The following is a 72089-nucleotide window of genomic DNA, read 5'->3' as shown; positions in this document are numbered from 1 at the left end:
AGCCAGATGAAGCAAGTGCAGATGAAGGCCAACCAGGTCTGAACATAGACATATCAGGAATGGCCTCCACACATTGCCTGACCAGCAAACATAGATGAAGGGCGATGTTGGTCCAGACACAGGTGCACAATTAAATAAAGCTTGGGGCAGGGTGGGGCTGCCGTGTGTGTGCACAGCAGCCTAATCCATCACAATGAACACAGAAAAATTATGGCGGACATAACCAAGCATGCACGGCAACAGTGGTGGTGAGCCACAAACCAACAACAAGAAAATGGGGGGGAAGCCAGCACTGCTTAAGGTTAGAACGCATAAATTGGAGTGCATATGCACATAATGTCTAGCTGTATTCAAAAATGAGATATTTAGCAAAAAAATTGATCAATTCAATTGAGCCACCCCGCCGCGCCAAGGCAATCTCATATGGGGGATCCTACTCTATATATTCTTAGTAAATGCTGTGCCATTACGGCCTCCTAAATACATTTGGAGCATGACCACATTTAATTGTGCACCTGTGTCTGGACCAACATCGCCCTTCATCTATGTTTGCTGGTCGGGCAATGTGTGGAGGCCATTCCTGATATGTCTGTGTTCAGACCTGGTTGGCCTTCATCTGCACTTGCTTCATCTGGCTTCATGGGAGCGATCCAGTAATGTTCAGGTACAGATTGCACTTGATGTGGTCATGCTCTAAGTGTATTTAGGAGGCCGTAATGGCACAGTATTTATTAAAAATATATAGAGTAGGACCCCCCATATGAGATTGCCTTGGCGCGGCGGGGTGGCTCAATTGAATTGATCAATTTTTTTGCTAAATATCTCATTTTTGAATACAGCTAAACATTATGTGCATATGCACTCCAATTTATGCGTTCTAACCTTAAGCAGTGCTGGCTTCCCCCCCTATTTTCTTGTTGTTGGTTTGTGGCTCACCACCACTGTTGCCGTGCACGCTTGGTTATGTCCGCCATAATTTTTCTGTGTTGATTGTGATGGATTAGGCTGCTGTGCACACACACGGCAGCCCCACCCTGCCCCAAGCTTTATTTAATTGTGCACCTGTGTCTGGACCAACATCGCCCTTCATCTATGTTTGCTGGTCGGTCAATGTGTGGAGGCCATTCCTGATATGTCTGTGTTCAGACCTGGTTGGCCTTCATCTGCACTTGCTTCATCTGGCTTCATGGGAGCGATCCAGTAATGTTCAGGTACAGATTGCACTTGATGTGGTCATGCTCTAAGTGTATTTAGGAGGCCGTAATGGCACAGTATTTATTAAAAATATATAGAGTAGGACCCCCCATATGAGATTGCCTTGGCGCGGCGGGGTGGCTCAATTGAATTGATCAATTTTTTTGCTAAATATCTCATTTTTGAATACAGCTAGACATTATGTGCATATGCACTCCAATTTATGCTTTCTAACCTTAAGCAGTGCTGGCTTCCCCCCCTATTTTCTTGTTGTTGGATGGTGGCTCACCACCACTGTTGCCGTGCACGCTTGGTTATGTCCGCCATAATTTTTCTGTGTTGATTGTGATGGATTAGGCTGCTGTGCACACACACGGCAGCCCCACCCTGCCCCAAGCTTTATTTAATTGTGCACCTGTGTCTGGACCAACATCGCCCTTCATCTATGTTTGATGGTCGGGCAATGTGTGGAGGCCATTCCTGATATGTCTGTGTTCAGACCTGGTTGGCCTTCATCTGCACTTGCTTCATCTGGCTTCATGGGAGCGATCCAGTAATGTTCAGGTACAGATTGCACTTGATGTGGTCATGCTCTAAGTGTATTTAGGAGGCCGTAATGGCACAGTATTTATTAAAAATATATAGAGTAGGACCCCCCATATGAGATTGCCTTGGCGCGGCGGGGTGGCTCAATTGAATTGATCAATTTTTTTGCTAAATATCTCATTTTTGAATACAGCTAAACATTATGTGCATATGCACTCCAATTTATGCGTTCTAACCTTAAGCAGTGCTGGCTTCCCCCCCTATTTTCTATAATCTGACACCAGCGAAAAGACAAAATAATCCTGGGATGAGTTAAATGGATCCAACAGATGAGAAATATCACACCATACCATGTGGCAGCTTTTAACTCTCCACACACGGGCACTAGGATCTCACCTCAGCATAAGATCCTAGCCCGTCAACACCCAACTGCCTGGGCCAAACATGTGTCTATTGTTCTGTGCCCTGGGAGCCACCCCTCCATGGGGAAGGGCTCCCACCTACTTTTGACTATGTGGTAACTTAAGAAGTTAAGAAGATTCTAGAAGCTACACGCTTATATTGGATAAGTCTTTTGCTGAGGAGAATAAACACAGACTCCCCCACTGGGAGTTGACTCAGGCTTGATTACAATGCAGTCCAGGGACACAGGCTGGGGGAGAGACATGCTGTTACACTGCCAATCCACCCATTCCCTTAACTTCTTTCTGACATATAATAAACCATACAAAACCTACAAAAGACAAAATGAAAAAAACCCTGCTATAATTAAATAAGTAAAAATCAAAAGTGCCTTTAAATCATACAGAGTTCTTAGTTATACTTTATTCGATCAAACATAGCATAACAACGTCCCTCCATCGATAAGGTGACTCTGTGGTCGGGGCGGTCCTACACTGTTTAATATTAAAAACCTTATCATTTGTCAAAGTTGACGTCTGTGTGAATAAGGGCAGACAAGGACCGAGTCCCAACCACTGGACCCAGTCTGGGGAAGCCTTTAAATACAATTTCCAGCTCAGGAGAGGGAGGCCACACCCCAGCTTGCACAGAATGCAAAAATACAAAGAAAAAACACAAAAATAGAGCTTGGTTTGAGTTGGTACACATGCAGTATATAAATGCATGTTCATATGGCCAAAAAGCATACAAAACTTACAAAAGACAAAATGAAAAAAACCCTGCTATAATTAAATAAGTAAAAAGCAAAAGTGCATTTAAATCATACAGAGTTCTTAGTAATACTGTATTTGATCAAACATAGCATAAAAGCCGTCCCACCATCGACAAGGTGACTCTGTGGTCGGGGCGGTCCTACACTGTCTAATATAAAAAACCTTATCATGTGTCAAAGTTGACGTCTGTGTGAATAAGCTCTATTTTTGTGTTTTTTCTATATATGATAAACCAGTACATCATATTTTGAAGTTACTTTCCACAAATGAATATACCAGTAGGTCATGGTGACTATGGGGTAATAGAAGATGTGCCCGCACAATTGCCGCTGGGAGCTAGGCTTAGCTAATCCCCTGCTGTAATAGTCAGGACCAGTGCCAGCAACCCTCCAAATGCCAAAATTAATAGCAAAAGCAGCATTTAAAAGGTTGTGAGAGGAAGGGGACTTCCATTCTCAACCCATCATCACCCCATCATCACTATCACAGCAATCCATGATTAGTCATGGCAATCAAAGGTCAAATAATTACCTTTGGGAATGCCAAGTTTGGTAGCCTGCTAGACGCTGCCGTAAGCAGGGTCTAACAAGCGTTCTGCTATGTGAACCAGACAGGTCTAATGTGTTGTGATACATACTGTCTGTATGGCAATGCATTAGGCCGGTGATCAGGCAAACAAAAGTTGAATTCCCATAGAGGGATTAAGTAAAAAAGTTAAAACGTTTAATAAAAAATTTGTAAATATATAAAAAAACACAAACTAAAGTGATAAAAAAATGCCAATAAATACACATTTTTATGTAAAAGCAAAAATGATTAAAAAAGTGCACATTTGTTATTGCCACATCCAGAATGAACCAATCTGTAAGACTGTTTCACTATGTAATCCCTAAAGTGAATACTAGAGTTGAGCGATACCATCCGATACTTCAAAATATCGGATCGGAATGGATCGGCCGATCTTTAAAAAAAGTATCGGTATCGCCGATGCCGATACCGGAAGTCCCATTCAAGTCTATGAGACTTCTGGTATCGTAATTGGAAAAACCCTTTCCTGCCCTTGTACAGCGTCTCGGGGGTCTGTACGGGCCTTCCGGGGGTCTCTGCCGGCCTGCCGGGGGGCTGTGCTGGCCTGCCGGGGGGGCTGTGCCGGCCTGCCGGGGGGCTGTGCACCCTGTGGGGGTCTGTACCGGCCTGTCGGGGGGCTGTGCCGGCCTGCCGGGGGGCTGCGCTGATGTCCGGGGGTCCGTGCAGGCATCGTCCGATGGGACTACAAGTCCCATCGGGCGATGCCTGCTACCATGACAGTGATTGACACATTAGCCAATGATGGGACAGTAGTAGTCCCATCATCCGGCTAATGTGTTAAATGTAAAAAAAAAAAAAAAATACTACATACATGCTACATACATAGTACATATATACTACATGCATGCTACATACATACTACATACATACTACATATATACTACATGCATGCTACATACATGCTACATACATACTACATGCATGCTACATACATACTACATGCTACATATATACTACATACATACTACATACACACTACATACATACTACATGCATGCTACATACATACTACATACATACTACATACATACTACATGCATGCTACATACATACTACATACATACTACATGCATGCTACATACATACTACATGCTACATACATACTACATACATACTACATGCATGCTACATACATACTACATGCTACATACATACCACATATATACTACATGCATGCTACATACTACATGCTACATACATACCACATATATACTACATACATACTACATATATACTACATACATACTACACAGCTTTTACCATAAAGTGAGACTAGGGACTTTTTTTTTTAAGTGGCGGAGGAATACAGTGCTGAAGGATACCTACCTTCCGTCATTGGATTCCTGCAGCCCGTAGAGAGCGGCAGCATCAGCTGATGCTGCAGTTCTCTACCCAAGATCGTCGTGGGACACACTCGTGGACTGCTTCGGATCATGGGTGAGTATTTTTGTGGTTAGTTATGTTAATATTTATTCCGTAAAAGACAATGGCTTCGGGGAACAATGTGACAAGTATTGGTAAGTATGTTACTCTATGTTATATGTACTGTATGTCTATGTATGTATTGTATGAATGTATTGCATGTAGTATGTATGTAGCATGCATGTAGTATGTATGTAGCATGCATGTAGTATGTATGTAGCATGCATATAGTATGTATGTAGCATGCATGTAGTATGTATGTAGCATGCATGTAGTATATATGTAGTATGTATGTAGTATGCATGTAGTATGTATGTAGCATGCATGTAGTATGTATGTAGCATGCATGTAGTATATATGTAGCATGCATGTAGTATATATGTAGTATGTATGTAGCATGCATGTAGTATATATGTAGTATGTATGTAGCATGCATGTAGTATGTATGTAGTATGTATGTAGCATGCATGTAGTATGTATGTAGCATGCATGTAGCATGCATGTAGTATGTATGTAGTATGTATGTAGCATGCATGTAGTATGTATGTAGTATGTATGTAGCATGTAGTATGTATGTAGCATGCATGTATTATGTATGTAGCATGCATGTAGTATATATGTAGTATGTATGTAGTATATATGTAGCATGTAGTATGTATGTAGCATGCATGTAGTATGTATGTAGTATATATGTGGTATGTATGTAGCATGTAGTATGTAGCATGCATGTAGTATATATGTGGTATGTATGTAGCATGTGGTATGTATGTAGCATGTAGTATGTATGTAGCATGCATGTAGTATGTATGTAGTATGTATGTAGCATGCATGTAGTATGTATGTAGTATGTATGTAGCATGTAGTATATATGTAGCATGTATAAAGCATGTATGTAGTATGTATGTAGTATGTATGTAGCATGTAGTATGTATGTAGCATGCATGTAGTATATATGTAGTATGTAGCATGTATGTAGCATGCATGTAGTATATATGTAGTATGTATTTAGCATGCATGTAGTATATATGTAATATGTATGTAGTATGTATGTAGCATGCATGTAGTATATATGTACTATGTATGTAGCATGCAGTATGTATGTAGTATTTTTTTTTTTACATTTAACACATTAGCCGGATGATGGGACTACTACTGTCCCATCATTGGCTAATGTGTCAATCACTGTCATGGTAGCAGGCATCGCCAGATGGGACTTGTAGTCCCATTGGACGATGCTTGCACAGACCCCCGGACATCAGCACAGCCCCCCGGCAGGCCTCCACAGCCCCCCGGCAGGCCGGTACAGACCCCCACAGGGTGCAAAGACCACCGGCAGGCCGGCACAGCCCCCCGGCAGGCCGGTACAGACCCCGGGCAGTCCACACAGCCCCCCGGCAGGCCGGCACAGCCCCCCGGCAGGCCGGCAGAGACCCCCGGAAGGCCCGAAATGACGGCGCATCATGATGCGCACACACCGCGCATCGTGATGACGTCATTTCGGCTGTCAATCAACTTTGAACTTCCGATTCCGATGCCGATGCCCGATATTGAAAAAATATCGGATGTCGGTATCGGAATTCCGATACAGCAAGTATCGGCCGATACCCGATACTTGCGGTATCGGAATGCTCAACACTAGTGAATACCCTAAAAGGCAATAAATAAAAAATATGGCAAAACCTATGTTTCTTCATCATTACACCAAACAAAAAGTGGAATAAAATGAGATTAAAAAGTCATATGTAAATAAAAACGATATCTCTGAAAATAACATCTCATCCCATAAAAAGGCTCTATTCAGTTCTGTCAGCAGAAAGATAAAAAAAAAGCTAGAGTTCTCAGAATGTCATGGTGCAAAAACTATTTTTTCCGAGAAAATAGTTTTTAGAGTGCAAAAGTAGAAAAACATCAAATGAACCGTACATAAATGTAGTATCACTGTTATGGTACTGACCTGACAAATACAACTATTTCAGCACCATTATCACACGGCTGACAGTGGAAGAAAAGAGCGCAATAATTCCTGATTTGGTGTAATTTATTCCTTCTGCATCCCAAAAATTAGCATAGAAAGCGATAAAAAAGGTACCTTTAACTCATCCCACACTAAAAAAAAGCCTTCACATGAATCTTTCAGCAGAAAAGTAGAAAAATTAAGAATTTCTACTATGTAAAAGTAACAAAAGTTATGAAAACTATATACAGTGGGTACGGAAAGTATTCAAACCCTTTTATATTTTTCACTCTTTTTTGAATATACCAAATGGCTGCAAGAAAACAAAGTTCTTTTTTTCTCATTAATGTACACTCTGCACGAGCACCTTGACTGAAAAAAAACAAAAATGTAGAAATTTTTGCAAATTTGTTAAAAAAGAAAAACAGAAATATCACATGGTCATAATTAGTCAGACCCTTTGCTCAGTATTGAGTAGAAGAACCCTTTTGAGCTACTACAGTCATGAGTCTTCTTGGGAATGATGCAACAAGATTTTCACACCTGGATTTGGGGCTCCTCTGCCATTCTTCCTTGCTGATACTCTCCAGTTCCATCAGATTGGATGGTGAACATTGATGGACAGCCATTTTCAGGTCTCTCCAGAGATGCTCAATTGGGTTTAGGTCAGGGCTCTGGCTGGGCCAGTCAAGAATGGTCACAGAGTTGTTCTGAAGCCACTCCTTTGGTATTTTAGCTGTGGGCTTAGGGTCATTGCCTTGTTGGAAGGTGAACCTTTGGCCAAGTTTGAGTTCCAGAGCACTCTGGAAGAGTTTTTCATCCAGGATATCTTTGTATTTGGCTGCATTCATGTTTCTTTCAATTGCAACCAGTCGTCCTGTCCCTGCAGCTGAAAAACACCCCCATAGCATGATTCTGCCACCACCATATTTCACTGTTGGGATTGTATTAGGCAGGTGATGAGCAGTGCCTGGTTTTCTCCACACATACCGCTTAGAATTGTCACCAAAAAGTTCTATTTTCATCTTATCAGACCAAAGTATCTTATAGTCTGAGAGTCCTTCATGTGTTTATAGCAAACTCTGTGCGGGCTTTCATGTCTCACACTGAGGAGAGGCTTCTGTCGGGCCACTCTGCCATAAAGGTCCGACTGGTGGAGGGCTGCAGTGATAGCTGACTTTGTTGACCTTTCCCCCATCTCCATACTGTGTCTGTGGAGGTCAGCCACAGTGATCTTGCGGTTCTTCTTTAACTTTCTTACTAAGGCTCTTCTCCCATGATTGCTCAGTTTGGCTGGTCTAGGAAGACTTCTAGTGGTCTCAAACTTCTTCCATTTAAGGATTATGGAGACCACTATGCTCTTAGGAACCTTGAGTACTGCAGAATTTCTTTTGTAACCTTGGCCAGATGTGTGCCTTGCCACAATTCTGTCTCTGAGATCCTTGGCCATTTCCTTTGACCTCATGATTCTCAGTTGGTCTGACATGCACTGTGAGCTGTTAGGTCTTATATAGGCTGGGGTGTGTGCCTTTACAAATCAAGTCCTATCAGTTTAATTAAACACAGCTGGACTCCAATGAAGAAGTAGAACCATCTTAAGGCAGATCACAAGAAAATGGACAGCATGTGACTTAACCCCTTCACCCCCAAGGGTGGTTTGCACGTTCATGACCGGGCCAATTTTTACAATTCTGACCACTGTACCTTTATGAGGTCATAACTCTGGAACGCTTCCATGGATCCCGGTGATTCTGACATTGTTTTCTCGTGACATATTGTACTTCATGTTAGTGGAAAAATTTCATTCAAATAACTTGCGTTTATTTGTGAGAAAACCGGAAATTTGGTGAAAATTTTGAAAATTTTGCAATTTTCCAACTTTGAATTTTTATGCCCTTAAATCACAGAGATATGGCACCCAAAAAACTTGATAACTAACATTTCCCACATGTTTACTTTACATCAGCACAATTTTGGAACCAAAATTTTTTTTTGTTAGGAAGTTATAAGGGTTAAAATTTGACCAGCGATTTCTCATTTTTACAACACCATTTTATTTTTACGGACCACATCACATTTGAAGCCACTTTGAGGGGTCTATATGATAGAAAATACCCAAAAGTGACACCATTCTAAAAACTGCACCCCTTAAGGTGCTCAAAACCACATTCAAGAAGTTTATTAACCCTTTAGGTGCGTCACAGGAATTTTTTTGAATATTTAAAAAAAATGAACATCTAACTTTTTTTCACAAAAAAAGTACTTCAGGTTCAATTTTTTTATTTTATCAAGGGTAACAGGAGAAACTGGACTGCAAAAGTTATTGTGCAATTTGTCCTTAGTACGCTGATACCTGATATGTGGGGGGGAACGACAGTTTCGGCGCATGGCAGATCTCAGAATGGAAGGAGCGCCGTTTGACTTTTTCAATGCAAAATTGTCTGGAATTCAGATCGGACGCCATGTCACGTTTGGAGAGTCCCTGATGTACCTAAACAGTGGAAACCCCCTACAAGTGACCCCATTTTGGAAACTAGACCCCCCAAGAAACTTATCTAGATATGTGGTGAGAACTTTGAACCCACAAGGGCTTTACAGAAGTTTATAACGTACAGCGGTACAATTAAAAAAAATCATATTTTTTCCACAAAAATGATCTTTTCACCCCAATTTTTATTTTCCCAAGGGTAACAGGACCCTAAAGGTTATTGTGCAATTTGTCCTGAGTACGCTGATACCCCACATGTGGGGGTAAACCACTATTTGGGCGCATGGCAGAGCTCGGAAGGGAAGCAGCGCCATTTGACGTTTTTGGCTGGAATTGAGATCGGACACCATGTCGCGATTGGAAAACCCCTGATGTACCAAAACAGTGGAAACCCCCCACAAATGACACCATTTTGGAAACTAGACCCCCTAAGGAACTTATCTAGATGTGTGGTGAGAACTTTGAACCCCCAAGGGCTTCACAGAAGTTTATAACATAAAGCCGTACAATTAAAAAATCATATTTTTTCCACAAAAATGATCTTTTCACCCTGAATTCTTATTTTTCCAAAGGTAACAGGACCCTAAAAGTTATTGGGCAAGTTGTCCTGAGTACGCTGATACCCCACATGTGGGGGTAAACCACTATTTAGGTGCATGGCAGAGCTCGGAAGGGAAGCAGCGCCATTTGACGTTTTTGGCTGGAATTGAGATCAGACACCATGTCGCGATTGGAAAACCCCTGATGTACCAAAACAGTGGAAACCCCCCACAAATGACACATTTGGGAAACTAGACCCCCTATGGAACTTATCTAGATGTGTGGTGAGAACTTTGAACCCACAAGGGCTTTACAGAAGTTTATAACGTACAGCGGTACAATTAAAAAATCATATTTTTTCCACAAAAATGATCTTTTCACCCCAATTTTTATTTTCCCAAGGGTAACAGGACCCTAAAAGTTATTGTGCAATTTGTCCTGAGTACGCTGATACCCCACATGTGGGGGTAAACCACTATTTGGGCGCATGGCAGAGCTCGGAAGGGAAGCAGCGCCATTTGACGTTTTTGGCTGGAATTGAGATCGGACACCATGTCGCGATTGGAAAACCCCTGATGTACCAAAACAGTGGAAACCCCCCACAAATGACACCATTTTGGAAACTAGACCCCCTAAGGAACTTATCTAGATGTGTGGTGAGAACTTTGAACCCCCAAGGGCTTCACAGAAGTTTATAACATAAAGCCGTACAATTAAAAAATCATATTTTTTCCACAAAAATGATCTTTTCACCCTGAATTCTTATTTTTCCAAAGGTAACAGGACCCTAAAAGTTATTGGGCAAGTTGTCCTGAGTACGCTGATACCCCACATGTGGGGGTAAACCACTATTTAGGTGCATGGCAGAGCTCGGAAGGGAAGCAGCGCCATTTGACGTTTTTGGCTGGAATTGAGATCAGACACCATGTCGCGATTGGAAAACCCCTGATGTACCAAAACAGTGGAAACCCCCCACAAATGACACATTTGGGAAACTAGACCCCCTATGGAACTTATCTAGATGTGTGGTGAGAACTTTGAACCCACAAGGGCTTTACAGAAGTTTATAACGTACAGCGGTACAATTAAAAAATCATATTTTTTCCACAAAAATGATCTTTTCACCCCAATTTTTATTTTCCCAAGGGTAACAGGACCCTAAAAGTTATTGTGCAATTTGTCCTGAGTACGCTGATACCCCACATGTGGGGGTAAACCACTATTTGGGCGCATGGCAGAGCTCGGAAGGGAAGCAGCGCCATTTGATGTTTTTGGCTGGAATTGAGATCGGACACCATGTCGCGATTGGAAAACCCCTGATGTACCAAAACAGTGGAAACCCCCCACAAATGACACCATTTTGGAAACTAGACCCCCTAAGGAACTTATCTAGATATGTGGTGAGAACTTTGAACCCCCAAGGGCTTCACAGAAGTTTATAACATAAAGCCGTACAATTAAAAAATCATATTTTTTCCACAAAAATGATCTTTTCACCCTGAATTCTTATTTTTCCAAGGGTAACAGGACCCTGAAAGTTATTGGGCAAGTTGTCCTGAGTACGCTGATACCCCACATGTGGGGGTAAACCACTATTTGGGTGCATGGCAGAGCTCGGAAGGGAATCAGCGCCATTTGACGTTTTTGGCTGGAATTGAGATCGGACACCATGTCGCGATTGGAAAACCCCTGATGTACCTAAACAGTGGAAACCCCCCACAAATGACACCATTTTGTAAACTAGACCCCCCAAGGAACTTATCTAGATGTGTGTTGAGCACTTTCAACCCCCCAGTGCTTCACAGAAGTTTATAACGCCCGGGCGTGAAAATAAAAAAATCTTATTTTTTCCACAAACATGATCTTTTAGTCACCATTTTTTTATTTTCCCAAGGGTAACAGGAGAAATGGGACCCCAAAAGTTGTTGTCCAATATGTCCTGAGTATGCTGATACCCCATATGTGGGAGAAAACTACTGTATGGGCACACATCGGGGCTCGGAAGGGAAGTAATGACGTTTTGGAATGCAGACTTTGATGGAATGGTCTGCGGGTGTCATGTTGCCTTTGGAGAGCCCCTAATGTACCTAAACAGTGGAAACCCCCCACAAATGACCCTATTTTGAAAACTAGACCCCCTAAGGAACTTATCTAGATGTGAGGTGAGCACTTTGAACCCCCAAGGGCTTCACAGAAGTTTATAATGCCCGGGCATGAAAATAAAAAAATCGTATTTTTTCCACAAACATGATCAATTAGTCCCCAATTTTTTCATTTTCCCAAGGGTAACAGGAGAAATTGGACCCCAAAAGTTGTTGTCCAACTTGTCATGAGTACGCTGACACCCCATATGTGGGAGAAAACTACTGTATGGACACACGTCGGGGCTCGGAAGGGAAGTAGTGACGTTTTGGAATGCAGACTTTGAGGGAGTGTTCTGCGTGTGTCATGTTGCATTTGGAGAGCCCCTAATGTACCTAAACAGTGGAAACCCCCCACAAATGACCCCATTTTGAAAACTAGACCCCCTAAGGAACTTATCTAGATGTGAGGTGAGCACTTTGAACCCCCAAGGGCTTCACAGAAGTTTATAATGCCCGGGCATGAAAATAAAAAAATCGTATTTTTTCCACAAGCATGATCAATTAGTCCCCAATTTTTTCATTTTCCCAAGGGTAACAGGAGAAATTGGACCCCAAAAGTTTTTGTCCAACTTGTCATGAGTACGCTGACACCCCATATGTGGGAAAAAACTACTGTATGGACACACGTCGGGGCTCGGAAGGGAAGTAGTGACGTTTTGGAATGCAGACTTTGATGGAATGGTCTGCGGGTGTCATGTGTGTTTGGAGAGCCCCTGATGTACCTAAACTATTGAAACTCCCCACAAGTGACCCCATTTAGGACACTAGACCCCCCACGGAACTTATCTAGATGTGTGGTGAGCACTTTGAACCCCCAAGTGCTTCACAGAATTTTATAACGCTCGGACGTGAAAATAAAAAAATCATTTTTTTCACAAAAATGATATTTTTGCCCCCAATTTTTTATTTTCCTAAGGGTAACAGGAGAAATTGGACCCCAAAAATTGTTTTGCAATTTGTCCTGAGTAGGCTGATACCCTACATGTGTGGGTAAAACACTATTTGGGCGCACGTCAGAGCTTGGAAGGGAAGGAGCACCATTTGACTTTTTCAACTCAGAATTGGCTGGAATTGAAATCAGACGCCATGTTGCATTTGGAGAGCCCCTGATGTGCCCAAACAGTGGAAACCCCCAATTCTAACTCCAACCCGAACCCCAACACACCCCTAACCCTAATCTCAGCCCTAACCCTAGCCCTAACCCTAGCCCTAACCCTAACCCTAACCCTACCCTAACCCTAACCGTAATGGAAAAATGGAAATAAATACATTTTTTATTTTATTATTTTTCCCTAACTAAAGTGGTGATAACGGGGGGTTTGATTTACTATTTATGGCGGTTTTTATGTTTCTGCATCACCACATATTGAGAGCTATAATTTTTCCGTATTTTAACCCACCGAATCATGTGAGGTCTTATTTTTTGTGGGACGAGTTGACATTTTTATTGCTACCATTTTCGGGCACGTGACATTTTTTGATCGCTTTTTATTCTGATTTTTGGGACGCAGAATGAACAAAAACCAGCGTTTCATGAATTTTTTTTTTGGGGGGGTGCGTTTACACCGTTCTGCGTGCGGTAAAATTGATAAAGCGTTTTTATTCTTCGGGTCAGTACGGTTACAGCGATACCTCATTTAGGTCGTTTTTTTATGTTTTGTCGGTTTTATGCAATGAAAACTATTTTATATAAAAAATAATTATTTTTGCATCGCTTTATTCTGCGAGCTATAACTTTTTTATTTTTTCGCTGATGATGCTGTGTGGCGGCTCGTTTTTTGCGGGACAAGATGACGTTTTCAGCGGCACCATGGATGTTTATATGCGTCTTTTTGATCGCGCGTTATTACACTTTTTGTTTGGCGGTATGATACAGTCATATGTTAAAGTTTGGGCACCCCTATTAATGTTAACCTTTTTTCTTTATAACAATTTTGTTTTTTGCAACAGCTATTTCAGTTTCATATATCTAATAACTGATGGACTCAGTTATATTTCTGGATTCAAATGAGGTTTATTGTACTAACGGAAAATGTGCAATCTGCATTTAAACAAAATTTGACCGATGCAAAAGTATGGGCACCTCAACATAAAAGTGACATTAATATTTCGTAGATCCTCCTTTTGCAAAAATAACAGCCTCTAGTCGCTTCCTGTAGCTATTAATGAGTTCCTGGATCCTGGATGAAGGTATTTGTGACCATTCCTGTTTACAAAACAATTCCAGTTCAGTTAAGTATGATGATCGCCGAGCATGGACAGCCCGCTTCAAATCATCCCACAGATGTTCAATGATATTCAGGTCTGGGGACTGGGATGGCCATTCCAAAACATTGTAATTGTTCCTCTGCATGAATGTCTGAGTAGATTTGGAGCGGTGTTTTGGATCATTGTGTTGCTGAAATATCCATCCCCTGCGTAACTTCAACTTAGTCACTGATTCTTGCACATTATTGTCAAGAATCTGCTGATACTGAGTTGAATCCATGCGACCCTCAACTTTAACAAGATTCCCGGTGCTGGCATTAGCCACACAGCCCAAAAGCATGATGGAACCTCCACCAAATTTTACTGTGGGTAGCAAGTGTTTTTCTTGGAATGCTGTGTTTTTTAGCCTCCATGCATAACGCCTTTTTGTATGACCAAACAACTCAATCTTTGTTTCATAAGTCCACAGGACCTTCTTCCAAAATGTAACTGGCTTGTCCAAATGTGCTTTTGCATACCTCAGGCGACTCTGTTTGTGGCGTGCTTGCAGAAACGGCTTCTTTTGCATCACTCTCCCATACAGCTTCTCCTTGTGCAAAGTGCGCTGTATTGTTGACTGATGCACAGTGACACCATCTGCAGCAAGGTGATGCTGCAGGTCTTTGGAGGTGGTCTGTGGATTGTCCTTGACTGTTCTCACTATTCTTCTTCTCTGCCTTTCTGATATTTTTCTTGGCCTGCCACTTCTGGGCTTAACAAGAACTGTACCTGTGTTCTTCCATTTCCTTACTATGTTCCTCACAGTGGAAACTGACAGGTTAAATCTCTGAGACAACTTTTTGTATCCTTCCCCTGAAAAGCTATGTTGAATAATCTTTGTTTTCATATCATTTGAGAGTTGTTTTGAGGAGCCCATGATGCCACTCTTCATAGGAGAATCAAATAGGAGAACTACTTGCAAGTGGCCACCTTAAATACCTTTTCTCATGATTTGATACACCTGGCTATGAAGTTCAGAGCTCAATAAGGTTACAAAACCAATTTATTGCTTCAGGAAGTCAGTAAAAAGTAGTTAGGAGTGTTCAAATCAAGAAAATGATAAGGGTGCCCATACTTTTGCACCGGTCAAATTTTGTTTAAATGCAGATTGCACATTTTCTGTTAGTACAATAAACCTCATTTGAATCCAGAAATATAGCTGAGTCCATCAGTTATTAGATATATGAAACTGAAATAGCTGTTGCAAAAACCAAAATTGTTATAAAGAAAAAAGGTTAACATTAATAGGGGTGCCCAAACTTTAACATATGACTGTAATAAATCATTATTTTTTGCTTCGTTTTTTATTTTTATTTTTTAAGGGGTTTGCTAAAGGGGTTAACTAATGGGACAGTTTTATAGGGCGGGTCGTTATGGACGCGGCGATACCTAATATGTGTACTTTTATTATTTTCAAAAAATGGATTTATTTGGGGGAATATTTTTTTTTTTTTGTAATTTATTTGGCGATTTTTTTTAAATTATTTTAACACTTTATTTTTATTTTTTTTTTACTTTATTAAATAGTCCCAGGTGGGACATCACCGTTCTGTGATAGATCGCTGATCTGTCACATCACAGATCACTGTGACAGATCAGCGATCTGTCACAGGCAGTGCACAAGGCTTCCTCATGCCTGCGCTTTGCAGGCACTGAGGAAGCCAGCTTCCTGCAGGCCCCCGAAGGCCCCCGTCGCCATCTTGGATTCGGGGGCCTGCAGGAAAGGAGCCCCCGGCAGCAGCGCTGCACATTGCGCTGCCGTGGGGGGCTCAGGGAAGCAAGGAGGGAGCCCCCTCCCTGCCGATGCTTCCCTTTAACCCCCGGTACACCGCGATCATGTTTGATCGCGGTGTGCAAGGGGTTAACGTGTCGGGGGCGGTCCGTGACCGCCCCTGACACATTGTGCCGGGTGTCAGCTGTGATAATCAGCTGACACCCGGCCGCGATCAGCGGCACTCACCACGTGGGCGCCGCTGATCGCGGTAGACGTACTATCCCGTCCATGGGCATAGGGGCCCGAGTCCCATGGACGGGATAGTACGTCTCATGTCAGGAAGGGGTTAAATATGAGTGTCTCAGCAAAGGGTCTGAAAACTTATGAGCATGAGATATTTCAGTTTTTCTTTTTTGATACATTTGCAAAAATTTCTGCATTTCTGGGGTTTTTTTTAGTCAAAATGGGATACAAAGTGTACATTAATGAGAAAAAAAAGAAACTTTTTTGAATTTACCAAATGGCTGCAATGAAACAAAGAGTGAAAAATTTAAAAGGTCTGAATACTTTCTGTACCCACTGTATACATAATAATACAAATATACAGGACAGGAGAAGTGGTACTGTGCACTGCATAAATACAGAATAATACAAATACTGAGAATTACAGCAGTACACAGGACAGGAGAAGTGGTACGGCAGAGTGTATATACAGTCATGGCCAAAAATGTTGGCATACTTGAAATTGTTACAGAAAATGAAGCATTTCTCCCAGATAATTATAGCAATTACACATTTTGTTATACACGTTTATTTCCTTTGTGTGTATTGGAAGAACACAATAAAACAGAAAACCGGCAAATTGAACATGCAGTAATTTCAAACTAAACTACAAAAATTGGCCAGACAAAATTGTTGACACCCTCAACTTAATATTTTGTTGTACATCTTTGGAATAAATAACTGCGATCAATTGCTTCCTATAACCATCAACAAGCTTCTTACACCTATCAACTCGATTTTTGGACCATTCTTCTTTTGCAAACGGCTCCAGATCTCTAATAATTGAAGGGTACATTCTCCCAATAGCAATTTTAACATCTCTCCACAGATGCTCAATGGGATTTAGTTCCAGACTCATTACTGGCCTCTTCATAACTCTCCAGTGCTTTGTTTTCATCCATCTCTGGGTGCTTCTTGAGCTATGTTTGAAGTGTTTGTCCTGCAGGAAGACATATGACCTAGGAAGAGGTAGTTTTCAGATTTTATCATACCTTGCACACAGTCAAGGCACTCAGTACCAGTGGCAGCAAAACAACCCCAAAAGATCTGTGAACCCCCACCATATCTGACTGTAGGTTCTATGTTCTTTTCTTTGTAGGCCTTATTCCATTTTTGATAAACAATAGAATGATGTGCTTTACCAAAAAAGCTCTATCAAACTGCAGTCTAGCTTTTTTATGTCTCTGTGTCAGCAGTGGGGTCCTCCTGGGTCTCCTGCCATAGCATTTAATTTCATTCAAATGTCAATGGATAGATGTTGCTGACACTGATGCATATTAAGCCTGCAGGACAGCTTGAATTTCTTTGGAACTTGATTGGGGCTGCTTTTACACCATCAGGACTATCCTGCGTTTCATTGATTCATAAACTTCTCTCTGCTATCCACTTCCAGGGAGATTAGATATAGTGCCATGGGTTGTAAAATTTTTGATTATGTTGTGCACCATGGACAAAGGATCATCAAGATCTCTGGAGATGGACTTTACACCTTGAGATTGTTGATATTTTTCAACAATCTTAGATCTCAAGACCTCTCTTTTTGGTCTCCTTGCTTAGTGTGGTACACAGACACACAATGCAAAGATTGAGTTAACTTATATTGTCCACATCTGTTACTTGGCAAAGGTGAGTTTGAATAGGCATTACATGCTTTAAACAAAATTGTTTACGCACATTTTTGGAACGTGTCAATAATTTTGTCTAGCCAATTCTTGGGGTTCAGTATGTCCAATTTGCCTTTTTTCTCTGTTTTTTTGTTTTGTTCCAATATACACAAAGGAAATAAATATGAGTATAACAAAACATGTGTAATTGCAATATTTTGGGAGGAAGATATGTAAGAAGCTTGTTGCTGGTGATATGAAGTGATTGCAGTTATTTATTCCATAGTGTGTGCAACCAAATACTAAGTTGAGGGTATCAACAATTTTGCACCGCCATTTTATGGTTTTTTGTGTGAAATTTTGTCCAATTTGCCCTGTTTTCCTCTGTTTTTTTGTGTTGTTCCAACACACACACAGGAAATAAACGTGTATAGCAAAACATGTTTAATTGCAATAATTTTCTGAGAGAATTTCATCATTTTCTGAAACAATTTCAAGGGTGCCAATACTTTCAGCCATGACTGTTTGCAGCACAATACAGATACTGAGCATTACACCCAGTATACAGGACAGGAGAAGTGGTGCTGTGCAGTGCATATATACAGAATAATACAGGTACTGAGAATTACATCCAGTATACAGGATAAGACAAGTGGTTTTATGCACCTTACTATATTCTATATGTACAGATCTACACTATATACTTAATTGTGCAGTATAAATCACATAGGTGACACTGGGATTGGTGTATATACAGTATTTCATAGTGTAGGCTGGTACGTTTCTATATGCATCATATAGGGGACGCTAGGGCAGGTGTATATAGATCACGTGAGAGATACTGGTGATATACAGTATATACATCTCATAGGAAACTCTGGGGCTAGTGGGACTGATGTATTTACACCACATAGGAGATGTTGGGGCTGGTGAACCAGGGGAAGAGTTCTGAGGAGATCATTTGCATATTCCCAGTGCCTTCTGGGATAAGTGAAGAGTCTCCGCGAGCTCAGCGATCATTGGATTTTGGCCGTTGCAGCTGAAAAGAGGAAATCGGTGAACCACGCTCATTTTTAATCGTTTTGAAATCTCTCTAACAATAACAATATGGAAGAGGCCAGGAGCTATTTGGTGAGCTGCATTTTTTGCTACATGTTCACAGACTTACCAGTGGAAAAGCCAAACTTCACATGCCACAAATGCAAGTTTGTGTCACTTTTGGAGGAAAAGTTGCAAAATCTCGAAGAGAGGTTAGCTACATTGAAAATCATTAAGGAAGGTGAAGAGTTCATGGACAGAGCAGAATTATCTCTTCATGTTACAGAAAGAGAAGTAATTCGAAGTGCACCTGAAGAAACAGAGGAATGAAAACATGTGACCCAGAGAAGCAGGAGGATCGGGAGGCAGTCAGTGCCCATACTGCTAAGGAACCAGTACCAGGCTCTTATGCAGGAGAACAATGAAGAAATACATGAAGATAAGACTTTGCCCACAAACAGAAACCTTGTACGCCTTCAGAATCCTCCTGGATGGAGAAAGAAAAATGTTGTGAAGAAGAAACGGAGAGTGGTGGTCATGGGGGATTCCCTGTTGAGCGGAACAGAGGCCTCTACATGCAGACAGGATATAACGTCAAGAGAAGTGTTCTGTCTTCCAGGTGCAAAAATTAAAGATGTGTCTGACAGGATATCAGGACTCTTCAGACCTACAGATGACTACCCATTCTTGCTAATACATGTGGGGACAAATGACACCGCAAGAAACGACCTGGAAACCATCTGCAGAGACTTTGAAAACTTAGGCAAGAAAGTAACAGAACTGGGAGAGCAGGTGGTCTTCTCTTCCATCCTCCCAGTGGATGGCCATGGAACAAGGAGGTGGAATAAGATTCTGCAGGTGAACAACTGGCTACGTCGATGGTGCCGTCAGCAAGGATTTGGATTTCTGGATCACGGAGTGAATTAACTATACGATGGACTACTTGCTAGATATGGGGTGCACCTTACGAAGACTGGAAAATATGTATTTGAAAGTCACCTTGCTACACTCATCAGGAGAGCTTTAAACTAGAACAATGTAGGAAGGGAAGCAAAAAGCCAGAAAAAGCCATACACCTGACAAATGCTATTGAGAACTCTGCCATTAGAAGTGGGAGGAAAGAACAAAGACAAAAAAATCTAAATAATAAAAATATTGGAGAAAGAGAAACCAATCACAAACAAAAATGTTTCTATACTAATGCACAAAGAATGGGCAACAAACAAGAAGAATTGGAACTACTAACGCAGGAAAAGACATATGATGTCATTGGAATCACTGAAACTTGGTGGGACAATACACATGATTGCAATACAAGACTAGAAGGATACAACTTATTTGCAAGAAGCAGACTTGATAAACGAGGCGGAGGTGTCACATTGTATGTTAGAAACTCATATATCTGCACAGAGATTGAAGCTTCAGAGACTGGGAAGCCCCCGTCACACATAGCGATCTCGCTAGTGAGATCGCTGCTGAGTCATAAGTTTTGTGACACAACAGCGATTTCACCAGCGAGATCGCTGTGTGTGACACTGACCAGCTACGGGCCCCCCTGCCGGTTATTGCTGATCATCCTGGAATGGCCAGGACATTTTTTTTCGCAGGTCTCCCGCTGGCCAGCAAGCATCGCTGCGTGTAACAGGCAGGAGACTAGCGATCAGCGCGCTGGTAACTAAGGTAAACGTTGCGTTTGTAAGCGGCGCGCAGTGCTTAGAAACGCAATGTGTACCTTAGTTACCAGCGCACTGGTGCAGGGAGCTGGTAACCAAGGTACACATCGGGTTTCTAAGTGCTGCACGCTGCTTAGAAACCCGATGTGTACCTTGGTTACCAGCTCCCTCCACCAGCGCGCTGGTAACTAAGGTACACAGTGGGTAACTAAGCGACGTGCTTGTTACCCTCCTGTCGCTGGTGCTGATCGCTAGTGAAGCTGCCTGTTTGGCAGCTCACCAGCGATCATGTAGCGACACACCAGCGATCCTGACAAGGTAATATCGTTGTCGGGATCGCTGGTGCGTCGCTATGTGTGATGGGGCCCAGAGTTCTGTAGAGACTGGGAGTTCTGTGGAAACTGTTTGGGTAAGAATACAAGGACAGAACAATGGAAAGGATACAATTGTAGGCATTTACTACAGACCGCCTGTGCAAGTTGAAGATATGGTTGAACTCTTTATGCATCAAATGGCCAAGTTCTCCAAAAAATATGACATAGTTGTCATGGGAGATTTCAACTATCCAGACATCTGTTGGGAATCTCTCTCAGGCAAAAGTAACAGGTCAAGAAAATTCTTATCCTCTCTTGCTGACAACTTTATCTTCCAAAAGGTAGGGGAGAAAACAAGGGGAACTGCTACCTTGGATCTAATCCTTATAAACAGGTAGGAAATGGTTGAGGAGATAAAAGTGGCTGGGACCCTAGGAGGTAGCGACCATGCTATTTTAGAATTTTGGATAACTAGAGGAGGAAGACCTGTGAAGACTCAGACGTCAAGGTTTGATTTCAGAAAGGCAGATTTTAAGGGATTCAGAAAGAGAATTGGAGCGACCAATGGCCGGATATCCTTAAGGACAAAAATGTCCAGGGAGGATGGGAAATCTTGAAAAATGAAATTCTCAAAGCACAATTGTTAACAATTTCGAAAAGAGGGAAGAATAGGAAGCATTTAAGGAAACCAGGATGGATGAACACAAAACTTAAGCATATGCTAAAAAGGAAGAAAGAAATGTTTATAAATTGGAAAGAGGGAGGCATATCTAAAGAAGAATATAAAGCTGTCTGCAGAACCTGCAGGGCACAAATCAGATTACCTAAAGCTGACAATGAATTGAGGCTTGCAAGAGACGTCAAAAGCAATAATAAAGGATTTTGGGGATATGTCAAAAGTAAAAGAAAAGTCAAAGATGCTATAGGATTTTTACAGGATGAAAATGATGAAATGGTAAGACAGGATGTTGAGAAGACCAAACTTTTAAATTCCTATTTTGCATCTGTTTTCTCTCAGAAAGGAAATGTAACATCAACTGTTCTTCACTGTCCTATTAAGGGAATAGAAGAATCCAGGATATCTATAAACAGAAATATAGTGAGGAAATACTTAGCTAACCTAAATGAATTCAAGTCTCCAGGTCCAGATGAATTACACCCCAGAGTACTGAAGGAGATAGCGGAAGAAATTTTTGAACCCCTCTCTATAATCTTTGAAAATTCTTGGAGAACAGGAGAAGTTCCAGAAGACTAGAGAAGAGCAAATGTTGTTCCTATCTTCAAAAAGGGGAAGAAGGTGGACCCATGCAACTATAGGCCGGTGAGTCTGACTTCTATAAGATCTTTGAACAAATTATTAAACAACATGTATGTAAGTACCTGAATAAGAATGAAGTGATTAAACAGAGTCAGCATGGGTTTGTAACTAATAAGTCTTGTCAGACTAACTTAATTTCCTTCTATGACAGAATCACTGATTGGGTGGATCAGGGAAATGCTGTAGATATAGTATATCTTGACTTCAGCAAAGCATTTGACAAAGTATCTCACACAATCCTTATTGAAAAAATGACTAAGTATGGAATGGACAAGGAAACTGTTAGGTGGATTCAAAACTGGTTTAGTGATAGGACCCAAAGAGTGGTCGTAAATGGCTGCACATCCGCTTTGAAGAATGTCTCAAGTGGGGTACCAGAGGGCTCTGTCCTGGGCCCTGTATTGTTCAACATCTTTATCAACAATTTAGATGGAGGAATTGAGGGTAAACTGATTAAATTTGCTGATGACACAAAGCTAGGAGGGATAGCTAATACTAGAGAAGAGAGAGGATTAAAAAATATATAAATAAACTAGAGCAGTGGGCAGCAATTAGCAGAATGGTTTTTAACAGGGAAAAATGCAAAGTACTACATCTGGGCAATAAAAATGAAAAAAGCTTATACAGAATGGGAGAAATAGGACTAAGCAACAGCACATGTGAAAAAGACTTGGGTATACTAATAGATCACAGACTGAATATGAGTCAACAGTGTGATGCAGCAGCAAAAAAGGCAAATGCAATTCTAGGATGTATTAACAGAAGCATACAGTCTAGATCACGTGAAGTCTTTATTGCCCTCTACTCCTCTTTGCCTGACCTCATCTGGAATACTGTGGCCAGTTCTGGGCGCCACATTTTAAAAAAGACATCAACAAACTGGAGCAAGTTCAGAAAAGAGCGACCAGAATGGTGACCGGTCTGCAAACCCTGTCTTATGAGGAAAGGTTGCAGGATTTGGGAATGTTTAGCTTCCAATTCTACGATTCTATGATTCTATAATTATGGAGAGTGGCAATGTGGGTGGATATTATAGAGAGGGGCAGTGTGGGGAATATTATGGAGAGGGGCATTATGGGGGGATATCTTGTGCAGGAAGCACAATGAGGGGCAATGATTTATTCAGGGGTACAGCATAGGAGATATTTTTATTTATGGGGCTGTATAATTATATTTTTTTTATTTTAAGGACACCATGACAAGATATGCTGCTGAAGGCTCAGAAGACGAAAATCTACAAATACAAATTTTGAGCATGAAATCTCATCATGACGCCTGGACAAAAAAGAAAAGAAGGAAATCGACTTCAATCAGAGCATATATCACCTATAAACTACTTAATAATAATAATCTTTATTTTTATATAGCGCTAACATATTCCGCAGCGCTTTACAGTTTGCACATATTTTCATCACTGTCCCCGATGGGGCTCACAATCTAAATTCCCTATCAGTATGTCTTTAGAATGTGGGAGGAAACCGGAGTACCTGGAAGAAACCCACGCAAACACGGGGAGAACATACAAACTCCTTGCAGATGTTGTCCTTGGTGGGATTTGAACCCAGGACCTCAGCGCTGCAAGGCTGCAGCGCTAACCACTGAGCCACCGTGCCGCCCTTGGCACTACTTGGATGTAAATGTTAATTTCTGATACTGTCTATGTCTTATCAGTACTGTAGTTCCTATATGGCCCACAGACTGATAATGACAGGGCACCCCCTCATCCCAACATGCAGCAATGGTACCGTAAGGCATATACGGATTATAAGACGCACCCCCATTTCCCCCCAAATTTGGGGAAAAAACGTGCATCTTGTAATGTCTAAAATACGGTATTTTTTTTAGAAAAATATTCAGAATTGAGAGTCCTCAGCGATTGACACCTTTTAATGGCTAACTGAAAAGATGGCAACACATTGCAAGCTTTCGAGACTACTCAGGTCTCTTCATCAGGCAATGTTTCTCCCTCTCCCATAATCATAATTCTGCTTCACGTCACTTGTCTCATCTATTATTATTATTATTATTTATTATTATAGCGCCATTTATTCCATGGCGCTTTACATGTGAGGAGGGGTATACATAATACATACAAGTACAGTAATCTTAAACAATACAAGTGACGACTGGTACAGGATGAGAGAGGACCCTGCCCACGAGGGCTCACAATCTACAACGGGATGGGTGAGGATACAGTAGGCGAGGGTAGAGCTGGTCATGCAGCGGTTTGGTGGATCGGTGGTTACTGCAAGTTGTAGGCTTGTCGGAAGAGGTAGGTCTTCAAGTTCTTTTTGAAGGTTTCCATGGTAGGCGAGAGTCTGATATGTTGTGGTAGAGAGTTCCAGAGTAGAGGGGATGCGCAGGAGAAATCTTGTATGCGATTGTGGGAAGAGGAGATAAGAGGGGAGTACAGAAGATCTTGTGAGGATCGGAGGTTTCGTGCAGGTAAGTACCGGGAGACTAGGTCACAGATGTACGGAGGACTCAGGTTGTGGCTTGTATGTCATGGTTAGGGTTTTGAACTGGAGTCTTTGGGTAATGGGGAGCCAGTGCAGGGATTGACAGAGGGGAGAGGCCGGGGAATAGCGGGGGGACAGGTGGATTAGTCGGGCAGCAGAGTTAAGAATAGATTGGAGGGGTGCAAGAGTGTTAGAGGGGAGGCCACAGAGCAGGAGGTTGCAGTAGTCAAGGTGGGAGATGATGATGGCATGGACTAGGGTTTTTGCAGATTCTTAGTTGAGGAATGTACGGATCCGTGAAATATTTTTGAGTTGAAGTCGGCAGGAAGCGGAAAGGGCTTGGATATGTGGTTTGAAGGAAAGATCAGTGTCAAGGATAACCCCAAGGCAGCGAGCTTGTGGGACTGGAGAGAGTGGGCAGCCATTTACTTTAATGGATAGGTCTGTTGGGGGAGTCACGTGAGATGGGCGAAAGATGATTAATTCTGTTTTGTCCATCTATTGCATTTTTTCTGTGCTGTATTGTGCATAAATATGTGACTCTTCAGATTTTGTATTAGTCTATGCCTAATGAAGAGACCTGAGTAGTCTCGAAAGCTTGCAATGTGTTACCACTTACCATCTTTTCAGTTAGCCATTAAAAGGTATCAACCACTGAGGACTCTCAATTCTGAATGTTTTTTTATCTACTGGCTAACACGGTACAAAGATATACATCTTTCCTGTATTTTTTTTAGACAATTAGGCCATTTTCCCACATGCTAAACACTGCCTTTTTTTTCCTCTGTTTTTTTTTTTCTACAGGTGTCAGCATCAAAATTTGCAATAGTAATCTTACTATGAATAGAAAGTTTTCCTCTTTTGTATACATTTTTATTGCACACTTGAAACAGCTTTTTTCATGGATTTTTAGGGCAGAAATACTTGGATTCTGTACTTAAAATGTAACTGTGTTTTACCTATATTTTACCAGACTCCCCATACAAGCCTTTGGGGGAAATATAAACACAGCTCAACTTCAGTCTTTAAATACAGACTGGGCATGAGTTTTCATGAAATCCCATCGCGTTTTCTTGAATAGTCAAACTCGTAAACTATGTCCACTGTCTGCATCTGTTCTGAGCATAACTCCTTTTCTATCTTTCACTTTGGTTCTTCTGGTTGCTTTGCAGTCTTGAATTCACCATTGACTTATAATTCTTCTGGAAACATACCTATGAATACTCCACTGATAAGTCCAGACTCCATAAAACAAACCTCCAAACAGGCACTGAAATGTGACTGTGTTTATCATATATAATCAACTTACCTAGATATCTATTGTTCTCTGTCTACCTTCTCTCCCTTCTAGTGTTCGAGTTCTCCTGATTCAAAATGGCTGCTGCTGTAATGGCATCGTGAATGCAGTACTAGGTTTGAACCATATCTCCCCTGCCTTTCCTGCGCATCAGAGGCATGGTTCTGCCATACACTGCTCTTTACTGTATGTCACTGCAACAGTTATTGTGATTACAATAGGATGATCAGAATGTTGGTCTTGGTGGAGGAAGCAGAGGGAGGTAAACAAATGGCACCAGATAGAGTGACTATACATGAGAAATGTATAATCAGTTTCCAGTACCAAGGTGAAGCTTCATTGTAAGGTTTGAGACAAGTTTTGGATGAGTATTTTTTCCAACTGTATTATGGTCACAAGTTGCCCTACCTGATACAAGTTTATAACATTAAATGATGGAAAAGGGTTTAATTTGCATACCTATCTTTTTGTCCACAATAGACCTACCTGGGCCATATATGCTCTGTAGCAGAAGGTTAAATTCTGTGCTATTTGTTACCTTTGGTCTACGCAAACCTTCATTGTGTTCCTTCGTGTACATGGATAGTTCCAAAGGATGCAGAGGTTATACTACTCCAAGATGGTTGCAGCATAGGATCCAAGCTGATCCCAGCCACAATCAGTTTCAGTCCTCATGGAACCAGACGGGTTTTCTGAGGTGGCAGAACAGAAGTTTAGGACAGGACAAAAGAATGCAAACTCTTTTAGCCACATGCTCTGCTGCCATCTCAGAAATGGAGAACTGTTACATTCCGTAGGAAGACAGAACAACCACAGAACTTTCAACTCTTCAAAGAAAAATTATCAGTCTTTGCTAACATTTTTCCCCATGAAAACTCCTTTAACAAGTTTCCATATACAGCAATTGAAAACTACATTTTTGTTCACACGCTTATGACGTGAATTTCTAATGTTCTTAGAAGGCTTTAACCAAGAAGAACTCATAAAGAAATTCCAAACATCAGTGGTTTCGCAGTCAGCTAATTTTTTATATTCTTGCTACTTCTAATATTTTCCAAAATTCCAAGCGGAAAAGCAACAGTTTAGAGAACATAAAACTAAGGAACTGAAGTGTTCTGCCAAAGCAGATTCTATTCATTAGTCAAATTGGTTTTATCATTCTTATTTTTAAACTTGTATACAAATTTCTTATTCCCAAGGCCCCATTCTCACATCCATTTTTGTCATGCATATTATAACATTTGTTTTAATGAGAGATCTCGTATATATTAAATTCTATGGGCTACCTGATTTGTGTATCAGAATTGCCCAGTCAAGTCTCTGGGTCAGTGAAAAAAATGCAATCTGTGATGTATCTGGCCTGAGAAAAATGGATACTGCATTGATACTAAAATTGATACATGGGCCAAAAATGGATAAAAAGCCCATAAAAAACACTTAAAGACTAACCGACATTTTGCTTTGTATATCATAAATCAATATACACATGAAAATAAGCAAATACTGTATGTAACATATTTTATCACAGAAATCTGCTTGTTTCTCTGACAGATATGATCAGTCATTGTCAAAATTTGCAATTCTGAGGTAAAATCTGTATTCAGTGAAGACCGATTTTCCTATTACTGAGATCGTAAATGGCAGCTGCTATGGATAAGATTATAACCAACTATTACTACTAGTGATGAGCAAGTATACTCGTTGCTCGAGTTTTTCCGAGCATGCTCGGGTGTCCTTAAGTATTTTGGTGTGCTCGGAGATTTAGTTTTCGTCGCCTCAGATGCATGATTTGCGGCTGCTAGACAGCCTGAACACATGTGAGGGTTGCCGCTTTGTTAGGGAATTCCCACATGTATTCAGCTTGTCTAGCAGCTGCAAATCATGGAGCTGAGGCGACGAAATCTAAATCTCCGAGCACACCAAAATACTCGGAGGACACCCGAGCATGCTCGGGAAAACCCGAGCAACGAGTATACTCGCTCATCAATAATTACTACCACCTCAGATCTGCTTTTTCTGGTGCCACATCCTCAGCTGTGTTCAATCAAAATAGCTGATAACAAATTCTTCTCTGATGTTGATGCTGTTGTCATAGCCACAACTCTGCTGAATCAAGCTACCAAAAAAACTCACACAACAAGATATGGCCTTACCAGAACCCTGTCTGATGACAGATGCACATATAGCAGGATGCAGCTGGCCTCCACTAATAGAGGCAAGGGCAGCTCAGGTGCAAACTACTGATAGAAACAACCACCCCACACCTAACAAACCATGGTGGGGTTTGCTGCCTAGTAGGAAAAATGCACATAGATTAGGCTTGCATAGGACGTCAGTCACACATATATAAGTGTGATGCAAAGTGTCTGGCTTGCAACCTATTAATGACGCCCATAGTATTAGCAGGCGGGCTGCTACAGCACTAAAATATGCAACACACAGTGACAGACGCCCCAATAGACCAAGCCAACAAAAAGAGGCCAGACTGCATCCTGCAAAAAATGATGTAAGTGCAAAAAATTAATGCATACAATGAGTACATTAAATGAGGTATTGGTTAATATTTTGGCCAAAATAGATATAGCCTGCAAGCCAACGTCAAGGCTCCTCATGATATTGCAGGTCCCTAACAATAATATCAAAACAGCTAACATAGAAAAAATTCAAAAAAACTCACACAACAAGATATGGTCTTACCCAGAACCCTGTCTGATGACAAATGCACATATAGCAGTGTTGTGTGAGTTTTTTTGAATTTTTTCTATGTTAGCTGAATCAAGCTACCAACAGATAATGAATTTCCTCCCTATTCTTGGTGCTGAATCGGACTGTTATTAACCCCTTCATGACCCAGCCTATTTTGACCTTAATGACCTGGCCATTTTTTGCAATTCTGACCAGTGTTCCTTTATGAGGTAATAACTCTGGAACGCTTCAACGCATCTTAGCGATTCTGAGATTGTTTTTTCGTGACATATTGGGCTTCATGGTAGTGGTAAACTTAGGTCGATAATTTTTGCGTTTATTTGTGAAAAAATCAGAAATTTGGCAAAAATTTTGAAAATTTCGCAATTTTCAAATTTTGAATTTTTATTCTGTTAAACCAGAGAGTTATGTGACACAAAATAGTTACTAAATAACATTTCCCACATGTCTACTTTACATCAGCACAATATTGGAAACAATTTTTTTTTTGTTAGGAAGTTATAAGGGTTAAAAGTTGACAAGCGATTTCTCATTTTTACAACAATATTTACAAAACCATTTTTTTTAGGGGCCACCTCACATTTGAAGTCACTTTGAGGGGTCTATATGGCAGAAAATACCCAAAAGTGACACCATTGTAAAAACTGCACCCCTCAAGCTACTCAAAACTACATTCTAGGAGATTATTAACCCTTCAGGTGCTTCACGGGAACTAAAGCAACGTGGAAGGAAAAAATGGACATTTTATTTTTTGCAACACAAATTTTCTTTTATCATTAATTTTTTTCATTTTCACATGGGCTACAGGATAAAATGGATCCTAAAATTTGTTGGGCAATTTCTCCTGAATACAACAATACCTCATATCTGGTCATAAACCACTGTTTGGGCGCACGGCAGCGCTCGGAAGGGAAGGAGCACATTTGACTTTTTGAATGGAAAATATGCTGGAATATTTAGCGCTTGCCATGTCGCATTTGGAGAGTCGCTGTGCGCCTAAGCACTGGAGCTTCCCCACAAGTGACCCCATTTTGGAAACTAGACCCCCCAAGAAACTTATCTAGATGCATAGTGATCACTTTGAACCCCCAGGTGCTTCACAAATTGATCCGTAAAAAAAAAGTACTTTTTTTTCACAAAAATTATCTTTTAGCCTCAGTTTCTTTCATTTTCACGTGGGCAACAGGATAAAATGGATCCTAAAATTTGTTGGACAATTTCTCCTGAGTACACCAATACCTCATATGTGGTCATAAACCACTGTTTGAGCGCACGGCGGGGTCCGGAAGGGAAGGAGCACCATTTGACTTTTTGAATGGAAAATTCGCTCCAATCATTATCGAGCACCATGTCGCGTTTGGAGAGCCCCTGTGTACCTAAACATTAGAGCTCCCCCACAAGTGACACCATTTTGGAAACTAGACCCCTTAAGGAACTTATGTAGATGTGTAGTGAGCACTTTGAACCCCCAGGTGCTTCACAGAAGCAGAGCCATGAAAATAAAAAATATTTTTTTTTCTTAAAAAAAATATTCTTAGTCCGCAATTTTTTATTTTCACAGGGGTACCAGGATATATTGGACCCCAAAAGTTGTTGTACAGTTAGTCCTGAGTACACTGGTATCCCATATGTGGGGGGACAACTGTTTGGGCACACGTCGGGGCTCAGCAGGGAGGTAGTGACATTTTGAAATGCTGACTTTGATGGCATGGTCTGAGGGTGTCATGTTACATTTGCAGAGCCCTTTGATGTACCTAAACTTTTTTTTTTGTGTGCCTAAACAGTAGAAACCCCCCGCATGTGACCTCATTTTGGAAAGTAGACCCCCCAAGGAACTTATCTAGATGTGTGGTGAGCACCTTGAACCCCCAAGTGCTTCACAGAAGTTTATAACGCAGAGCCATGAAAATAAAAAATCCTTTTTTTTCCTCAAAAAAAAAAGATTTTTAGCCCGCAATTTTTTTTCACAAGAGTAACAGGATGAATTGGACCCCAAAAGTTGTTGTACAGTTTGTCCTGAGTACGCCGGTACCCCATATGTGGGGGGAACCACTGTTTGGGCACACGTCAGGGCTCGGAAGGGAAGTAGTGACATTTTGAAATGCTGACTTTGATGGCATTGTCTGCGGGCATCATGTTACATTTGCAGAGCCCTTTGATGTACCTAAACTGTGGAAACCCCCCACAAGTGACCCCATTTTGGAAACTAGACCCCATAAGGAAGTTGCCTAGATGTGTGGTGAGCACATTGAACCCCCAAGTGCTTCACAGAAGATTAAAACGCAGAGCCATGAAAATAAAAAATAATTTTTTTTTCCTCAAAAAATGATTTTTTAGCTCGCAATTTTTTATTTTCACAAGGGTAACAGGAGAAATTGGACCCAGAAAGTTGTTGTACAGTTTGTCCTGAGTACGCTGATACCCCATATGTGGGGGGGAAACCACTGTATGGGCAGACGTCAGGGCTCGGAAGGGAAGTAGTGACATTTTGAAATGCTGACTTTGATGGCATGGTCTGCGGGCGTCATGTTAGGTTTGCAGAGCCCTTGATGTACCTAAACTGTGGAAACCCCCCACAAGTGACCCCATTTTGGAAACTAGACCCCATAAGGAAGTTGCCTAGATGTGTAGTGAGCACATTGAACCCCCAAGTGCTTCACAGAAGATTATAACGCAGAGCCATGAAAATAAAAAATATTTTTTTTTCCTCAAAAAATGATTTTTTAGCTCGCAATTTTTTATTTTCACAAGGGTAACAGGAGAAATTGGACACCGAAAGTTGTTGTACAGTTTATCCTGAGTACGCTGGTACCCCATATGTGGGGGGGAACCATTGTTTGGGCACACGTCAGGGCTCAGAATGGAAGTAGTGACATTTTGAAATGCAGACTTTGATGGAATAGTCTGCGGTCGTCATTACGTTTGCAGAGCCCCTGATGTGCCAAAACAGTGGAAACCCCCCACAAGTGACCCCATTTTGGAAACTAGACCTTCCAAGGAACGTATGTAAGATGTGTTGTGAGCACTTTGAACCCCCAAGGGCTTCACAGAAGTTTATAATGCAGAGACGTGAAAATGAAAAAATCATTTTTTTCCACAAAAATAATTTTTTAGCCCCCGATTTTTTATTTTCCCAAGGGTAACAGGAGAAATTAGTCCCCAAAAGTTGTTGTGCAATTTTTCCTGAGTACGCTGATACCCCATATTTTGGGGTAAACCACTGTTTGGGCACATGTCGGGGCTTGGAAGGGAGGGAGCACCGTTTGACTTTTTGAACGCAAAATTGGCTGGAATAAATGGTTGCACCATGTCGCGTTTGGAGACCCCCTAAACAGTGGAAACCCCTCAATTCTAACTCCAACCCTAACCCCAACACACCCCTAACCACAGCCCTAACCTCAACACATCCTTAACCACAAGCCTAACCCTAATTCCAACGCTAACCGTAATTCCAACCCTAACCCTAATTCTAACCCTAATTCCAACCCTAATTCCAAGCCTAACCCTAATTCCACCCTAACCCTAATTCCACCCTAACCCTAATTCCACCCTAACCCTCTTTCCAACCCTAACCCTCTTTCCAACCCTAACCCTCTTTCCAATCCTAACCCTAACCCTCTTTCAAACCCTAACCCTCTTTCAAACCCTAACCCTAATTCCAACCCTAACCCTCTTTCCAACCCTAACCCTAACCCTCTTTCCAACCCTAACCCTCTTTCAAACCCTAACCCTCTTTCCAACCCTAACCCTCTTTCCAACCCTAACCCTAACCCTCTTTCCAACCCTAACCCTAACCCTCTTTCCAACCATAACCCTCTTTTCAACCCTAACCCTAACCCTAATGGAAAAATACAAATATTTTCTTTATTTTATTAGTTGTGCCTACCTATGGGGGTGATAATTGGGGGGTTTATTTACTTTTTCTTTCATTTTGATCACTGTGAGAGTGATCAAAATGAAAGAATGGAATCTGCAGCCGGCAGATTCGGGCGGGCACACTGCGCATGCGTCTGCCATTTTCCAAGATGGCGGCGCCCATCATCCGGACCCGAGGGACACCAGGAGGGACGGGGGGACTCAGGAGGTACCGGGGGGGTGAGGGGGGGATCGGAGGCTGGCGGGGAGCAGAGGGAATGGGAGGGGGGGCAGATGATGACAGCGGCGGCAGATCGCCGCTGTCATTCAGTTGCGGGGGGGCGATCGCCGGTGGGGGGGTGGAATCGGTGTCTCCAGCTATGTCCGATGCTACAGCAGCATCGGCCATGGCTGGATTGTAATATTTCATCAATTTTCATTGCTGAAATATTACTATCGCTCTGATTGGCTGTTTCACTTTTAACAGCCAATCAGAGCGATCGTAGCCACGTGGGGGCGAAGCCACGCCCCCTGTGGTGAAGAACAAAGGCCCCTGTATCTGCGGGTCGGGTGACCTTTCAGTGACCCCGGTCACCCGACCCGCAGGGGGGCTTTAAAGTCATGACGCCACATAGGCGTCATGGGTCGTTCTGGCACGACTTTTCATGACGCCTACGTGGCGTCAAAGGTCGTGAAGGGGTTAAGCAACCATTTGTTATTACTAGCTCAGTCCTACTTTTCCTGGTGCCACACCCTGAACTTTGCTAAATCATAGTACCTAAGGTTTGGACATATCATTAGTGCAAACTGTGCAGCCATACAGGGCCCAAGAGGTAAAGGAGCCCATTTCTACCTCCAAAGCAGCTGCAATTTTGCATTTTTAGGAGTACTTGGGCTGAAAATGACCCATATATTGTTCTTACACAGGGGCCCTTTTCTTGTTGCGTCTGCCAGTGTAGTACTTGATAAAGAATTCATCTCTATTTTTGATGTTACTGCAATAGCCTCTACTCTGCTGAAACAAGGTACATAATTACAAACTTATCTCTGGTACTCCTGGTGCAGACGCACTCTAAACTCTGCTGTATAAAAGTACTTGATAAATAATTTTTCTGCTAGTCCCCACCTTAGCACTGCTAAATCAAAGTACATGATAACAAGGTCATTCCTGTAATTCTTGTGTACTACTGCACCTCTGCAGCAAAATACCAGATTGCCTATAAAACTCTACAGTTCCTGCCTATTACCGCTCTCCTGCAACAAATTAACATATTGCCTACATATCACTGCTGTTCCTGTGCATTCTGCACATTTGATACCTCGTGCTTCCAGCTCCACTTATCCCCTGTCGTCCTGCATATTCATCTTTACTTGTCGCAAGCCCATTTCTGGTGCATCATCATTTCTGGTGCGTGCCACTTACTTTGCCCAACGGCTTAGAGAATTAACCTCACCACATGTGCCCATAACAATTTAAATAAAAAATTGCATCCTGATGCAATACCTATAATTTTCAAAGTCCTACTAAAAATATCTACAATCTACACAGCTAGGTATAGGCAATTAAAAAGTAAGGCAATAATGATGAGTTAACTTAAGGAGAAGACAACTTTTATGATATTCATAAACATTTTGGCCAGAATTTTCTGTATGAACAAAATTGTTTGGGGATTAATAAAGGCTTTTTAATTTCAAAAATTGTACTTTAAGTAAAATGGGTCCATGATGATTTTCCCAATCAAATATCAGTTCAAATTGTAGAACAAAACAAAATATAGCAAAAAAATACAACAGAGCCACATCCTTCTAAAGAACACAAAAAAGAACCAAAAATTATTAGTAGGTAAGTGTTTCATGAAGTGCAAAAGAAAATTTCAAAAGCATGAATTTGACATTTAATATTATTTTTGGTGAATTCAAATGACCGCAATATAATATTAAGGGATTAATTCCAGGTTGTCAGGAGTGTATTTAGTTTGCCCTGTCTTATAGGGAGACCACATAAATTGAAAATATTACTTTTGTCTTACCAAATATAACATTAATCCCCAATATTCTAACTTGAAGTTGATATGACTAGACATTTAATTTTCAGCAATAGTGTCTTCATAAAATTATCTGACCTTAATTGCAACCAAATAATGAAAAAGCCAACACAAGAGGAAATTCTTCCTGTACACTCTCTTGATACTGCTGTCTAGGCTTGGGGTATAATAATAAGCTTATTATTTTTGAACATGTTAATTTTATTTCTAAAATATAATTTTACTAATCAGAATGGCCCAGCATTCAAAGAAATTGAGAATAAAAATATAATTTTATTTCGTTTATGTAGCATTCATTCTTGGTGATTTTACCAATGATAGTCCAGCTGTCTCAAAATTGGATGAAATCCTATGGAAACTTGATTCTGTCTTCTACAATTTTAGCGAGTGGTTGCATCTTTGTTAAAGTCATTAATTGATTTTTAGTAGAAATGATTTTCATTTTAAAATCCATGAAAGAATTTGATCAAAGAAACTACCTATATCTATTAATACATTTTGAGTGGGATAAGGATCAGAAGGAAAATATTGTGCAAATGCAGTAACTAGAGAACCAATCTGTCTTGTGGTTCATAGACAATGCAACGGTCCAGGTGATAATGCAAAATAATGTGTTGTCAAGAACACCGCCCACTCACTGCACAGGTGAATGTTGTCATGAACACCGCCCACTCACTGCACATGTGACTGTTGTCAAGAACACCGCCCACTCACTGAACACGTGATATCTTCATAATTCATGTGATATTATATTTCTGTGGTTTTTAGAAGCTAAAAATCCAAGTGCTTGAACCAACAGAAGCAAGTATATCCTCCAAAAGCAGATATACCCATGGATGGTGTTGATATCAGATTATTTTAGGTATGGTATATGGTATAGAAATATTGAATTTCCATTGCTATGTGATATTCCTTGTATGGGGCTGGAGATGTCCAGACTAGTGATGGGCAAACTTGTGGATGACCAGGTCCCGCAGGTTCAGTCGAACCTATAAAAAAAAGTTAGTTTGGGCACAATTATACTCACTATACACACATTCCATTGATGCCCTTGTCCACTGTAAAAAACAGGAAATAATAGACAACCATGATGCTCACCTTATGCCAATTCCATTGAGCCCTTGTCCCCTGTAAAAAATAAAAGATAATAAGCAGCCACATCCTTCACCTGTCCGAAGTGAAGATTAGCAATACTGTCCCACGCCATAAAGCATGTCTGCGATATGTGGTTTACAACTTTAATGGTGCCATGATGCAACTGTCCATGCTGAAAATCATGGGAGAATGAGGTGCTTGTGAGCGCACCTTCAGTGACAAGCGGTGACATTGGTTACTGCAGGTCACTAAAAGTACTGTCACACTTAGCGATGCACCAGCGATCCCGACAACGATACGGATCGCTGGTGCATCGCTAAGTGGTCGCTAGTGAGCTGCCACACAGGCAGATCTCACCAGCGACATAGCAGCGGTCGGGGGTCTCTACTTACCTGTCAGACGAGGTGATCCTGATGTCCTCCTGCCCGCGTCCACGCGTCGCTCGTCTCCACAGCAGGAAGCCCAGCAGGAAGCTGACGACGAGAAATGGCCCAGGCCGTTCTCGCGCGATCAGCGATAACCAGTGGAGGAGCCGGTCGGAGGTAAGTATCACACATAGCGAAATCGCTAGCAATATCGCTGCTACGTCATAAAACCAGTGACGTTATAGCGGTATTGCTAGCGATATCGCTTAGTGTGACAGGGCCTTTAGGCTGTGTTCTCACCAGCACTTCACTGTGAGCCAGGACAATGAACTGCAGTGACATCAATAAGATCACCTCCAACCTAAGCGTGATTTCTCACACTGTCATGCAGAAGACAGCATGGGAAACACCAGATACTCAGGGTGCCAAACCTGAACAGTAACACAAACTTAATGGAGAAGTCCCTGTTCAGGTTCACCGATATCTAGTCCAGACTGTCTTAAGGGCAATTATCTTCACTTTCGATATAGCACGTCTTTGCTAGCAAGGAAATACACAGTATAAGTTTGCTCTTCCGGAAACTGTCAGCTATTCAGTAATTAATTTAGCTACACACAGGAGATGCTGCCAGGTGTCCAGTGATATTGGATTTATCTAATCCATAGCACAGTCCATATTATGTGTATAAACATACACACTAATGGTTGTTTAGATAAAGGGAATTCTTTAATTTGTAATAGAGCAAGTTGGACAAGGTTAACACTTTGTTGTTCTAAATATACTGGTGTGCAGGAGTACAATAAATATTATAAAGTATAAAGGAGCCTACATTAAACTGCTTTGTATAGTCGTTATGGTATTATCAGTAAAAAATTTAAAGAAGGTAAATTACCTGTAACGTCGACTCCAATATTTACCATCCAAAGGAATTTCTTGCTACACCATGTAGTTAAAGAATATTCTTGTGATCATTGAGAAATTCCTAAGGATAACAAAACATGAATAAAAGTGGATTAGAATATTGGCTAGAAATGAAGCAAGTGACAAAAAACTGTTGCCACCAATCAGCTGTTAATCCGCAATTTAAGGTTGCATGTCCAACTCCCTTAAGGATTGAAATCTAAAGACGATACATGAACCTACTAGCCACGTTATAAATTCAGTTATTCAGGTCTCAGTGAAGTTGAAATTAACATGTATTTGAACTTTAAAATTGAATATATCCAATTTAATTATATAACAGCTACTGATTACCAGTCATACCCATACATAGTCACAAGTAGTGGTCATGAGTAGAGATGGGCAAACGCAAACAGTAAAGTTCAGGATCCTTACTGAACACGTACTGTTCGGGCAAAGACCCCGAACATGGACTTCAGCAGGAAGTCCATTTTACTATTCGTGTTCGGCATCTTGAACACCGGGTGTTTCTCACGCTGTCATGTGCATGACAGAGCAAGAAACACCAGCGGCTCTTATATGTAGTAAGATTAATTCCATCAGTTATAGAGCCACAGTTCTCATCCTGTCAGATGACAGTGTGAGCTTGCAGCTGTGACCGGAGGTAAAAAGTTTGCCACTGCCATTACTGTTGCCACTAATAACAGTGAGAGCAGGTGGCGCCTGCATTCAAAATGAATAACTTTAAAAAAAACTGTTGGTTCCCTTGTATTTTTGATAACCAGTCAGGCAAAACTGACAGCTGCAGATTGCAACCCTCAGCTGTCAGCTTTAGCCAGACTGGTTATCAAGCATAGAGGGGTTCAGATGCCATTTTTGTTAATTATTTAAGTAAATAATTTTAAAAAATTACATTAAGCCCCCAATTCTTTACAACCAACCAAGCTAAAGAAGACAGCTGGCAGCTGGTATTTTCAAGTTGATAAGGAGCCATAGATATTGGCCTCCCCAGCCTAAAAATAGCAGCCCTCAGCTGCTCAGAAAAGGCTCATCTCTTAGATGCTCCAATTCCGGCACTTTGTATGGCACTTTCCCTGTAGCGGTGGCAAGTGGGTTTCATATTTGTGGGGTTGATGTCACCTTTGTATTGTCCGGTGACATCAACCCCACGGCTTAGTAATAGAGAGGCGTCTGTAAGATGCCTCTCTATTACTAATTCTATAGTTGTATTGTAAAAAAAATCACACAGCCAGAATAAAGTCCTTTATTGGAAATAAAAAAACAAACTTTTACTTTTTTATTTAAAAATAACATATACAGTTATACTTTCACCTAACATCCAGTCCACTGAAGCCAAGCAACAAAAATAAAAAAAAAAACATATCTCTCACTTGTATGTCATTCTATCCGGCATAAACAGTTTTCAACCTGGACAGTGCCAAGGTGCTGCGTTCCCAGCTGGGCCCCTGAACTGAGGTGATCTAGGTGAGATCACCGCTAGCACAGTGGAAAAAAGTGCATCAGTGAATTCACCACAGTCCACCGTGGGAAATTTCTGGTTTATTTTAAATACACTAATTACTCCTTGTTTCCATATTGTTTCTTGATGGTGTTGCTGCCTTCAGCCTGAATCTACAATGTCCACATTTCAACAAGGAACACCATTGCATGAAAAAATGTGTCCAAACAACTGACTGTTACTGCATATGCAATCTAAAATATGTAAATGAAAAGAAAAATGAACATACCATTAGATTTTTTTAACTCGAATAAAATGCTACTGAGAAAATATAGAACTTCTTTTCAAGAACTCTGTCATACAATTCTCTGTTCACAGTGTGTTACCCCTATGCTTTCAATTTAATGAGCCCTGAGCTTAATTTAATCTAGCCATCAGAAACTCATGGATGCATAACATATATTCTGTCAACCCACATGCTCCTTTCCTAATCTATCTTGATCTCTTGCTCTTACATGTGTGGCTTCATTCTTTCCAGAAAGTAATGTGTGAACCAAGCCCTGAAACCCATTTTGTTTTATGTGAATGTGCAATGGAGGGGCAATCATAATCAGCTACCGTAGTGGAACAAATGAAAGTCTTCATGGGCAAATGTCTTTCATCACCTATGTTGATTAAGCATGACTGAGTAACAAAACCTTCATTCTCATACCTAAATGATTTATTACATAACTGACAGAATGTTTATTTCTGATTTTGGTCAAGTCCAGGCATTGAATTATTGAATTATTGTACCAAAGTGAAGAAATATTTTCCATTTATGAAACTTAATGAAAGAATAGAGACGATTATGTATGGTGAAATGTTATTGGGATGTATGATTATATGGTCAGTACCATGGTACAGTAAATTGCAGTACTGATATTTAAACAATATACTTGATATAAAAATATGTTAGAAATACAGTTTTTGAATTGTTAAACTAGAATCCCGTATGGTATTACATGTCTTTGTGAGGAGACTACAGGCACGTAGGATGCAGTACCGGACTGTACACAGACCAAGGGTGAAAGGAGTTTATTATACAGTAGAAACTCCACGCAGGGAGAAAATGGAGGGATAATATTTCCTAATACAGCAAAAGGCTAATTGGGATAACTTAAGGAACAGGAACAAGTAAAGCCAACAATACAATGAAATATAACTTATCACTCAGGCGCCAGTCACGGTTGAACTTGTGTCTGTGACTGGTGCTGCCTAGATTGCATCGCAGTGGGGGTCTGTCACAATCCTGAGGTAAATGATGTAGTGTCTTTTGACGTTGGTGGGGTCCTCCCGTGGTCCTGACGATGGTGGCGAATCCTCGGCATCCTGATGCGGGTCTTGGGTCCAGCAGATGAGGTAATGAAAAGGGATACGTCCTTATCCTCAGCGGTGAGTGTCCCAACACTACGGAGATTTGCAGCACTGCCTAAACACAGTTTACAATGGGCAGCCCAGTTCGCTGTGCTGAATCGACACACGTCTAAGTCCCGTTCACAGACCCTGTTTCTCACGGTCAGTACTATCAGTGGGGGTGGCTGTGGCAGCTTTGTCGGCTGTGTGAGCCGTGTCAGCAAGGGCAGTGATGTCGGCTGGGACAGCGGTGTGTGAGCGGTACTCAGTCGACGGTCTCCTGTCAAAGCGCTCTGCCGCCGCAGGCTCTGCTCTGCCCAGATGCCTCTCAGCTGATTTTACCTCACAGTCATCCCACACACCCGATGTTCCCGCCCAAAATGTCTGGTCACTCGCGCGCGGCAACTCTGTCCGCTTAGCCATGCCCCTTTTTCTCAAACACAGAGTCCGGTCTGGAGTCTCAAGCTTTCTACCCCGCAATATAGGTGACAGCCCCGATGGTTCCGGACCCTTCATGGAGGAGACATGCCTAGTTAGTGCCTTCCCTTTACATCTTCTTGACAAATATTACTATTAGTTTGCATAAAATGCCTTCACATACCATTACTGGTACACAACAAGCAAGGATGTTGGGGTTGCCAAGTAAAGGGGAAAGGAGGAATCACATACTAAACTACACCTAGAATACAGTAGTCCAGTAAGTGACACATTGCTGGAATCGGGGTCTATGTCCCTACATCACACTACTCTCAGATTAGATAAGAAAAACTTAGATTAAGGTGGATAGGGTATGTAGGGAAGGTGACCTGATGGACAGAATGACTGGTTAGATTTCAGAAGGGAAAACAGCTAGGAAAGTGTATGTGACGTGCAGTACCTTGAGTTGACCATTAGAGGGCAGCGAGGAGTGTGAGCATAGGACTTGACATCAGCTTAGGACTAAGAAACCGTTGGTCATGGGGGTCGGGGTTACAGAGAACCGGGAAAGTTATAAATTTGACAGGAGGGTTCCAGAAAGTTCCAGTCCCCAGGGGGAGCTCAAGTGGCAAGAAGACTGTGACAGTTGGTGCACTGTGAGAAAAACCTAACCAGGGGACTGAGGAGAAAGAAAGACCAGGGGGATGGTCCTGACACGAAGTACCGCAGTATAGGCGAGGCTCCGGGTGTGGGACACCATATTGGAGCGACGTTTGACCGGTAAAATAACTGTTAGTGTATAGGCCTAAGGCAGCCACAGTGACGGAGCTGTCAGAGCGTCACTGAGTGTAGAGGGGACAGCACATATATATACGTCCCTGGAGAAAGTACGGTGTCACAATGTGTTCTGTAACCGGAGAGCTGTGAAGAAAAGTGCGGTGTGCTGTGAGGCCGTCTGGTGGACGGCGAGAGAAAGAATAAACTTGGACCTGTTGCACCCGAAACTTGCCTCCAGCTTGTGTCTGTACATTACTGCGCGGTATACAGAGGGACCACCCCCCAGCCCGGCCCACCGACCCTACAGGTAAAAGAATTAAGAAGGCCATTTATGTAGTCCAATTGATACACATATCAATCAAGAAACATTAGTGATTTGTTCAGAGAATATTAAAGTACTATCTCCCTCAATCTTGTCGATGTTCCACTTGTAAACATTAATAGCTCAAGGACTTTCTCTTTAAAAATAACAAAACCATTACTTATACTCTGCTGTTCCAGAGTCAACAGAATAAGCTGTACCCAAAATCCTGCTCTCTGCAGCCTTGCGACATTTTCCTTGACATGACCACTCAGTGACTGGCGACAAGCTCATGTACGATACAAACTATCAACGCTCCAGCCATGTCAACAAAGCAGCAGAGAGGCAGGGCATAATGATTTTATTTTCAAGGACATAACATTTTGCGGTATTAAGGTTTAAAAGTGGACCATCCCTTTTGACTTTTGCACTGTTTGGCTTTTGCAAGTTCTTCATTTCACTTCACAATGTTAGTGGCAGAATAAAGAATGCAGAATTGTCAAAACAAGTGTTATTGTGAACAGTTAAGCAAGTTATTATTATTATTATTATTTATTTATATAGCACCATTGATTCCATGGTGCTGTACTTGAGAAGGGGTCGCATACAAATTACAGATATCACTTACAGTAAACAAACTAACAATGGCAGACTGATAGAGAGGGGAGAGGACCCTGCCCTTTCAGGCTTACATGCTACAGGATGGTGGCGAAGGAGACAGTAGGTTGATGGGTTGCAGCAGTTCCGGTGTTGGTTGTGGTGAGAGAGAAGGAGGTAGCATGGTCATTGCAGGCTGTAGGCTTTCTTGAAGAGGTGGGTTTTCAGGTTCCGTCTGAAGGATCCAAATGTGGTTGATAGTCGGACTTGTTGGGGCAAAGAATTCCAGAGGACGGGGCAATTCGGGAGAAGTCTTGGAGGCGGTTGGATGAGGAGCGAATAAGTGTGGAGGAGAGAAGTAGGTTATTGGGAGGAACGGAGATTACGTGAGGGAAGGTATCGGGAGATTAGTTCAGAGACATATGGGGGAGACAGGTTATAGATGGCCTTGTAGGTTAGTATTAGTAATTTGAACTGGATACGCTGAGGGAATGGGAGCCAGTGAAGAGATTTGCAGAGGGGAGAAGCGGAGGAGTAGCGAGGAGAGAGATGAATTAGTCGGGCAGCAGAGTTAAGGATGGACTGGAGAGGTGCGAGGGTGTTAGCAGGGAGACCACAGAAAAGGATGTTGCAGATGATGAGAGCATGCACAAGCATTTTAGTAGATTGAGGGATGAGGAAAGGACGGATTCTGGAAATATTTTTGAGCTGGAGGCGACAGGAGGTAGAAAGAGCTTGGATGTGCGGTTTGAAGGACAGGGCAGAGTCAAAGGTTACTCTGAGGCAGCGGACTTCCAGTACTGGGGAAAGCATGATGTCATTAATTGTTATAGCTAGGTCAGATAAGGAAGATCTGTGAGATGGAGGAAGGATGATGAGTTCAGATTTGTTCATATTGAGCTTGAGGAAGCGAGAGGAGAAGAAGATGAAGTTATAAGTTGAAGATGAAATTATCTCTAAAAGGCCTAAAGTTAAAAATGACACATTTCCTTTGTATTTTAGGCAAAAATATATATATATGTTGTCATTTTTTACATTTTAAAAATTACAAAAAAGGAAATGGCCAATGCAATAGTTTGGGCACCCTTGGAAATTTGTGTGGTCAGTTAACTTTGACCAAGGTTTCAGACCCTAATTAGCCTGTTAGAGTTATGGCTTTTTCATTATCATCATTAGGAAAGGCCAGGTGATGCAAATTTCCCTGCTTTTTAAAAAACCCAGCTTTTTGAAAAAGAACACAGGTCTAGTGTTCGAAATGCCGCGCTCTGACTTTCATGTGAACTCTGTCAACTTTGTTTTTACACAATAAATTATGGATCTTTTGGAAGCTGGGAATTTCTCCCTTTTTTTTCTCCAGCCTCCTCTAACCTTGTGCCAAACAGAATCAGCCATTGGTTAGCTGCCTAGCACTCTGAAATGAAAATGGTGGAGGTTCACAAAGCAGCAGAAGGCTATAACAAAACAGCAAAGCAATTTCAAGCTGCCATTTTTCAGTTTGAAATGTAATTAAGAAATGGAAGTTTACAGAGACACTAGAGGTTAAGATAAGGTCTGTCAGACCAAGCTAATTTTCTAATTTTCAGTGAGAGCTTCTTGTAGGATTGCTAGAGAGGCAAATCATAACCCTTCCTTGACTGCAAAAGATCTTCAGATCTACTGTTCAGAGACACCTGCACAAATATGGCCTTCATAGAAGAGTCATCAGAAGAAAACCTCTCCTGTGTCCTCACCATAAAATTCTGCTTCAGAAGTGTGCAACAGAACATCTAAAAAAGCCTGAGGTATTTTGGAAACAAGTCCTGTGGACCAAAGAGGTTAAAATAGAATTCTTTGGCCACAATGATCAAAAGTATATGTGGATAAAAAAAGGGCACAGAATTTCCGGAAAAGAACATCTTGCCAACCATTAAGCATGGAGGTGGATCAATCATGCTTTATGGTCATGTTGCAGCCAATGGCCTGGGGAACATTTCACGGGTAGAGGAAAGAATGGATTCAATGAAATTTCAACAAGTAATACAAACATAACACCATCTGTAAAAAAAAACTATAGCTAAAAGGAGGATGGCTTCTACAAATGGATAATGATCCTAAACACATGTCAAAATCCACAATATACTACCTCATGAGGTGCAACACATCCAAATATAGTACTGCCTAGGTAGGTGGCAACTTCCAATAAACAATGAAATCATAGAAAGAGAAAGGAAGCTATATGCCATAAATTATATAATGAGCCAGTTTTAGGAAGGACACATGCAATAAATGTGTTGGCACATTACCTTTAAGTGGTGGGGTACCGCCACCACTTAAAGGTAATGTGCCAATACATTTATTGCATGTCTGCTTCCTAAAACTGGCGCATTTGTTACTTCCACTACTGACACTCCAGCACTTTGTGAGTACATAGGCACTTCTACTGTTGATACTGCTGCACTTTATGCATAAATTGACTTTTCTTCTGACACTCCTGCACTCAATGAGTACAACCCTGCCTATCTATTATCCTCAGCAATTGTTAGCTTTATACCAGGACATTAAGACATATATTGCAAAAAGCAGCCGACAGCACAACGGAGGATTGGATGCCAGTTCAAAGGTTCATGGACCCAAATGAACAATAGTCCAAAATAAGGAAGAGGAACAGAATCCGGTCTGGGTGAAAAATTGTATCAAAAATTTATTCTGCCAGTATAAAATACAACGTTTCGGCCATATTGTGGCCTTTTTCAAGTATAACATAACAGTACATATGGTGGCCTTTTATAGTGTGGCACAGCCAATCACCATCTAGGTAACACCCATCACAAAGAATCTATATATAAAATACATATAAATACATCCATCAGTTACATGTATATTCAATAACACAGCTTATCCAATCGTTAACAATGATAATCATAATCATATTAAAGATATTACAAAAACATCTCATATATAAACATCAATCCCCAAATCAGCCCACCAATAGTCGTAATGCATCAAAGGTATCCATAGAAATAACACACCAATCCCTTGCAGTAATACATATCCATATATGAACCGCCAATCCTTGTGTCAACAGGACCAGGTATTCCTAGCCAGTCTCCCATGCCGGTACTGGCCCGGCCTCAAGCTGCTTAACGGCTGCGATCTGACGAGGGCATGCATATTCAGCTTAGAATGGCTGTTGACTTGTGTCAACAGGACCAGGTATTCCCAGCCAGTCTCCCATGCCGGTACTGGCCCGGCCTCAAGCTGCTTAACGGCTGCGATCTGACGAGGGCATGCATATTCAGCTTAGAATGGCTGTTGACTTGTGTCAACAGGACCAGGTATTCCCAGCCAGTCTCCCATGCCGGTACTGGCCCGGCCTCAAGCTGCTTAACGGCTGCGATCTGACGAGGGCATGCATATTCAGCTTAGAATGGCTGTTGACATTGGCGGTTCATATATGGATATTTTTGTAATATCTTTAATATGATTATGATTATCATTGTTAACGATTGGATAAGCTGTGTTATTGAATATACATGTAACTGATGGATGTATTTATATGTATTCTATATATAGATTCTTTGCGATGGGTGTTACCTAGATGGTGATTGGCTGTGCCACACTATAAAAGGCCACCATATGTACTGTTATGTTATACTTGAAAAAGGCCACAATATGGCCGAAACGTTGTATTTTATACTGGCAGAATAAATTTTTGATACAATTTTTCACCCAGACCGGATGCTGTTCCTCTTCCTTAATTAAGACATATATTGTCTTTTCATCTCCACATACAGATTTCGGAAATGCTATGTAAACTAATTCTTTTTAGTGGATTTAATTCCATCTGTATTTTTTAGGCCTATTAAAACTTGCTACAGGAAGTTCATTTTTAACTCCTTTAATTCATATTGAACCCAAGTGTTCAAATCACTTATTTTGAATTTGGCATTTCCTTTTGCTTTACTGTTGGTGTCTTACCGCCAGTGAGTGGCTTATATTGCACATGCTGTCCCTGCAATGCTGTTTTCTACCTGTTTTTAATAATTTTTTGCTTCAATAAAAATTATGTAATTTTATGGCATATAGCTTTCTCTTTCTATGATCTCATCAGGTGCAAGTTGAAGGTTTTACAATGGCCCTCACAGTCCTCTGATCTGAACATCATTGAAAATCTGTGGCTAGACTTCAAAATAGCAGAGCATGCAAGACGACCCAGAAATCTCACAGAACTGGAAGAATTTTCCAACAAAAAATGGATGAATATCCCTCAAACAAGAATTGAAAGCTTATTGTCATGCTACAAAAAGAAATCTTTTAGAAGCTGTGATACATTCAAAAGGGTGTGCTTCTAGTTACTAAGCATGCAGGAAGCAGGGTGCACAAGCTTTTGCATCAAACTATTTTCCTTTTTGAAAAATGTATAAGATGAAATTATATAAAATACAAAGGAAACGTGTCATCTTTAACTTTAGGCCTTTTAGAAATAATTTAATTTTCAACATGCTTAACTTTTCACAATAGCAGTAATTTTGACGAGGGGTGCCCAAACATTTACATGACACTGTAATTCAATACAATGACAACTCCTCAAGGTTAGAAAGTGTGAAATGTATAAGCAAAACTACAGGCAACATATGTCAATATAATTCCCAGCTCAATATACCAAAATTTGAAACCTAGCTCTACATTTGAAAAACTTAAGCGGGAGTCACACACAGCAATCTCGCTAGCGATATCGCTACTGAGTCACAACTTTTGTGACGTAACAGTGATCTCACCAGCGAGATCGCTGTGTGTGACAGCGATCAGCGAGTGGCCCCCCTGCCGGTATCGCTGATCGCTGCAAGAAACCTCTGGACATATTTTTGGTCACTGGTCTCCCGCTGGCAAGCACGCATCGCTGTGTGTGACAGCGATCAGCGAGTGGCCCCCCTGCCGGTATCGCTGATCGCTGCAAGAAACCTCTGGACATTTCTTTGGTCACTGGTCTCCCGCTGGCAAGCACGCATCGCTGCGTGTGACAGGCGGGAGACCAGCGATCAGCTGTAAAAAATAGAATCAAAATAAAAAATATAGTTATTCTCACCTTCCGACGTCCCGTTCAGCCATCCTGCCTCTCTCCACGCTCCGGTCCCAGTGATCCTTTGCACGAATGACCGCGAGACTTCGCGCTCCCGCGAGACCGTGACATCTCGCGGTCCTTCGTGCAAAGGATCACTGGGACCGGAGTGTGGAGAGAGGCCGGATGGCTGAATGGGTCATCGGAAGGTGAGAATAACTATATTTTTGATTTTGATTCTATTTTTTACAGCGATGGCAGCTCACCAGCGATCACATAGCGACTTACCAGCGATCCTGACACCTTGATATCGGTGTCGGGATCGCTGGTAAGTCGCTATGTGTGACTCCAGCTTTAGATCTAAATTTTCTAAAGAGTGACATTGATTTTTTTTTCTTTTTTTCAAAGACTTCATCACATTGGTGTAGCAGTTTTGCTTCTATAGAAAAGTCCTCTTGTTGTCTTTTTTAAGTAGCAAAGCTTTCCAAGTATTGTTTTGTCTATTGATAAAGCTTAAAAGGAAAATATGCATGTAAAAGTACATTTCACACACTTTAACAATGATGCTAATCTAGAGGTGATGTGCGTGGATTCTTGGCCTTGATGTGTTTGCCACTGACTTTGTGTAAGCCCCTCAATCTATTTTCCTGAAACAGCTGTTGCAATCTGATAAAAGATTTTTGTCAGACATAGAGGTTAAAAGCTTATAGATAAGCAGGAGATTAACTTGACCTACTGTGTGATAGTTTGTAGGTACAAGGGTAGAACAATAATTTTGCTTTCATGGATGACAAAACTATAAACATGACTGTAAAATGCCCATGTAATGGAAGGCAAACAGTATTATGAAGAGAATTGAATCACTCACTAAAACATGTAGAGCATTTATTTTTCTTTGCAAGTCAGTAGTACACGTGAGTATATGGAACTTTGCATTACATGCTATTAGGTAAAATTAGCATATTTCTCACTTTTCGGCAGGTTACTTTGCTATTTTTTCCTGCAGACGTGAGGAGGTAGACCGGGCTGCAGGTACTTGCGCTGAGCCAGGTCCGGAACTGTCGGGCTGCATCCCATGTTGCCCGGGGGAAGGAATAGGGGACCGAAGAAACCCCATGACACGGAAAGAGGGGCCGTGTTAAGAGGTAGGACTGAGCAGAGAATGCGCAAAGCAGCAGGCATTTTCTCGCCGTCAGAGAGAGTGGAGGGGAATGAGAAGCCTGCTCCCCGCCCTGAGCAGCAGCACCGCGACGTACTGCGGCTGAGATCTCCTGAGCACTCCAGGGGGACAGTGAGTGTGGGAAGCGCCATGCACTCAGGTAAGCTTAGGACCGCACGTGTGCAGAGAAGTGTGGGCTGGTTACAGGACATTGAAGTGCGGTTCCCTTGGCCAGCTAGCACGCATCACCCCACGGTTGGTACAGAGACTTCTGCAGCTTTTCCCGCTTTGATTGCACGAACTTATGGACTAGGGGCTCAGCGGGTAAAACCAGAGAATGCACGCTGCTGCCAGAAGACAGATTGCTAACCTTGAACCCCATCGGAGGACGCTATGCCGGCCGTTGCCGGTATTACTACCCCCATCGGACTGTGGACTAAGGACCTCACCAGGAGCTACGATAAGTATTGCTTGAAACCTAGACTGGTGCACTCATTCTGCTTCTTTCATTTAATCCTTGTTGTCCTAATAACTCTTTGCCACTGCTTGTTAACTCACTGAGAGGAGATTACTTTATCCTTTACTGTTAAAAATAAGTAGTACTGTTATGCCACTATGCGTGACGATCCCTGGGTACTGCATCTCAGCACCTGCTTACACAGACATTTTGCAACTCTTCAAAATATATTTATTTGAAAATTTTTCAGTAAAACTCCATATATGATTGGAAGGAGAGCAGCAAGGAGATATATGATTTGTTCAAGGATCACAATGCAACTATCCATCTACATACTACAAACCGCCTGCCTACTCACCAAGCACAATGAAAAAAATTGTGCATTTACAGAAATAGCAGAGAGCAGGAAAATAGAAAAAAATTTAGTTTCTAGTGCTATTGCTTTTCTTTTATTATTTTTACTTTAAATGTATGAATATATTCAGGGGCACACACAGACAGAAGAACAGTATATGGGCTCTTTTGTAGTCCTGTTGTTCATCATAATACACCGGATTGTGTCTGAAGATTGTTGCCGCTGTCTCGGTTATAGTGTGGGTGGAGGTTATTACCTCTTGGGCCCCTATAAGTTTGTCCTAATAGCACGCCCACCCCTGAATAACTTGATATATGTATCACTACTCATTCTAAGACTGTCCAATCACAGTATGTAAAGACACACCCTATTAAAAAGGTGTAGTTTTAAAACCTAGCTGGTGAGTTATTTGCAAGTTTCTCAGAGAATTATCATAGTCAGAGTTCCAAAAAAAAAGACTTCCCCTCTCCTTGAATTATCAAGTTATTTAAACAAAATAAGGATATTTTAGGGACTTTGCCATAGTCTATGATACAGTTCTTTGGCAGTTTTCCATACAACCGTGTATTGGATACCAATTGACAGACTCACATACCTCAGATGGGGTAGATTTTACTTTTTTGTTACTTGAAAAGCATTTTTAAACCAAGGCTTCCATCCCACCTCCATTGTGTATATATTTGTGTTTATGCAGATACTTTGTTATACCCTGCCTGAAGAAGAGACCTAAGTAGTCTCGAAGCTTGCTTCATAACATTATTTATTTTATTTTTGCTAACCATTAAAAGGTATCATAGCTACAAGATTATGATTTTGCTCCTCACACTGAGAACAATCTAAATTTTTTTTATTTATTTAATGATTGATTAAAAAAAATAGTGGTTTTCATTCCATTATAAGTGAAAGAGAAAGTGCAGAAGGTGGTTAGGGGGTGGTGTGCACTTTTATGTAATTTGGAGTACAGTAGCTCTTGACTGCAGAATGATTCATCCACTCAGGGATAACAGATGGAATGCTGTAGTAAACAGTTCAACAATAGCTTTACTTATGAAGATGTAACACGCAAGCAGATTACAGAGTCTAAAGCTGGAGTCACACATAGCGACTTACCAGCGATCCCGACAACGATATCAATGTGTCAGGATCGCTGGTAAGTCGCTATGTGATCGCTGGTGAGCTGTCACACAGACAGCTTCACCAGCGATCAGCACCAGCAACGCCGAGCGCGCGGCGTCGCTGTGCTCATTAGTTACCAGCGCGCTGATGCAGGGAGCTGGTATCTAACGTACACATCGGGTATCCAAGGGAAGTGCGTCCCTTAGATACCCGATGTGTACGTTAGTTACCAGCTCCCTGCATCAGCGTGCTGGTAACTAACGTACACATCGGGTATCTAAGGGACGCACATCCCTTGGATACCCGATGTGTACGTTAGTTACCAGCTGATCGCTGGTCTCCCGCCTGTCACACGCAGCAATGCGTGCTGGCCAGCGGGAGATCAGCGACGAAAGAAATGTCCAGAGGTTTCTTGCAGCGATCAGCGATTCCGGCAGGGGGGCCGGTTGCTGATCGCTGTCACACACAGCAATCTCGCTGGTGAGATCGCTGTTGTGTCACAAAACTTGTGACTCAGCAGCGATCTCCCTAGCGAGATCGCTATGTGTGACGGGGCCCTTACATGAGCTTGTCAAGATATTTGGTATATGTAGTTGGCAAACACTTGCAATACTTTCCTACCACTTGGTACACTCCTCTGACACTTGCGACAGCCTACTATCAATCTCTTTGGCAGCTTTTTCTTTACACTGGCAACTTTAATGCAGCACTTTAAACACTTACTGTGCTTGTCACAATCTTCTTGGTCATCTTGCTTGCCTTGTTAAAGTCTGGCAGCTTGCATATTCTTACCACCTACTCATCCAGTTAGCACATATCAATCCCTGACACCCATCAGCCATCATCAGACATCAGCATACAGATGATTCTCTCTGTTACCCATTGTTGCTGACTAAACTTCACGTTTGGCTGATGCATTCTTTACTCAAAAGGAATGAAAATTTCTGCACAACATAGTGGTAGCATTCTCAGTCTGTACCCTCCCTTTAATTGCAGTTCTTATCCAAGTGGGCTAGCTTCTCATAACTGACACATACTGCATCAACTCAATTTAAAGTGGGGCTTTTTATTTGCTCCTCTGTGGCCCTAAATAGAGTTCTGAAGTAGAAAACCTTGTATTGTAAGTCCTGCTAACTCCCATCTGTGATCTGGGCAAGTTTCTGCTGCAGCACAGTTCTCCTACTTCTGTGAGTTTGTTTCACCTGCATGTATCTGACCTTGACTGACAGAAAACAGGATCTACTGCCCTCTGTAGCATTTACCCATAGTAAAGGACCTCCAGACCACCCTCTGACACCAGTTAGTGTGGTGCCCCTGAGGGTTCAGTCACCACAGAGGTACTGCACCTCTTCCTGAGGTGTAGTATCCCACTCCTCAGGTAACATGGGGACACCTGATCAGACTCCAGCACCTGCACTAAGCATGGAAACCTTAGAACAGCAGAGCACCCTCTATGGCCCCTGCTTGGTTCATGAAGGGTGCTGGGAGGTGGGTGGAGCTGAGCTTGCACTAGAGAGGGGAAAGCTGACAGGAAGTTAGGAGCAGATCCCCAGAGGGGGATGGAGTGAGAGGACAAATATGCAGCAGCTTCCTTTGAGCTGGAGCTGCTGGCAAGGAAAGAGAGAAAGAGAAAGATCAGTTCATCGAAAGAAAGATAGAAAAGGATGGAATGAGAGGAGGAGAGAGCTGGGGACTAGGGCTAGAGCAGATCTCTTCCCTAAGTTTAATGCGCCCACAGACCGGGCGCCAGTATCCGAGGCTGTGTGTGATACTAATGATCCTACAGCAGATACCGGAGGAATAGAAGTTGTGACCAGTTTATTCCCACCTAAGACTCGATGACACAGCAGTATCATGTATGAGCCGGAACATGATTGTAAGGAGAAGGAGTCCCCGAAGTAGACTACAACTCTGCCTGTCATGCGAGTGGAGTTCTAATTAACAGCAAGAAAGAGGAACTTGAGTGTAATTCATAACTACAAGTACTTCAGATTAGCGCTAGTAAGGAGATGTTCAGAAAAGGCACAAGGAAGGGAGTGCTGGAAGGGTGTGCTCCATCTGCCTGGGAGTTGGCTAAGCCCCTCACCTAGAGGATGCAGCACTGAAGCGGGCACCTGTCTATGCCAGAAACGTGAGTAAAGCATTGGAACTGCATTCAGCTGTGTCCATTGCCTTCTTCCTGCATCAACCCCTTCAGCACTGCTACATCTCTGTGCCTAAACACTACACCATGTACCTCAACATCTACTACCGCTGCCCTGGGACTACAGCTCTGCCTGTGGAGAGCTATTACACCTCTCCTGCACCACACCATCTGTCCCAGAGGATCTGCACTGACTGACAATGACTGCCTCTGGTCCTAAGTATGGTCTTTTGAAGGAATAGGTCATGTTCCAGCCCTTCCTATTGACCACACATTTATCTATAAATAAATGAGATCTCCACTGAGGCGTCTTTTTTTCTAAGCTAAACAAACCCAACTTTTCCAACCTTGCATCATAGGAGAGGCCTTCCATTGATAATAATCTAATTGCCCGCCTTTGAACTGACTCCGACTTTTGAATATCCTTTTTAAAATATGGATCACAAAATTGGATCCCATATTCTAGATGTGGCCTCACCAGTGATTTATAAAGGGGTAATAATACATTGGGATTGCAAGATTTTATCTCTCTTTTATACACGGTAAAAGCGTGTTTCCTTTTGCAGCTGCTGCTTGACATTGAGTACAGCTGCTAAGCTTACTTGTAACCAGAATATCCAAGGCCTTCTCCTGTTCTCTGGTCCTGAGTATACTCCCATTTAATGTATATGCAGCTTTAGGATTACTCCACCCTATGTGCATTACTCTACATTAAATCTCATTTACCAAGTGTTTGGTCATTTAGACATCTTATCCAGATCATTTTGCAATATTGTAATGGCAAGGTCAGATTTCAATATCCTACATAGTTCAGCAAAGACTGACACTTTAAATTTAATCTCATCATTAATAAAGATATTAAAAAGAATCAGTCCTAGCACAGATCCCTGCGGTCCCCACTGCTGACTATATCCCATTTCCAGAGAACGTATAATTTAGGACGACTCTTTGTTTTCTGTCTTTTAGCCCATTCCTTGCCCATCTGCATATAGTTCTTGCTCTGTAACTTCAGTATAGGCTGTTGTTCTGCCCTCTTAATAGGGCAAAGAATGTTTTACTATGTGCTGGGTTAATTAGCTCTCCAGCTCTCCTGCTCTCCTGCTGTCTGTCTATGAAGGGCACACAGTGCATCACCCAGCTTTGCACATAGACTTGCCTCTGCACCTAGCATTCACATGGTATGTCCATCCACCCAGATCTCCTGCTCTCCTGCTGTCTGTCTATGAAGGGCACACAGTGCATCACCCAGCTTTGCACATAGACTTGCCTCTGCACCTAGCATTCACATGGTATGCCTTTCAGCTAACCCCAGCTTACCCCAGTGTTATTTATGACCTTGTTTACTCTTGCTTGATCATATACATCTGGTCCACTCTTAATTGTCTGACCAAGAAGAGTAGAGACCACTCCTCTCTGCTTCACATCTGACTGCACTTAGTTGTACATATATTGCAGAGCACAAGTCTGCATAAAGACTTCAGTCTGCAGTGTGATTTCCTATAAGTGTGTTCTAGAAGTGTGAAGATTAATTTAAGAATTAAAACCAGAATTGGAACTGAAGGTAACTGTACAGTCACTGTAAACAATGTTTCTGTTTGTTTTCATTTTCACCCCAATAATCCTTCACTTTCTGCTAATTCCCCTAATCCCTACTCCTAGTAAGGAACTGTTCATCTCTTCTTCAATCCTCCCCATCCACCTCACCTCCGCCTCAAAACTGTTCCTTAACATACAATCCTCTGTCTCCAAACACAGACAGCCCCCTCCTGCCCTCTCCTGCTCCCACCTGCTAACACTTTCTCTGCTCCTTCTCACTGCTGGTGATATCTCTCCAAATCCTGGTCCTCCTCACCACATTCCCACAGTCATTTCTACCTCCCATCCACGCTCTATCACAACCTTCCGTAACCTCTCCAACCTTATACCCATTCACCCAGCCCCCGCTTCCCCAGTCCCACTAACAGGAGCTCTGTGGAACGCTCGCTCTGTCTGCAACAAGCTTTCCTACATCCATGATCTTTTTGTCACTACCAAACTTTCCTTCCTCGCCATCACCGAAACCTGGCTCACCCCTTCTGACACAGCCTCTCCTGCTGCACTTTCATATGGCGGCTTCCACCTTTCTCACACCCCCCGCCCCAGCAGCAAACATGGCGGAGGAGTTGGTTTTCTCCTGTCAGATACCTGCTCCTTCACCCCAATCCCACTGCCACCCTCTGTTACCCTCCCTTCCTTTGAGGTGCACTCTGTGCGCATCTACTCCCCCTCCAACCTCCAACTGGCTGTCATCTACCGCCCCCCAGGGCCAGCCACCACCTTCTTTGACCACTTCACCACCTGGTTACTTCATTTCCTTTCCGCGGACATCCCTACTATCATCATGGGCGACTTCAACATCCCCATTGACACTTCCCTCTCAGCTGCCACTAAACTTCTATCTCTCACTTCCTCCTTCGGCCTCACTCAATGGTCTTCTACATCCACCCATAAAGATGGCCACACACTGGACCTCATCTTCACCCGCCTCTGCTCCCTATCTAACCTCTCTAACTCACCTCTTCCTCTCTCTGACCACAACCTGCTCACATTCTCTTCCCTCTTCACTCCATGTCTACAATCCCCACCCCACAAACTTTCACACCCTCGCAGGAATCTTAAACACCTTGACCTACACTCATTCTCTGAATCCCTCCTCCCTCTCACAGATATAAGTTCCTTACACAATGCAGATGACGCTGCTGCTCGATATAACACCACAATAGCTGTAGCTTTGGAATCCGCTGCCCCACTTACACATACCAAAACTCGCAAAATCAACAGACAGCCCTGGCACACCAGCCTGACCAAAGAGCTGAGGCGAGCTTCCAGGGCTGCTGAGTGCAGATGGAAAAGATCCCACTCCAACGAGCACTTCATCGCATTCAAACAGTCCCTCACTACTTTCAAGACCACACTCGCCACAGCTAAACAAACCTACTTCTCATCTCTCATATCCTCCCTGTCTCACAACCCTAAACAGTTATTCAACACCTTCAATTCTCTCCTCCGCCCCCCAGCACCTCCTCCCTCCCCACTCATCTCAGCTGAAGACTTTGCCTCATTTTTCAAGCAGAAAATTGATAACATCAGGGACAGTTTTGGTCAACAACCCCCAGAGCCCTTCCTCCTGACTTCCCAGCCCTCCACCTTCAAAACCAACTTCTCCACCATTACAGAAGATCGACTCTCCACTCTACTCTCAAGATCACATCTCACCACCTGTGCACTCGACCCAATCCCATCCCACTTCATACCAAACCTCACCACAGTCTTCATCCCAACCCTAACCCATCTCTTCAACCTATCACTAACAAGTGGTGTTTTCCTCTCAAGCTTTAAACATGCCTCCATCACACCTATCCTCAAAAAGCCCTCTCTTGACCCATCCTCTGTATCTAGCTATCGCCCTATATCACTTCTCCCCTACGCCTCCAAGCTACTGGAACAACACGTCTACCTTGAACTGTCCTCCCATCTCTCTTCTTGCTCCCTCTTCGACCGCTTACAATCTGGCTTCCGGTCACACCACTCCACTGAAACTGCCCTTACTAAGGTCACCAATGACCTCTTAACCGCCAAGAGCAAGCGACACTACTCTGTCCTCCTCCTCCTGGACCTGTCGGCTGCCTTTGACACAGTGGACCATTCCCTATTATTACAGACCCTCTCATCCCTCGGCATCACAGACTTGGCCCTATCCTGGATCTCATCATACCTAACAGACCGGACATTCAGCGTCTCCCACTCTCACACCACCTCCTCACCTCGCCCCCTATCTGTCGGAGTCCCACAAGGTTCAGTCCTTGGGCCCCTGCTGTTCTCTATTTACACCTTTGGCCTGGGACAGCTCATAGAATCTCATGGCTTTCAGTATCATCTTTACGCTGATGACACACAGATCTACATCTCTGGACCAGATATCACCTCCCTACTAAACAGAATCCCTCAATGTCTGTCCACTATTTCATCCTTCTTCTCCGCTAGATTTCTGAAACTCAACATGGACAAAACAGAATTCATCATCTTTCCCCCATCTCACGTGACCCCCCCTATGAACCTATCAATTACAGTAAATGACTGCCCACTCTCCCCAGTCCCACAAGCTCGCTGCCTCGGAGTAATTCTTGACGCTGATCTCTCCTTCAAACCACATATCCAAGCCCTTTCCACTTCCTGCCGACTTCAACTCAAAAATATTTCACGAATCCGTTCATTCCTCACCCAAGAATCTGCAAAAACCCTAGTCCATGCCCTCATCATCTCTCGCCTTGACTACTGCAACCTCATGCTCTGTGGCCTCCCCTCAAACACTCTCGCACCCCTCCAATCTATTCTAAACTCTGCTGCCCGACTAATCCACCTGTCCCCCCGCTATTCCCCAGCTTCTCCCCTCTGTCAATCCCTTCACTGGCTCCCAATTGCCCAGAGACTCCATTACAAAACCCTAACCATGACATACAAAGCCATCCACAACCTGTCTCCTCCATACATCTGTGACCTCGTCTCCCGGTACTTTCCCGCACGCAACCTCCGATCCTCGCAAGATCTCCTTCTCTACTCCCCTCTTATCTCCTCTTCCCACAATCGCATACAAGATTTCTCTCGCGCATCACCCCTACTCTGGAACTCTCTACCACAACATATCAGACTCTCACCTACCATCGAAACCTTCAAAAAGAGCCTGAAGACCCACCTCTTCCGACAAGCCTACAACCTGCAGTAACCACCGATCGACCAAACAGCTGCACGACCAGCTCTACCCTCGCCTACTGTATTATCACCCATCCCTTGAAGATTGTGAGCCCTCGCGGGCAGGGTCCTCTCTCCTCCTGTACCAGTTATGACTTGTATTGTTTAAGATTATTGTACTTGTTTTTATGTATACTCCTCCTTACATGTAAAGCGCCATGGAATAAATGGCGCTATAACAATAAATAATAATAATAATAATAATAATTATAACACCATCTAGTGGTGGCTGAATTTATAGCAGTGTCTTCAATAGCATTAAAAAGCCTGTGACTTTAACAGAAGCAATGTACTATGGGATTAAAGCAGTGCTTTGTGGGAAGGAAGCAATGTATTCTGGGATGAAGAAGGGCCATTTTGCTTCTGTGGATCTCATAGGATGCACATGTTATTTTGTCCTCCTGTGTAACCTTTGTTTTTCTTGCAACTTCTCTACTTGAGTCACTACCCGGCTAAAGCATATCTCTTTTACCGCTCATGTTCTATACTCTTCACAAATAAACAAGTTAGACTACAGAGAACAGTCTGCTTATTTTGGAAGACAGAGCTGTGGTTTATACTGTATGCTGGATTGCACATCATGTCAGCGTGCCTGAAGGCAGAATAGCTGTTATGTGGTACAGTATGAAATGCCTTTGCAAAGTCCAGATAAATCACATCAGCTGCATTGCCAACATTCAGATTTGCACTTACCTCCTCATAGAGACCAAACATGTTGGTTAAACACAACCTATCTTTCATGAATCCATGCTGGTTATAATTTATTATATTACTAGATGGAGACCAGATGCTATCGCATCGGGAGGGTGGTAATGTCACGATGGGGGCAAGCTTTGCAGCATTGAGAATCTCTCCCCCCATGTGCTCACCCACCTAGCCACTCTCTCTTTCCCCATGTGCTGACTTCTCCTGTCTGTGCTCTCTTCTTTGACCTGTCTACTCCATGTGCTATCCCCCTTGTCTGCTGTCTCTCTCCTTCCTGTGCTGTGTTCTCCCCTCATGTGCTGTCCTGTTTCAGCTGTCTCCCCCCTGTGCTCTGTCTCTTTCACCCCTTTGTCTGACCATGTACAGAAGATACCACAGCTCCTGGGCAGGGGAGGAAGAAAAAGACAATACTGACTTTACAGCAGGAGATCTCAGAGGATACATTTTGTGAGGTAAAATATTGTTTACAAACAGTCAGTGAAATATTATACCTCACAAAATGAATCCTCTGTGATCCCCTGCTGTAATGTCAGTATTGTCTTTTGCTTCCTCCCCTGCCCTGGAGATGTGGTATGCTCCTTACATGGTCAGACACAGACAATTGTTAAAATGAACTTTCCTTTGTGGGAAAACTCGTTTAATGTGACCGGCTTCCTCTGCCTGTAGACACGTTGTGCATCTGCCACCGGGAACAAATGAATGATTTGCAGAGCGACAGTGTCCACTGGTGGTACCGTGCAAGAGGCTGCGTGTGTGTGAGTGTGAGAGTATGAGTGTGAGTGTGTATGAGTGTGAGTTCGAGAGTGTGGGTGTGAGAATGTGAGTGTGTGAGAGTGTGAATGTGAGAGTGTGAATGTTTGAGTGTGAGAGTGTGAGTGTGAGTGTGTGAGTAAGAGTGTGTGAGTGTATGAATGTGAGTGTGAATGTGAGTGTGTGTGTGTGTATGTGAGTGTGTGAGTGTGTGAGCATGAGAGTGTGACTGTGAGTGTGTGAGTGTGAAAGTGAGTGTGTGGGAGTGTGGGATTGTGTGAGTGTGTGTGAGTGTGTGAGTCTGAGTGTGTGAGAGTGTGTGAGTGTGAGAGTATGAGTGTGAGTGTGTATGAGTGTGAGTTCGAGAGTGTGGGTGTGAGAATGTGAGTGTGTGAGAGTGTGAATGTGAGAGTGTGAGTTTGTGAGTAAGAGTGTGTGAGCGTATGAATGTGAGTGTGAGTGTGTGAGTGTGTGAGCATGAGAGTGTGACTGTGAGTGTGTGAGTGTGAAAGTGAGTGTGTGAGTGTGTGTGAGAGTGTGGGATTGTGTGAGTGTGTGTGAGTGTGAGTGTGTGTAGTGCATATAGCGTATAGAGTGTGTTTGTGTGTGATGCAACCGTGTTCCGCTGGTGGTACTGCAGAATAGATTGGTACCAGAAGCAGTTTCCATATTGAGACACCCATCACTTGTGTGTCCCAATATGGAGGTTAGTGAACTTCCTCCGCTTGGAATTCTGGGATTCAGTGACATCTGGACAGAACAGGAAATGAAAATATTACAAGGCAATTATATAAATAGATGATATTCGTATCCAAAATGACAACCTTTTATATAATAATTGTAAATGATGCATTGTTCAGAGAATGGCAAAGGGCAAAAGAAAACTAACCTGTAATTAATTAGAAATTAATCTGAATTGTTTCTCACACTCTCACACTCACACTCATGCTCACACGCAGCCTCTTGCGTGGTACCACCAGCAGAACACACTCACACTCACACTCTCACACTCACACGCAGCATATTGCACGGTACCACCAGCGGAACACCGTCGCACGGTGCCTCCGCGAATTCCACGCAGGTGCAGTGAGTAATTCGGCTGATCCCGGCGGCAGATGCATGACGTGTATACAGGCAGAGGAAGCCGGTCACATCAAAGGGGTTTTCCCACGAACAAAAGTTCATTTTAAAAATTGTGTCTAATGGTGTACAGAGCATACCACATTTCCTGGGCAGGGGAGGAAGAAAAAGACAATACTGACATTACAGCAGGGGATCACAGAGGATTCATTTTGTGAGGTAAAATATTTCACTGACTGTTTTTAAACAATATTTTACCTCACAAAATGTATCCTCTGCGATATCCTGCTGTAATGTCAGTATTGTCTTTTGCTTCCTCCCCTGCCCAGGAGCTGTGGTATGTTCTGTACACGGTCAGACACTGAGGTGAAAGAGACCGAGCAAAGGGGGGAGACAGCTCAAACAGAACATCACATGAAGGGAGAACACAGCACAGGAAGGAGAGAGAGAGCAGACAAGGGGGATAGCACATGGGGTAGACAGGTCAAAGAAGAGAGCACAGACAAGAGAAGTTAGCACATGGGGAAAGAGAGAGTGGATAGGTGGGTGAGCACATGGGGGAAGAGATTCTCAATGCTGCAAAGCTTGCCCCCATCGTGACATTACTGCCCTCCTGATGCGATAGCATCGGGCCTCCATCTAGTCTATATATATAAAAATGAGTGTATGTATATCAGCCACGCCCACTCCACATAAATCTAGCATCCCTTGGGAACATAAGCTCCCAGCCATTGTCTGCCCCAGAAAGGAGCAGAGAGCACATGACAGAAATGAATTACCACCTCCCTGCCCATATACCCATCACACATCCTTCATCCCATAGTCACATCTTCTCTCTTAAAGGGACCTCCGGAATGGAAGTTAGGGCAAATCCCTCAGCACTCTGATTCTGACCCCAGGCTCTCTTAAAGGGATCATAGGTATTGAAGTTAGGGCAAATCACTCAGTGCTCTGATTCTGACCCCAGGATTCTATTAAAGGGATCATTTGTATGGAAGTCAGGGCAAATCTACTCAGCGCTCTGGTTCTGACCCTAGTCTCTCTTAAAGGGATCATTGGCTTGGAAGTTAGGGCAATTCCACTCAGCGCTTTGGTTCTGACCCCAGGCCTCTCTTAAAGGGATCCCTGGTATGGAAGTGAGGGCAAATCCACTCTGTGCTCTGATTCTGACCCCAGGCTCCTCTTAAAGGGATCCCCAGTATGGAAGTTAGGGCAAATCCACTCTGCGCTTTGGTACTGATCCCAGGCCTCTCTTAAAGGGATTCCCGGTATGGACGTTAGGACTGTTCCACTCAGCACTCTGGTTCTGACCCCAGGCTGACGGTGTTAGGCGTCAGATTTCTGTTGCTGCACAGCGAGAATCCTGAGCCTTACTTCCAGCGGTCTCCCATTCCTCTCCAGCCGCAGAGGAGGTTGCTCAGCAAACTCATCGGTCCAGGAGCTCTGCCCAGACCAGCTCCGTGGGTTTGCTTGCTGCTGCCACCTCTGGCACAGCTATGTCAATACATGCTGCTCAGCAGTGAGATTCTCCAGGGACTAAGTCCCTATGTCGGGCCACTGAGCATGCCCGTGGAGTGATCTCCCATTGGAGATCGAAGGTCACGTGCTCAGGTCCTGCTCCTGTTCGGATTGGCCCATCCGAGAAGCCAGGAAGGTCCCGGACGCTCGCGGCTATAAAAGGTTCGCATGGCCGCTTGGCCATGCGCTAGGATAAGACTGTATTTACAGACTATGTGGAGTGAGTGATGTATGCACGCATGAAAGTCTCTGGTGAATGACTCATTAACTTGGTACGCATGTGTTGTGCAGCCTAGCCTGCTAGCGCTCAGGCTTAGGCGTAGGTAGGACAGAGGTTGAGTCAGGCATCAGTCCTCACCAGGGACTCGGCACGCCTCAGTGCACGTGCTCCATAGTCAGCGTCTATAGCGGCGTACGCGGCAGTGACGCCGCGCATTCAGTGGGCCTAGAAGGACTCTAACCCCGTGTCCTTGGAGTAGAGTTCTGTGGCCGTACACTGTGCGATCTTTTGGCCAGGCTCCGTGAGCTTAACAGGCTCCGGCATCTACGTTCAGCGGTTGTGCGGCTCTGTGCTTAAACAGAGTTCGCACCTGTTCACATTGGGTGACGTAACCCACATGTGACTGGTTTCACACTGCTTAATTCTTCTGCCATTACTTAGCAGCAGTGTACCACCTCTGCACGGTGGACCCTGGGCTGCGAACGCACCTACTATTATTTTATAATTTGGTGCGTTCCGCCAGCCCTAACAGACAGGATAATGTGGGATATTAGGGGTAGTAGTCCAGTGGCTCTGACAGGATGATTTGGGATATTAGTGATAGTAATAGAGTGACTCTGGCTGATGTGATGATGTGGGATACTACAAGTAGTAATCCGGTGGCTCTGATGGGATGATGTGGGATATTAGGGGTAGTAGTCTGGTGGCTCTGGGTGATGTGAGATATTAGAGGTAGTAGTCTGGTGGCTTGGGCCGACGGGATGATGTGGGATATTAAGGGTATTTGTCCAGTGGCTCTGGCTGATGGGATGATGTGGGATAATAGTGGTAGTAGTCCGGTGGCTCTGACAGAATGATGTGGGATATTAGGGGTAGTAGTCCGTTGGCTCTGATGTGATGATGTTGGATATTAGGGGTAGTGGTCTGGTGGCACTGGCTGACGGGATGATGTGGGATATTAGTGGTAATAGTCCGGTGGCTCTGAAGGGATGATGTGGGATATTAGAGGTAGTAGTCCGAAGGCTCTGACGCGATGATGTGGGATATTAGTGGTAGTAGTCCGGTGGCTCTGATGGGATGATGTGGGATATTAGTGGTAGTTGTCCGGTGGCTCTGGCTGATGGGATGATGTGGGATATTAGGGGTAGTAGTCCAGTGGTTCTGGCTGACGGGATGATGTGGGATATTAGGGGTAGTAGTCCAGTGGCTCTGGCTGACAGGATGATGTGGGATATTAGTGGTAGTTGTCCGGTGGCTCTGGCTGATGGGATGATGTGGGATATTAGTGGTAGTTGTCCGGTGGCTCTGGCTGAGGGGATGATGTGGGATATTAGGGGTAGTAGTCCAGTGGTTCTGGCTGACGGGATGATGTGGGATATTAGGGGTAGTAGTCCAGTGGCTCTGGCTGACGGGATGATGTGGGATATTATAGTAAATGTGGCTATGCGAAGTGGGCGGTGCTAAACACTCAGCTTTATATATATATATAGATATAATCATTATAATTTGTTATAACTAACCATAGTTAGTTACAATGCCAGGGCTCTTCAACTAGTAAATTATTACGACAAATTGGCGATTGGTCTGTATGTTCATATCTAGCCAAGTCGATTATTTGGGATAAACTGATAAAGAAGGATCATACCTGATACCATTCAAGACTCCAAGATGGCATATCAATCTTTCCACATATGTCTGGCTTTCAGATTTATCAAGGACATTAGTGTCACAAAAAGCACGAACAGCAAAAAATTATTTACATTAGTCCAACACTTTCTGTTTGTCCAGCTTAACTTTATGACTCAAACCATTTAGCATTATTCTTTACATCTTGTAAAATATAAATACTTTAAATTAGTTCTTATTCATAATAACTTTCAAATTTTTACTCCAACTAAAGCATAGAATAGTTTTCAGTATAACCATGTTTTATGGGCACGAACAAATTCTTTATAATATAATTTCAACTTATGCATGGTTCTAGAACACTTAAATGGAGGAACCTATAGAACAATCATTTGTCAAGGCTTGAAAGTGTAATATACACTCAGAGCTCTTTGCAATGGAGCAAGTGACAAAGATAAATGTTGTGATGGGTTTATGATTTTTATTTTTGTATTGAATACATAACATGGGAGGAAAAGACTGATTTTCCAGCCTCCCATAGAGATTGCTATGATCTGTAATGTGATTTAGTAGGTTTTCTAGCATCCTACACACACCTAAACAATGAAATTCATGGTCTGTAGAATAATTTACAACAACCTGTCAAATGATGTCCAATACAATCAAGCCCTCTGTAAACCTTAACCATATTACACAACTCAAATATGTTGATATGCACTTACATTGTGCATACACATTAACTTACTTTTCTCAGTTCAGATTTGTTTTTTATTCATTTCATTGTGCATTCAGTGCATATATGGGTGTGACCGCCCTCTTTCTGAGCTGGGAAAGCCATCCAGTCTGGCCTAAGCTGTTACTAGTGGTTCAGCCGCTCGACCCTTATTCACATTCACGCCACTTGGCAAGTGAAAAGGTTTTAAATACTAGAGTAGGGACTGTCCCACAAGGGTTGCCGTGACGTGGCGGGATGGCTTGTACATTATTTTGATCAAAATTATGTTTACTAAATACCCTTATTATTATTACCTTTATGCATTATTTGCAGTATATTTTTTACTTTTTAGTTCAGGATATTTGTGTTTTTTGTTTTCTCTGGTTAATGGTCATGTGTTGATATGCACTTACATTGTGCATACACATTAACTTACTTTTCTCAGTTCAGATTTGTTTTTTATTCATATTACACAACTCCCAACTGTTTCTCATCTTTCTGACAACAACAATAGAAGTGAATGGTAGAACATAGCTTGCTATATGTTCAGCTATGCCAATGGTGTATATAAATGTACACCAAAACTTTCAGATTTCAATACCAGAAGAAAACAAGGACAACTAGTAATAAATAAAGATGATGATGATTCCATTACTAAAGTAAATACGATCCATTGGTTAAATAAAGGCATATGCTGTATATACTCATATATAAGTCGACCCGAGAATAAGCTGAGGCACCTAATTTTGTCACGAAAAATTGGGAAAACGTATTGACTCGATTATAAGCCGGGTATGCCTTGTCCCCTAATCCCTAATCTGGTATCCATGGTTCCTCATTCCTATCCTTGTATGCATGGCTCCTCATGCCTGTCCTGGTATCCATGGCTCCTTATCCTCATCCTTGTATGCATAGCTCCTTATCCCCGTCCTTGTCCGCATGGCTCTTCATCCCTGTCCTGGTAGGCATGGCTCCTCATCCCTATCCTTGTATGCATGGCCCCCCATGAGAAAAGCATAAACATTTTTTTTTAAACTTCTACTTACCTTACCTGGGTGCCCTAGCAGCATCTCGTTGTTCTGGCTTCCAGAAGCTCCTGCGGCCAAGTGATCACATGTCCCTGCTCATTAAGGTATTGAATATTCACCTCTCTCCACTCAGTCAGGATATATGATCGCCCAGCTGACAGAGCTGCTGGCATCGAAACAAGATGCTGTGACGGCGTGCAGGGAAAGTAAGTAGGAGTTTTTAAAAAAAATTTTTTTTTCACAGCTGCTGGAAGCCATTGGCTGCGGCTGTAACTATGCGTGCACTGTAAGAGAAATGAATATTCATTTCCAGCGCAGTGAATATTAATTTCTCTTTAGCAGTGGGCACAGTTACAGTCACAACCACCGGCTCCTGCCTCCTGTGACCCGCTGCTCCATTGCTCCTTCTCCCCCACAGCTTCTGGGACAATGACTCCTGTATAAGCTGAGGGGGGGCATTTTCAGCACAAAAAATGTGCTTAAAAACTCGGCTTATACACAATTATATACGGTATTTCTTCAGAATGATCTTTGGAGTCCTGATTTTTTATATTAAAAGTCATCATTATGAAAGTCCCAGAAAACCCCCCTTTAAGAAAATGTATGGATCTCCATAAGTATTTTGAGCTATTGTTAACATTTTAAAATTTCATCATAAAATACAGAAGAACATGGAGAAATCTAAGAGATAAATTAACAAACTTAGAGATAGCATTAGCAATTAAACAAACATACATAAATATAAAGTATAAAGAGTTCAACAGAGAATTAAGGATCTATAGCGCATCATAAAAAGTTGCTATCCAAAAGGCATAACCGCCAGAGAACATAACTTAATACATAGAGACCAATATGAAATATATAACTGGTAGAGATATTTTTTGAATGTTATAAAAAAATGAGAGTTAATAGATTGATTACAATAATTGATCATGTGCTATAGAAAGTACTTTGAATTCAAAAATATTGATTATTGTTTCCATACAGTTCAATAATTTTTATTGCATCCAACACAAGAAAAGTTGAAATATTCTCACATAAGCAGTAATTAGTAGCGTTATCACAGCAAAAACAGACTGAAGCTGGAAAAAGGGATGTTTTCGTCTGGCTTTGTATTTTTTCCCCATAATAATAAACAGAAAATATGCCTAACCAACAATATATATTATTATATGAATACAATAATAATTACAGTTAAGGTCTGCGGGTTCTTTTTATGGATACAGAGATATCTTGATGGAAGTAAAGACTTTTCTAGCATTTCATCGGAAATATTCAAAACTGAGTAACGAGAGCCAAGTGTTAAATGTGTCCAGAAATATTCATCTTTTTTCCTTTTTGGTCAACTAAAATTTATATTGATGTAGTGATGCAACCAAGACTTCAGCCCGATTCCTGTATTTTTTTGTACATTTTGGTACTAAAAGCTGCTCAATGAATTACAATTTTCTGTCTACTTTAGCCTGAGGCCATCTAATTTTCAATTAAAATTTATATTGAAAAATGCCAAACCACAATATTTCATGGAGCCTGTGTACTTATATTGCAATATTGTTGAAAACCGCAAACATTTATGTGCTTTGGTAACCAATTTTATTTTGTAGGACTTTTGGTTGGGCCAAACAATCTATCTCCTCATGTGAATCATAACTATTTACACTAACGGGCCTCTTAAAATGTATTCATTTATTTATTTATATTTTTGGAGGCAGGGATAGAAAGTCATTTATTAGAACCGCCATTCTGGCTTCTTAACTTGCTTTACAACAAACGCTTAATTCATGCATTATAGTGACACACCCTCTATAATCCTCCATAACTTATTCAGCTTGAGTTACTGCTCTAGTTTCTACTGCAGGATCCCACAAATCCCTTTACAAGTCTGCCTGTGGTTTATTTATACTATTTAGTGTATACTGCAAATATATATATATATATATATATATATATATATATATATATATATATATATATAAAATAGCTAAAAATATGTGTTCAATTTATGTCTAATTATACACACAACTAGGAAAAGCATCAGAATAGATGGACAGAGACAAAGGCTGATATAGAAAACATGGAGCCCCATAGCAAAAAGATCAAATTGCCCCCACCTCCCAAATTATATATATATTTGGCAAAGTGTGCAGCATATAGCACATTGGTGCAATCACAGAAGAGCATAAGGGTACTGTCACACTTAGCGATGCACCAGCGATCCCGACCAGCGATATGACGCGGTCAGGATCGCTGGTACATCGCTAAGTGGTCGCTAGTGAGCTGCCACACAGGCAGATCTCACCAGCGACATCGCAGGGGTCGGGGGTCACTACTTACCTGTCACACTAGGCGATCCTGACGTCCTCCCACCCACGTCCACGCTCGTCGCTCGTCATCACAGCAGGAAGCCCCAGCAGGAAGCTGACGACGAGAAACGGTCCAGGCCGTTCTCGCGCGATCAGCGATAACCAGCGGGGGAGCGGTCGAAGGTAAGTATCACACATAGCGATATCGCTAGCAATATCGCTATAACGTCACAAAAACCAGTGACGTTATAGCGATATTGCTAGCGATATCGCTTAGTGTGACAGGCCCTTTACTCACAACTTTTAAATACAGGGAGAGGAACATGTACTGTGGCATAAACACATAAATAGTGCCTTTACTGTAGCCTCTTAATGCTCTCACATACTAAAATGCACCTTTCAGGGCCCCTATATCTCTAAAAATGCCTTCACACACATAGTATGATGATTTCACAGTTACCCTAACAAAATACAAAAGACTCCCAAAGTCACAAACACAATGCACAATATGATGTTCGCACAGTGGCCCCATACATTATGATGTCCCCACAGTGTCCTCAACACAGTATGCCACTCCTACAATGCCCCAAACACCCCAAACACAATATCATGTTCCAACAGTGCCCCATGCAGAGAATGATGCCCTCATAGTTCCCTAACTAATATTATGAGGTCTCGATAGTGAGCCGTCCACAGTATGATTACCTCACAGTGGCCCCATGATATGACACTCCCTGAATATACAGTATAAAGCTCCCACAGCACCCTATCATAGTATGACTCACCCAAAACCATCACAGTATGATGATGCTACATCATTACACCTACATTATGATGGCCCCACAGTCACCCAAATAGTATCACATGCCCATAGAACCCATGCAACAGTATGATGCTCCTACAGCCATTCACACAGTATGATACTTCAAGGTACACATACACAGTATAAGATCCCCACAACTACAGTTTACACCTTCAAATTTTGAGTCTCCAGGAGAATCCACGGATAAAATAAAAAATAACCTAGCCTTGTTCTCGTGATGCATTGCTCCGATCTATGTTGTGTGTGGACTGAGATTCCAAGCAGGGACAATTCAGAAATGTCATTGCTTCTGCTTTGATGACGAATGGTGGACCAGGTAGCTCATGGCTTCTTTTTCTTCTATTGCATTAAACTGTATCTTCATCCTGAAAATGCAAATACCATTGAATTCTAGAATTTGCTTCAGAAGTCCCCAACTTATAAGACCATAGCCTACACATCTGGTTCTATTGGTGGTATGTAACTGGACAAAGAATTAGTGTAAGGCAAGGTTCAGACAAGATTGCCTCAAGGGCGTCTCACCCAATTAGCCCTAGTCATCTCGCAACACTTAAAGGGCTGGACATTGACTTATAGAGTAGCCACTTCTCCTACAGTCCTGCTCATCGTTTTTGGCACCTATGAAGTTTACATACATAATGTGGAATATCTCCTGAAAAAAAATGAATCAAGTGAAACAGCTTTTTTTTATATAGAGCACTCGTGTTAAATACAAAAAAGCAAATGGTAAACAATAATGTAAGCCAAAAAGCAATGGGAGGGAAAAACAGAAAACCCCAAACCTTGTATAGAAACACATTTTGCTCCTACTGTGGTAAATCACAAATGAGAATCAGCTGTGATCAATTGTCGATGCCCATGTGATATGAATTAGCCAATGAATGATGACTTCACTGTTTTAAAAAGCCACATGGTTGGCCCTGTTCCTTTGTCACAATGGTGAAGACAAAGGAGCTATCTGAGGACATTAGAGCTGCTATTATTAGCAAACACAAGACTTATAAAGCCATCTCCAAAGACCTTGGCATCGCAGTTTCAACAGTGCACAATGTTATTAAGACATTTGCCAAGCAAGGAACCATCAAGAACCTCCCTGGATGTAGGAGAAAGAAAAATTGACAAGAGATGTCTTTGAAGGTTGGTGTGAATGGTGGAAAAACACCATGTCAAACATCCAAAGACCTGAAGGCCAACCTGCAACAGTCTGGGGTCTTGGTTTCCACAAGTACCATACGCCACACACTAAACCAAGCAGGGCTTTATGGGCAAAGGCAAAAGAAGAAACCATTGCTGAAGAAAAGACCAAAAAAGGAGAAACTGATTTTTGCCAAAGAGTACCTTTACAAACCACAATCCTTCTGGGAAAATGTTCTGTGGACAGATGAAACAAAAATAGAGCTTTTTGGCAATGCAAAACAACAGTTTATTTATAGATGGTGCAATGAAGCTTATAAGGAAAAGAACACCCTATCAACAGTTAAGTATGGCGGAGGATCCATAATGCTTTGGGGTTTCTTTGCTGCATCTGGAGACCGACTGGAGGCTGTGGCCGTATCACAGGAATCATGAAATCTGAGAGTTACCAAGAGATTTTAAAGCAAAATGTCCTACCCAGTGTAAGAAAACTTGGTTTGAGTCGAAAATCATGCAAGACAATGAACCAACGCACACATCCAAAAATACACAGGAATGGTTGAAAAATAAAAAAAATGGACTATTTTAAAATAGCCAGCAATGAGTCCTGATCTCAATCCCAGTGAAAATCTTTGGGGTGAGCTGAAATCTGCCATTGGGAAAAATAGCCCTTTAAGCATTCAAAAATTTGAACAAACAACAAAGGAAGAGTGGGAGAAAATACTAGCTGAGAAGTCAAGAAGCTTATAGATGGCTGCAAGAAATGGTTGGAGACTGTCATCAGTGCCAAAGGGTGTGTAACCAAGTATTAATTAGGGGTGTCTTTATTGCTGCACATGCTGTTTATGCTTTCTTCTTTGAAATTGCAACATGTACAGTTGTGGCCAAAAGTATTGACACCCCTTCAATTCTGTCAGATAATACTCAGTTTCTTCCTGAAAATGATTGCAAACACAAATTCTTTGGTATTATTATCTTCATTTAATTTGTCTTAAATGAAAAAACACAAAAGAGAATGAAGAAAAAAGCAAAACATTGATCATTTCACACAAAACTCCAAAAGTGGGCCAGACAAAAGTATTGGCACCCTCAGCCTAATACTTGGTTGCACAACCTTTAGCCAAAATAACTGTGACCAACCGCTTCCGCTTCCGGTTTCTTACAATGCTCTGCTGGAATTTTAGACCATTCTTCTTTGGCAAACTGCTCCAGGTCCCTGATATTTGAAGGGTGCCATCTCCAAACTGCCATTTTTAGATCTCTCCACAGGTGTTCTATGGGATTCAGGTCTGGACTCATTGCTGGCCACCTTAGAAGTCTCCAGTGTTTTCTCTCTAACCATTTTCTAGTGCTTTTTGAAGTGTGTTTTGGGTCATTGTCCTGCTGGAAGACCCATGACCTCTGAGGGAAACCCAGCTTTCTCACACTGGGCCCTACATTATGCTGCAAAATTTGTTGGTAGTCTTCAGACTTCATAATGCCATGCACATGGTCAAACTGTCCAGTGCCAGAGGCAGCAAATCAAACCCAAAACATCAGGGAACCTCCGCCATGTTTGACTGTAGGGACCGTGTTTATTTCTTTGAATGCCTCATTTTTTCTCCTGTAAACTCTATGTTGATGCCTTTGCCCAAAAAGCTCTACTTTTGTCTCATCTGACCAGAGATATTCTTCCAAAACGTTTTAGGCTTTTTCAGGTAAGTTTTGGCAAGCTCCAGCCTGGCTTTTTTATGTCTCGGGGTAAGAAGTGGGGTCTTCCTGGGTCTCCTACCATACAGTCCCTTTTCATTCAGACTCTGACGGATAGTATGGGTTGACACTATTGTACCCTCGGACTGCAGGGCAGCTTGAACTTGTTTGGATGTTAGTCGAGGTTCTTTATCTAACATACGCACAATCTTGCGTTGAAATCTCTTGTCAATTTTTCTTTTCCGTCCACATCTAGGGAGGTTAGCCACAGTGCCATGGGCTTTAAACTTCTTGATGACACTAGTGCGCACGGTAGACACAGGAACATTCAGGTCTTTGGAGATGGACTTGTAGCCTTGAGATTGCTCATGCTTCCTCACAATTTGGTTTCTCAAGTCCTCAGACAGTTCTTTGGTCTTCTTTCTTTTCTCCATGCTCAATGTGGTACACACAAGGACACAGGACAGAGGTTGAGTCAACTTTAATCCATGTCACCTGGCTGCAAGTGTGATTTAGTTATTGCCAACACCTGTTAGGTGCCACAGGTAAGTTACAGGTGCTGTTAATTACACAAATTAGAGAAGCATCACATGATTTTTCGAACAGTGCCAATACTTTTGTCCACCCTCTTTTTTATGTTTGGTGTGGAATTATATCCAATTTGGCTTTAGGACAATTCTTTTTGTGTTTTTTCATTTAAGACAAATTAAATGAAGATAATAATACCTAAGAATTTGTGTTTGCAATCATTTTCAGGATGAAACTGAGTATTATCTGACAGAATTGCAGGGGTGTTAATACTTTTGGCCACAACTGTAAGTTGAAAAACAATGTTTAATTGTTATATTACTTTGGATCACTAATTACTAATGGACCACTGAGGATATAACTTTGGTTCATTTCCATTTATTTCTGAAGATATTTTAAAGTCTATAAAAAAAAGAAGAGGTGTCTATAATAGTGAGCAGCACTGTAGATGACACAAGATATTTTTTTTAATTTATGTGGAACTGTTCTAAAACCAATGTTTTAGATCAGAGCAGTACTTTATACTGGGTAGAATATAAAAATTCTATGTGATGAATATCAATCCACCACTTAGCAATTCCCAATGCATGCTCTTAGTATTAGTTACGTTGGTTGTCATACAAATAAAATTAATGTAAAAAAAAGTTGAGCTCCAGAGAGCAGTAATCTAATGGCTAAACTTGGTATAAGGGTGAACCAAATAACAGATGGGTTTTGTGACCTCATACTTTTGTGGGGGCTATAATAATGTGTGAAGGAATGTGGGGATATCATACTGTGTGAGGGGGCTGTGGGGATACCACACAGTATGTGTTGAGCTGTGGGTCAAGGTACATCTATAGTTATTAAATATACTTAAGGCTGAATAACACAAGCAATATGATTTTATGATTTTTGTAAACTTAACCTCTTAGCGACAGAGCCAATTGATACTTAATCACCAAGCCAATTTTTACAATTCTGACCACTGTCACTTTATGAAATTAAAGCTCTAGAACGCTTCAA

At 42.2% G+C, this 72089-nt stretch overlaps 1 long non-coding RNA gene and 3 pseudogenes across 1 annotated transcript; all 4 read right to left on the bottom strand.

Moving 5' to 3' along the window:
- Positions 1–34615: 34615 nt before the first annotated feature.
- On the bottom strand, positions 34616–37044 carry LOC141089608 (uncharacterized). Its single transcript, XR_012232341.1, has 3 exons — positions 36956–37044; positions 35702–35731; positions 34616–35592 (listed from the first exon to the last, which is right to left on the bottom strand). It is a non-coding gene; the product is annotated as an uncharacterized lncRNA (long non-coding RNA).
- Positions 37045–44964: 7920 nt separating this feature from the next.
- On the bottom strand, positions 44965–45083 carry LOC141089675 (5S ribosomal RNA; annotated as a pseudogene).
- A 3-nt stretch (positions 45084–45086) lies between these two features.
- Positions 45087–45205, bottom strand: LOC141089674 (5S ribosomal RNA; annotated as a pseudogene).
- A 3-nt stretch (positions 45206–45208) lies between these two features.
- LOC141089667 (5S ribosomal RNA) lies at positions 45209–45327 on the bottom strand (annotated as a pseudogene).
- Positions 45328–72089: the final 26762 nt, after the last annotated feature.

Source organism: Dendrobates tinctorius, unplaced genomic scaffold (assembly GCF_039654945.1).
Source record: "Dendrobates tinctorius isolate UK_male_01 unplaced genomic scaffold, ASM3965494v1 ptg000046l, whole genome shotgun sequence".
Classification (NCBI taxonomy): Eukaryota; Metazoa; Chordata; class Amphibia; order Anura; family Dendrobatidae; genus Dendrobates; species Dendrobates tinctorius.
Note: the sequence above shows the minus strand (reverse complement) of the source record. Positions and strands in the feature narration are given on the sequence as shown.